General features: G+C 40.3%; 2 protein-coding genes across 2 annotated transcripts; one reads left to right on the plus strand and one right to left on the minus strand.

Annotated features, from left to right (window-relative positions):
* Nucleotides 1-17,333: 17,333 nt before the first annotated feature.
* On the minus strand, nucleotides 17,334-19,011 carry LOC104601559 (agmatine coumaroyltransferase-like). The gene has a single exon (XM_010264931.3). The coding sequence runs from the start codon at nucleotides 18,946-18,948 to the stop codon at nucleotides 17,425-17,427; it is 1,524 nt and encodes a 507-aa protein (XP_010263233.2). The 5' UTR covers nucleotides 18,949-19,011; the 3' UTR covers nucleotides 17,334-17,424.
* A 15,865-nt stretch (nucleotides 19,012-34,876) lies between these two features.
* LOC148790007 (uncharacterized) lies at nucleotides 34,877-35,398 on the plus strand. The gene has a single exon (XM_088893844.1). The coding sequence runs from the start codon at nucleotides 34,877-34,879 to the stop codon at nucleotides 35,396-35,398; it is 522 nt and encodes a 173-aa protein (XP_088749970.1).
* The last annotated feature ends 36,691 nt before the right edge of the window (nucleotides 35,399-72,089 follow it).

The raw sequence follows: 72,089 nt of genomic DNA on the forward strand, positions 1-72,089 counted from the left end.
TTCGACATCCAACAGATCCCTCGAGCCGAGAATGCCCGAGCCAATGTCCTTTCAAAGCTCGCCAGCTCGCCGCAGACTGACCTTAACTCAATTGTCCGGTTAGACACGCTGGCCTAGTCGAGCTTCGCACCATCAGCCATCCTCATCCTTCTAGTGCAACATGGATCATCTTGGATGGACCCTATAATCGAGTATCTTTGAGAGGGCACTTCCCCGGAGGATCGAGCAGAAGTGAAAAGACTCCAACATAGAGTAGCCAGGTACTACCTAATACAGGGTCAACTCTAATGTCGTTCCCACACGCTTCCATACTTGAAGTGCCTCCCCCCAGCCAAAGCAGGCTATGTCCTTAGGGAAATACATGAGGGTATTTGTGGAGATCACCCCAACGCACACAATAGCCCATAAGGCACTCCGACAGAGGTATTTCTAGCCACCGATGAAGCAGGATGACGCCCAGTTAGTTTGGAAGTGCGATAGTGGCCAACGTCACTCTAATCTCCATCACTAGCCTGCGGCCCCTTTGAAGCCGATCGCCAGCCCATGGCCGTTTGCCCAATGGGGAATGGACATCCTTAGCCCCTTCCCCACCGCGATTGCACAGAAGAAGTTCCTTCTCGTAACGGTGGAATACTTCATGAAGTGGGTAGAAGCTGAAGGTCGGGCACGCATCACCACCCACAATGCCCAAAACTTCCTTTGGCAAGGAATTGTCTGTCGCCTCGGTATCCCGTGTATAGACAATGGAACACAATTCACCGACAAGAAGTTCGAGGCCCTCTGGGCCAACCTAAGGATCGATCACTGGACTACCGCATACACCGACCTTAGAGCAATGGGCAGACCGAGGTAACCAACTGCATCCTACTACGCGGCCTGAAAACATGCCTAGATCAGGCCAAGGAAAGGTGGATTGATGAGCTACTGAGCATTCTCTGGGCCTACAAAACGACCTTGCGAACTGCCACTAGAGAGACCCCTTTTGGTCTAACCTACGGGGCCGAAGACATGATCCTCGTGGAAATAGGTTCCCCAACCCTTCGGACCGAGCTCTTCAACAAGGGCCAGAATGACGAAGATCTATGCGCGGAGTTGGACTTAGTAGAAGATGCTCAGGACCGAGCACATGTGAAGATGGTTGCACTACAGCAGAAGATGGCACAACATTATGATTCTAAGGTAAGAAGATGCGAATTCAAGACAGGCGACTTCATTCTGCGCAGAGTCATAGTCCCCACACTAGGAGAATGAAAGATTGAACCAAATTGGGAAGGGCCATACAGGGTCACCAGAGTCCTCGGACTGAGTACTTATAGACTTGAAGACCTTGAAGGCCGACCGGTACCGAGGAGTTGGAACTCGGGAAACCTCAGGATGTACTACCAATAGACCTACAAGCAATAAAAGTCTCCTTTCAAGCTACTTCTTTGACCTAGTGGCGCGCCCGTGCCCACCGCACACACCACACATGAACATGCTAAGCCGTACTACCAACTGAACTGACTCCGCCGACCCCCAAACGACTGAGCCCATCACGCCCAGCTCAGCAGCGCATTGTCGACCAAGCTACCCGACTCAGCTACCAACGGCTGAGCCTAAACGTGGATGAAGAATGCCCATGCCCGCCAAGGCCTAAGGGCGATCGAGGAACTCCGCACAACCGCCGGCTTAACGGCTGAGCTAGTTGGGAAACAACTAGACCTAGAAGGGCCCCAAAGGCTCCCGGGACCAGAAGTTGATCATCCCATGGCTGAGAGCTCGAAAATAGAAAGATCTCGGACAACGACACCTCGGTCGGCATAGGACTGGGGACGCCGAGGCATAGCCTGGTTGGATACACCTTGGCCAACTACACCCCGGTCACAATACTAGGGACGTCGAGGCATAGCCCAGTCGACTACACCTCAGCCACAAGACTGGGACGCTGAGGCAAAGCCTGGTCGGCTACACCTTGGCCAACTACACCTCAGTCACAAGACTGGGGACGCCGAGGCATAGCCCGGTCGGCTATACCTCGGCCAACTATACCTCGATTGACTATACCTCGGTTGATGGACTAAAATTGAGAAGTACAAAGAGGCTACCGAAGGCACAACCGACCCCGACCCATGCAATAGCATGGCCAGCCACACTTCGACCAACAAAATCGCACAAGCTAGAAGCATAGCCCCGCCCGACACACACAACTCGGCCAGACGGGCTTCGGATGGAAAAAGAGGCACAAGTATAGCAACATGTGATCAGATAAAGAAACATTAACATTCAACTAAAATCTTCATTACAACGTTTAAGGCTCGGCATACCGACCCCAAAAAAAACAACATAGAAAATAATCAACATAGAAGGCAACTAATCAATCCTCGACGGCAGAGTCAGCAGCACCGTCAACGGCTTCGACCTCATCTTCAACTCCCTCGGCAAACCCTTGTAGAGAATTTGGATCAAAGGCATTCTAGCCTTACGACTCAATGGCCAACTCCGGGTGGCGACGAAGGATGGAAGCCTCGGTGTACTCGTCCAGACGCAGCTGCATCTCCTTTGATGCCTTGTACTCATTAATGGCTTCCTCAGTAGCCTCTTGCCTCAACTTGTCTGACTCAGCCTTAAGCTCGACGATCGCTCGCTTCAGCTCCCGGACAAGAATAGCCTACTCGGCCAGCTACACCTTTAGCTCGGCCACCTTCCTCTCCATCGCGACCGACTACTCCCCAGTGGCTTGAAGCTCGGCCAACTGGGCCTTCTGCCGCAGGTACTCAGAGTGCTCCCACTCGTACGATGGTCGAAGGTCTTGAAGACAATCAACCAGCGCGACCGCCACACAAGCATTTTGCAGACGAACATGATAACTATACCGAAAAGGAGAGCAAAACACGAGGAATAAGAAGAAGAGGATTTACCAGGGCAGCAGACCACAACAGTGCACACTCCAAGGCTCCGCTACCGACCCTGACCGATTCCCGAGCTATTGGCATTGTCATGATTCCTCGTAGTAACTACTCGGGAACCCCAGGCATCTCCCGATTATCATCCATAAAAGCAAACCACCTCGGTATGTGTAGACTCAAGTTGCTTCCTGCCTCTGCCACCGACGCACCTGCGCGACGACGGACCCCTTCAGGGTCAACCATGACAACGTCATCCTCCTCGGACTCCTACTGCCAGACCCTTCTTCGCCGATGAGCCGCCTTGTCCGCGGATCGTGGCCGCTCTTCTGCTTCAGGACGAGCCTCCAGTTGCACACCGGCTCGTTCCTACCTTTGTTGGAGCGCCTTCATCTGGCGAACAATCTCTTCCTCGCTGGCCATACTTACACCTACAACACAGGATACCCAAGGTAAGTACAAAGCAGGCAAGGTAAATTTAACTCAGCAAACAAAAGTAAAGGAAACAGATCGGCCACCCTTTCCATCAGTCCGGCGAGCATCAACATCTCCGAACATGTGTATGTGATAACATCGATTTCATGGATCATGCTCAGGGCTGACCTCTCCTCCCAAGTAAGCCCCGACCATTGGGGCTGCGGCAGAGTCGTCCTTGGCCCCCGCAGCTCGGCAAGAAAAGGGAGACCGTCGGGAATTAACACAAAGAAGAACGACTCCTTCCAGTGCTTCACAGAAGAAGGGGCCCCGACCAACGACCGAATATTCTGCCGGGTGGAGAAGTAATAGTACCCTTGCTGGTGGTGTTTCAGTTGGAGCATAAAGCTCACCATCCCCAGAGTTAGTTCGATATCACGGACGGCACAATAGGACATAAGGCCGAGCAAAAACCTAAAGGTGTTCGGCATCAGATGCATCGGCAACACCTTGAACCAGTTTAGCACCTCGGCAAACCCCTCGCTCAACGGGAACCTCAGCCTAGCCTCCAAGCTCACCGGGCTGAACATCAGTGGCCATCTCCCCAGGCATCGAACACCTCATTTGGTATTCCATGGGAATGGCATACGTAGCTCGGATCCGAGCCATATCCCCAGGCACCAAGACGTAGGGCGTAGTACCGAACCGGCGACCTGCCCGAAGAGAAAGCTTCGCCTCCATCCCGAGGGACTCAGGCTCGTAGGCCGAGCAGCGAGAAGAGTTGGAACTGGAACTACTGGAGGACCCGGATGAGGAAGAGGACCGATGAGATGAAGAGGACATATCGGGTAATTTACGGAGCTGAAGAGCAAAAGCTACCGAGCTATCTGCCGAGCTATCTACCAAGCTATCTGCTGAACTATATGACCAATGAATCTGCCGAGCAGTGAATGCCAAACACACTCTTGCAAGCAATACTGAGGATAGGGGCCCCTCTTCCTTTTTATAACCATCAGAGGCACAAACCGAGGAGAGATCAATAGTGCAGATGAAGCACCTCTAACAATGCCTCAAAAGGCCAATCGACGCGATCAATAACGTACGACAAGAAGCCTTGGAAACCAAAGCGGCACCCTCGACAGGCAGCGGTTGTGCCCATTAATTGCATCAGTTCAACTATAGTACCGGTCCAGCCTTCGACACAGATCCTCAGCTAGGCCACTCAAATCCTTGGCTAAGCGGCTTACGGCCACAAGGCCACACAGTAGTCTGGCCGAGCACTCCCCCTCCTCGACAGTAGAACTGGGGGAGTGGTTCGGGAACTAAAATTTCGGTTCTCATTTAAGTTCAGTAGTCGACAATCGGAGGACTCCTCAGCAACAACCAACACGGCATGGACGATACGCATGCTCGGAAGTTCCTCAGCCGGGCAACGAACCTAGGGAACCTCATCCCTCGGCTTCGGAACTGGGGGAGTGATGTTGGGGACATGGCTGAGCTGGCCTAGAGGCCCATGGCCATCTGTCACAGCTCGACCACGTCGGCACAATCTAGCCGAGCTGTGGCATTACCGTGATCCCGCTGACCACGTCAGCCACGCCCCTCACGGATAAGCCCGCTTAGCGGATAGGGATGGAAAGGCAACTCCACCGAGGAGTATGACTCTACCCCCTGTAACCTTGGCGGGGAACTCTGTTCCGATTTCCCTAGAAACCTACTCCGATCAGGATACGGACCCTCTGGCTATAAAAAGGTACTCCATGCTCGAGGTAAGGGACTCTCCCAACTTCTAACACCCATACTACTAAATAGCCCGGACCAGCATTCCTATAGCTCGGCCCGGCCATCAACCACCTCCTACTGACTTGAGCATCGGAGTACTTACTCGGGGATAATTACTCGGGCCTCTGACTTCTTCCTTGATCGCAAGTCTTGAAGCGTGGCCTCATCCTTGAAGCTCGGCCCCAACTTGCCAGCAAGGATTATCTGATTGCCATCCTCGATTCGTACACTACCTCGGATTGAGCAGCATCAGTGAGCTATGTGCCTATTTAGATGGAATTGCGTAGAATTAAAAATTAAAAATTAAAAAAAATGTAAACTTAGCAAAGGGGATTTTAGAGCAAAAATTGAAGAGGAGAAAGATGCCATATGGACTGAGTTGCTTTATATATAGATAGATAATATATAGAATATATATAATATGTAATATATTATTAATAATGTATAACTAATATATGATAAAATATTTGTCTAAATTGGGCTTTGGGCTTTATATAAGGCTAGCCTCAAGCTCAAGATGTAGGCCTGATGGTTGGGTTGAGCTTAGGCTTGGGCCTAGTCATTTTCTATTTATAAATAGGCAAAGCTGGTCCAAACTTGACCTACCTCGTGAATAGGTCTATTCATGACCTACAAGCAAGGTTTAAAACTTTGATATGATACACCCGATACGGGGTGTATCGTATCATATCTTTTAAAAATAGATATGGAATATACATGGAAATTGTGCATATTGGACCCATATCGGGATGTATCGGAGGTGTATCAGGGGTGTATCGGGGTGTATTGGTAGCATATCGACGAAAAAGATACGACCAAAAACTAAAAAAAGGGAAAAGTAAACTTCTTTTCCCTAAAATAAACATTCTTTCACCTTCCAAATGACTCTAAAACTCTAAACCTCATTCCTAGAGTGCTACATTTAAAAAAAAATAGTAAGAAACAAGGGTGAATTGTTAATTTTTTTTAAAGATTACTCAAATTTTGAAAAAATATGGTAAAAATAGGTACATTTTTGTCAATTTTTTATAATATCTTATAATTTCTTTTTTTCTTGAATGTATAAATTTATGTTAATTTACATTTCTTACATTCAAAATCATTTTTTTTTTGTGTTATTGGTAGATATGGAAATTTCATGAAGATATTTGGGGAAAATATAATTTAACAAAAAATTTGAAAATGTAATTTTTTCTCTACCTATAAAGACTAAATATGTTTTAGATCTATGGATTTATCTATCATATCCATAGAGCAATTGAAATTTCTTCTTTAATATGTTTTTTTGATTTTTAATATTTTTAGAATTAAAAGTAAATAATAATTAATTATATTTTATCATTTGATCACAACAATTGAATATATTATAATTCTATGGATTATCTACCATATCCATAAAGCAATTAAAATTTCTTCTTTAATAACTATTTTTTGAATATATTATATAATGTTTATTTATTTTTTTATATTTTTTGAAAATAAATAATAAATAATTATTATTTAAATAATAAACAATTATCAATTATATTTTCACTTAGAAGTTGTGCCAATGCATATTTTATGGTTGGATAGGAGAGTTGAGTTTTTCCCATCCCATAAAACATTCAAACTTAAGAATTATAATTTATAAATTATAGTTAAGCATAAGATTTTTAATGAAATTATAATTAACTACAATCTATGTCTTCATAAAACCATTAAAATATATTAATTTAATGTATATACACCTCATTGAGGTCTTATATTTAATGTTGTTGATGTATTTTATGATTTATTAAAGTATTTATAGTATTTCCAAGTAGGGGTGTAAACGGATCGAATTCAAATCGGATTAGGCAATATCCGAATTCGAATCCGATTAAAATATTCAATATCCGAATTCGATTCGATATCCAACGGATATTGAAAATTAATATTTGAATTCAAATCCGACTTAATATTCGAATATTTGATTCAATTTGAATTTGACTAATTAATTATTTTAAATAATTAATAAATATATAAAATAAATATTATATATAAAGTATATAAATATATAAATTATATACAACATTTAAAAATTTTATATATTATATATAAAAATTAAATAATCGATCAAATTTGGATATTTATCGAATTGAATCAGGTCATATCTGAATTCGACTAATTAACTATTCGAATTATCCAAATTTGATTTGATTATGTTGAATCTCGAATTCAAAATTGGATTTCCGAATACCGTTGACACCCCTATTTCCAAGCGTATTTATGTGTATCTTAGTTTTTTTCCTATATGCATTCGTATACAAGGTATATCTCAATACGTCTATTAAAATTGCCTTTCGCATTGACGTTTCTGATACTTTGAACCTTGCCTACAAGTAACACCCTCTTCCCTGGCTCCTCTCATCTCCTTCCTTTCTCTTCTTCTTCTTCCTCTTCCTCTTCTCTACGCAAATGAGGTTGAGAAGGAAAACTAATTAGTCCATGGGATTGAGATAATTGACACCTTGGAATCAAATAATCTTGTTGAAATGGACATTAAGGACTTCGATTTTCTTCATTGACACCCTTGGAATCAAATAGTTAATCATTAGTATAAGTGTTTACTTTCTAGTTTTGATGCTTTTAGTTTCTTCTTCGTTTTTTTTTTTATTGCCATATGCTCTTCCCGGATCTGGTTATGTCAAATTCTATGCTCTCTCTATTGTGATCACTAGCTCGTGTTTCTCTTTAGGTTCGTTTATGTTTAGTAATATGTTTTAGGTCTTTAATTGGTTCAGGCCATTAGTTTTTTTTAGTTTGTGCATATTTGTTCTCAGCTCTTCATGTGGGCCTCACCTTTGGACCCGGGAGAGGGATACCTAACTCCTTTCCTCTCCCATCCGAGACTTATTCGGACTGGTTAGACCAGTTCCTTGGGTTGAGGGAATCACTATTGAGCCAAAATTATTTTGATGTTGTTTTCGGAGGTCCTAACACCTCTATTTCTTAAATTGATGGGTGGCGATTCCATTTCTAGTCAGTGAGCCGTTTTTCTTTGCCCATAAAGGTCATTGTATACTTTCATTTGGGAAAACAGGTAACAAGTAATACTGTTGCAAAGTACAAAGGATGCTTTAGTAAAAATCAGATTTGGTTTCACAAAACCATCCTTGCAGCCATGCATTGGGAATATTTCTCTGTTAAAAAAACATACAACTATGAAGGTTTCCCAATGTACAGTTTAAATCTATTCCCAACAAATTGTTCCCACATCCTTACCCACGGAACACTATCAACATGTATTGGGAACATCTGTCCATAAATAATATGAGAGATATTCCCAGTTCTCAGGTGTAAGTACTCATGGGATGTGGGAACAACTCGTGAGTAGCATATTGGAGCCCTCCAATGTATGGCTATAAAAGGCTGTAAGGACGGTTCTATAGGCCCAAATCCCAACCTGCTTTAGTCTATATTTGGCGAATAAATGGTTTGAGAAATAAGTATTTATTTCATAAGAACTTATTTGAATAAGTACTTACTTTCCCAAACCACTTACACTTATTTTAAGAACTTATTTATGACATAACTGTTTGATAAAGCATTTAACCAATAAGTAGTTATTTTTGTGGAAAATGTTATTTTATGAATATTATATTGAATTATTTCAATGAAAATGATAACTCAACCCCTTACAACACACATGAGCCCACATTCACATGGCATTACACATGAAACCACATGTCATTCACATGACGCTATTAAATAATTTATATTATATAATAAGAATAATAATAATAATAATAATGATAATAATAATAATGATAATGATAATAATAGTAATAGTAATAATAATAATAATAATGATAATAATAATAATAATAATAATAATAATAATAATAATAATAATAATAATAATAATAATAATAATAACAATAATAATAACAATAATAATAATAATTACAAGGAAGTCCTTGAAAAATATGTTTTTTCTAAAATAGGGAATTTGATTCCCTACAAAGATGGGAAATTTTTTTTTGAAATTCGCCCAGTCCATTCCGCAAGATTTGGGCGTCCATGTGATGGATATCCCATCTCTTCAGTGGTATCAGAGCCATGGTTCAAATCTTGAATCAATTTAATTCAGATCTGAACTTGCGCAAATGGGCAGAAGGTGTTCTACCCAATTTGCGCAAATAAGTGTTTTTGGGAATTTGCTCCCAAAATTATTGGCGAATAATCTGAAATTAAATTTTATATAAATCTGATTATTGTTTAGAATAGTTCTTTATGATTGTCTTGATTTATGGGTTGTTCGTACAAGAGGAGATCGAATTCTTGGTTTGCGTAGGGAACCTGCAAGATTTGTAGTTTCTTGATTTATTCTTTACATTTGGTCCATAAATATTTTTTTTTTAATTTTTAGACTCAATGTATTAGGTATTCGATCTGATGTAATTATAATAGAAATTAGGTTTTCTATTTATTTTATTTTGGATCGAAGATGGCGGCGCAAGGAAGGAGATTTCGCAGATGTGACATTCGCTACCTGCGATTTGCAATTTGTGAAACTGCATTCTGTGATCTAACATCTGTTTTGCAGGATGGATTGTACAAACAACCCTGGATTGACTGATTCTTGTTTTGTTTTATCAGTTCTTTAATTTCAGATTATTTTCTTAAATTAAAGATTTAATTAAAGATCAAACCCTAGACCCATTCGAACCAAGATTGGTTCAAATTGTTTAGACCGAATCTAGGGTTCGATCAAGGCTGAATATCAACCCTAATTTTTAATGGTTCTAAGGATTGATAATTAATTGGATATTTAATTCGGCCCAACCTGTAAGGCCCAGTTTTAAATTGTTAAAACTGCTAAAAGCCCACTTCAAAGGATAAAGCTATATGGGCTGAACTGGGTAACCCTAATTCAGCCCATATACCTAGATGATATTAATTGTTAATATTATGGATTAAAATGGGCTTCAAATGGGCTTTTACAAATAATTAATCGATTGGATCAATTCCTCCCTACATGTGATGTATGGATGTGTGATGTGCTACGTTCATGGGACATAAGTACTTGGTCCATGCAGATTCGATAGTGGCTCTTGCACACACACATCATTGCCATGGTGTCCCTCCTGGTCATTGGATGACCTCCTTCAATGGTGGGCCCCACACCTCCTAAAGAGGTTACGTGCGGAACCCTAGCCAATTTAGGCCCACTAAAATCTAGCTTTATGAAAGTCAGTGGGAGCCACTTTGGTTTGACCTAAAATAAACTAGGGCGTAATTCTTGTTCCCTCCAGTAAATATGAGTGCATGTGATAGGGAGATTCATGTGATGAACTCTCTAAAGGCCTTCCATCATTAGCATGAGGATGGGTCCTTCAGTAATGAGGAAACGCACCAAAAAATGGGCTATCCATTTGTTGTTGGGCCTGTCCAAGTGTTTCATAAGATGATAGAGGCATCATAGACCGATGTGGGAGGGGCTTCACCAGAAAATGGAATTCTCTCACGGTACCTTGGCGTTCACGAATATGATGGGCGAGCACTCACTGGACAGAAAGGTTTACCTGAAAACGGCTCTGAATCTTGTCTGACAGAGGCCAAAGGGAAAACTCAAATGATGAGTGGATATGATTCTTCACAGAAAGGTGGTGGGGTTTTGCAGCTGAAACAGTTGGCTCCATGCACCCTATGTGGTTTCCCACATTTCCAGAGACAAGTCGCTGTCTCCGTCCCTGAGAATGAGGGAAAACTCAGAGATGAACAAATGGGAATGGAACATAGATTAAAATCCATGTCTGTGAAATGAACATGAATCAAATAAGGTTGTGGACTGATATTTGCTGTTTTATCAGAAAATGGCAAACGGACAATTTGTGAAGCTTCTTGACGATAACAAGCTTAAGGGCCCAAACTATGCCGACTGGTACCGTAACCTAATGCTGGTTTTAACATCTGAAAAATTGGACAAGGTAGTCAAGTCTCCTGCCCCGGAGCGTCCGGGTGATAGGGCTTCTGAAGCCCGTAGGAGAGAATTCCAAGATTGGGAGGATAAAAACTCCCTAGCTCGCTGCTATGTCATTGCTTCTTTGGACAACTCAATACAGAGGCAGTTCGATCAGATCGAACTCGCTAAGGACATATTGGACAGTTTGAAAACAATGTACGAAGAGCTGAACCGTTCTACTCGGCAGAAGGTCTTGAAAATGTTCATGACCGCTCAGATGTCCAAGGGGCAGAAAGTTCACGACCATTGTCTTCGGATGATGGGATACATTAACGACCTGGAAGCCCTTGGATCCGGGCTAGATCTTGGCACTCAAGTGGATGCCATTCTGAACTCCTTGCCCTCTTCCTTCAATGGGTTCATATTAAATTACAATATGAACAAGCTGAATGTCAGCGTCCAAGAGCTCAGCAATATGTTGCAAAGGGCCGAGGACTTACTTAAGAAGGATGAGCCTGTGGTGATGCTTGTTGAAGCTAACAAAACGGGCAAGAAAAAGAGGAAGGCAAAGAAACCTCAGAAGAAGACTACCAAGCCCAAGAAGTAGAAGAAGGACAAGACAGCAGATGCATGTCACTTCTGCAAACAAACCGGCCACTGGAAGAGGAACTGTCCTCAGTACCTGGAATCCAAGAAAGGTAATTTCGAATCTTGTGTCATAGAAACCAACTTATTGGTGGCTTCTGCGTGTTGGTATATTGACTCCGGGGCTTCAACTCATGCGTGTAACTCACTGCAGGGGTTCAAGGTAAGCAGAAGGCTGAATGATGGAGAAGTGATGCTCTACTTGGGGACTTCTGCAAGCGTTGCAGCTACGACAATAGGCACCATAGAATTAAAATTTAGAGAAGGAAATATTGTACTTAAAGATTGTCGTTTTGTGCAAAATCTAAGAAGAAATTTGATTTCTGTCTCAAAACTGTGTGCGGATGGATATTCTGTCTTTTTCAGTAATACGATTACTATTAAAAGAAACAATAAATTCATCGCATACGGGGAACTAGAGAACGGTCTCTATGTTCTACATCCTTCTCTAGAAACTAACATAGCCGAAACTACGTCGGCTGAAATCCCCAAGAAAAGAGCACGTGATACAGTTAATCCCACGTGCCTGTGGCATTACCAACTTGGCCATATCGGTATTGACCGAATCACAAGACTGGTAAAGGATGGTCTTTTGGATTTTCTAACTGTAGAAGATCTTCCCACTTGTGAGCCTTGCCTTCAGGGTAAGATGACAAAGAGGCCATTTAACGGTAAGCCTGAAAGATGTACAGGCACGCTTGACCTTATACATACTGATGTATGTGGTCCCCTGAGTGTTAGGACCCGTAACCAACACGTGTATTTCATTACATTCACCGATGACTATTCTCGGTATATGGTTACGTGTACCTAATGAGACATAAGTTTGAATCCTTTGAAAAGTTCAAAGAGTTCAGACAAGAGGTCGAGAAACAGTTAGGGAGAGAAATTAAGTCCCTTCGATCGGATCGAGGCGACGAATATCTCTCTGACAAATTCAGGGACTACTTAAAGGTAAATGGGATAGTATCACTATTAGCTCCTCTTGCTACACCACAACTTAACGGTGTTTCAGAGAGGAGGAATAGGACCCTATTAGATATGGTCCGGTCACTTCTCATCCATTCAGAGTTACCCACATCCTTTTGGGGATACGCATTAGAGACTGCGATATACGTGCGGAACCGGGTTCCAACCAAATCGGTTCCTAAGACTCCCTATAAGCTTTGGATTGGAAAAAACCAAGTGTTTGACACTTGAAGATTTGTGGTTGTCCGGCTCACGTTAAAAGAACGAATCCGGAGAAATTGGAATCCAAGACCATCCATTGCCTATTCATAGGCTACCCAAAGGGTTCAGTGGGCTACCTATTCTATGATCCAAGTGAGCAGAAGGTGTTCTGCAGTCGGAATGCACAATTCTTGGAAAATGATTACATCCTGGACAATCTTCGTCAGGAAATTGTTCTTGATGAGGAGAGCTTAGATGCAGTGGGAGGTGTCCCACAAGTTCCAGGTAGTGACCAACCTAGAAGATCTACCCGGGTGTCCAGGCCACCGGTCCGTTTTGGTTACGATCTGGATAGTTACTTGGTTGAAACCTTGACTAGTGAGGAGGATCCCGTAACTTATGCGAAAGCTATGTTGGACATAGACTTCCTTAAGTGGGTAGATGCCATGAGAGCTGAGATGGACTCAATGGAGACCAAGGAGTCTGGACTCTAGTAGATCCGCCCTTCGGGGTAAAAGCAATTGATTACAAGTGGATTTACAAGAGGAAGAAGGGCCCCGATTGCAGGGTTGAGACCTACAAAGCTCGACTGGTGGCGAAAGGGTACACTCAGAAAAAAAGGCATCGACTATGAGGAAACTTTTTCGCCCGTGGCCATGCTTAAATCCATTAGGATCCTGCTAGCTGTAGCAACTTACTATGACTATGAGATTTGGCAGATGGATGTCAAAACTACGTTCCTGATTAGAGATCTTACTAAAGATATCTATATGCAGCAACCGCAAGGTTTTGTAGCTGCAGGTCAGGAACACATGGTATGTAAGTTAAATAGATCCATATATGGACTCAAGCAAGCTTCTAGAAGTTGGAACATCCAGTTTGACTCTATAGTCAAAAAGTTTGACTTTGAGCAGAATCCGGATGAACCCTGTGTTTATAGGAAGACCAGTGGTGACAATGTTACGTTTCTGGTTCTGTATGTTGATGACATCCTACACATTAGGAATGATGTAGGAATGTTAATTACGATAAAAGTATGGCTATCACAACAATTCTCCATGAAAGACCTTGGAGAAGCCTCCTATATATTGGGTCTTCGACTCTATAGAGATAGATCGAAGCGGATACTAGGATTATCTCAATCTGCTTATATCGAAAAAATAGTCAAAAGATACAACATGGAAACTCCAAGAAAGGAAATGTTCCTTTCAGGCATGGAGCCAATCTCTCCAAGAAGATGTCTCCAAAGACCTCTGAGGAGATCGAGAGCATGAAAGACGTTCCCTATGCCTCAGCCGTAGGGAGCATCATGTATGCCATGCTGTGCACTCGTCCTGACATCGCCCAGGCAGTGAGTGTAGTAAGTAGATTCCAGGCTAACCCAGGGCAGGAGCACTGGACTGCTGTGAAATGCATACTTAAGTACCTTCGAAGGACAAAAGAGTTTTGTTTGGTATTCGATGGTAGTTCACTACAGATCCAAATGTATACAGATGTGGATTTCCAGTCGGATCCAGATGATAGAAAGTTTACATCTAGGTATGTATTTACGATAAGATCGTGTGCTGTTTGTTGGAAAAGTAGCAAACAGGGGTCCACAACAGACTCCACAACCGAGGCCGAATACATTGCTGCAAGTGAAGCTGTGTGGATGAAGAAGTTCGTTCACGAATTGGGAGTAGTTCCGTCCAGCACATCGCCCATCCCATTGTTGTGTGACAACAGTGGAGCACTTGCTCAGGCTAAGGAGCCACGAGCCCAGTTGAAGTCGAAGCACATCAAGAGGAAGTACTACGTACTCCGGGAGATTGTTGGTAGAGGGGACATCTTGATTCAGAAGGTAGCATCAGCTAAGAATGTAGCAGACCCATTGACTAAGCCACTGACACAGAAAGTGTTTGAGAAACACGTGGAAAGTATGGGACTCCGGCTTATAACAGATTGGACCTAAGTGCAAGTGGGAACTGTTAGACAGTTGTATGCCCTTAGCTTCAATCAGAAATATGTACATTATGAATTTATTCTAAATGAATAAAGTACACATTTGATTCATGTTCCTGTGGTGTGTCTGTGTAATACCCTTAAACTGGACACTTAATGAGACTTGTGTTAGTTTAGAATGTTCACAGCCATTGGGTAAGTCTGGGGAGATTTATCCTGCCAAGGCTGACATTGGTGTGCTGCCAACTATTGGGGTGGCCTATCTCAGCTACCAGGGTGAGACCCAGAGTACATGCAATGTAGGATTAATAGAACCTTTGAACCAGACCAGATTTTCAGTATTGCCCTGGACCTTGGAGATAGATGGGCAAAACTGGAAAGTTACACCTGACCCCTAGACTCGATTATGATACTGTACTAGGTGTCGGATTGGGCTGTCTTTGATGTACCAATCAGTGAGATCCTTAGCAGGGGTCAAAACCTGGGTATGTTGGGACAGTCCGAGAATTCATCTGAGTGGGTGATCATAGTGACAAGATCAGCCCCTTTTGTCGGACAAAGGTAATGATCGGGGATGCACTCTCTCTGATGGAAACCAAGACTGCTGGCAGTCGATTTCAATTGTTGTGATTTTGTTTTGCAAAATATATTTATATAAAGATATATATCTATCTTTTGCAAAAGGTTTTAATTCCCGGGATCCATGTAAGAAGTGCAACACTGTTCCTTGCAGCTGAGGGAGAGGTCCTCCATTGTCGGGCAGTGTTTGATCATTATAGGCTGAGAGGTTAAGTGTAAGACCATTGAGAATAATACTTGATGGGCTAATCTTGCATCTGCCCACAGTCCTTGGGTGTTACAAGGTGGCTTGGCCCAGGGACCACTTAGGGTAAGTGTTGGGCCCATAACAATGTATTCGGCCAGGCCTTGTGACAAAGGCTAGGCTGAACCCATGTGACTGATGTGTAGATCAATGTTTGGGTCCCACGCCATACAAGGAAGCCCAACTGGGCAGCAGTTTGGAATGCTAAGTGAGTACATAACCTTAAATGGGCCTAAAGCCCATTTCGAACTAGGCTGATTTGATTAGTCAATTAAAGGGGCGAATTCTGAGATGGATCAGCTGATAGGATTGGGCCTAGACCCTATCCACTTAGAGAGTCCAAGATCTAATAAGATTTAGATCTGGAAGCCTCATAATTAGATTAGGAGATGGCTGATCTAATCTGCAGATAAGATAAGGGTTCTCCCTTATCACTTAAAGGGACTTCTAATCCAAATATAATTTGGATCAGCAGCTCCTAATAGGATTAGGAGCTGATCCCTTTAAATCTATAAAAGGAGGAGGGGGCGGTAGCCTTTTGATATGCATCCTAAGACTCTTGTCTTCAAAGTTGAAATCATAGAAGAGAGATTTCTGCAACCTCTACAAAATCTCTCTTGCCGCCTCCTTCCTGCCGCCGCCATTACTTTCAGTTCGATCTCCAGTTCTTGGGAGAAATCAAGATTTGATCATGATACCAATCTTTTGGGAAAAGATTGATTGGAGCTGTACTCACAAGCCATCCCGTTGATTCTTGCAAAGGGTCAAGTTCTTTTGAAGAACATTGCTGATTCTGCTCCATCCTGCACTGCACCATCTTTAGTGGGAGCAATCTTTGGATCCTTCCTTGGGCGTGAACACATCCATTGGGAGATACTAATTCTCCGTATCAGGTACATCCTCCCTCCTACTCCTTTTGGTTCAGATCTGGTTTGGTTCATGGTTCAAGATTGATCCTTGAAAAAAATGTTTTTCTAAAATATGGAATTCGATTCCCTACAAAGATGGGAAAATTTTTTTTGAAATTCGCCCAGCCCATTCCGCAAGATTTGGGCGTCCATGTGATGGATATCCCATCCCTTCAGGAGTATTGTAAACAAATACTGACGTGTTCATCACTAATAAGTTGCATATCCTAGTGTACATAATTCCATTCCATGATGATGCAGTCCGATCAAGTATAGATTGACAAAATAATGGCAATTGCTCTTTTATGAATATTTTAAACTGTTTTGCCTTGGAGTAGTTTTTTTTCTTGATTGGGTGTAATTTGGGTCTAGTGCTATTTTGGTTCTCAAACTTTAAAATTCGATAATTTAGTATCCAAATTTTTAAAATGTGCCAATTTAATATCTATTATTAATTAGTCTGTTAACCAACCGTTAATTGTCATTTGAAAATACACAAATATCCTTCAAGTATCATCTAATTCTTTTTATCAACCATCTAAATGCTGATAAAAAATGAACAATCTTAAATCCTTGCCTCTTTTATTCAAGAAAATTGAGGTTATGTCTCAATGGGCATTCTGGTGATCCTAACTTTGTTTAACAGAAAAGGTAAATATTGTCACATTTTGACCGTTTGGGATACTAAATTGTCACGTTTTAAAATTCGGGTAACGTTTGGCAATTTTTCCTTCTTAATTTTTCGTCCTAATCTCCACCCAACAAAAACCTGTTCCAACCAGCATCGTCAGTGTCGGTACACTTTTGTTTTCAGATGCAGTGTAAATGAAAGGGGAAAAGAGTGCATAAAATAACATTCTTTTCATTTATTTTCATCAACTCAGACTAAGGTTTCACCGTGTAGAAACAACGGTAAACAACACCACCCACGGCTTATCCAGTAGCCTCAAGACCACTAACAAAGAGCGAAGCGAAAACATGCATTTGTTTTCTGCCAAGGGCCAGACCAACCTCCACCCCACCATCTCCATCTCTGCTCTCTACCATGGAGAACGCTCCACTCTTCCATACCGACGCTATCTCCACCTTTCTGGGCTTTCCCCACCCAAAATCAATGTCATAAACGCTCAACTTAGGCGACCAGGAGACTGAAACTAGTCTCTCGGACCTTGCAGCAGCCGTGATTGCTGAATCAGTCTCCGCCAGATCTCTCAGGACTCCGTTATCCAGCTGCTTAACAGTCTTATCGATTGCTTCCACTGCTACAGCCATCCCATCTTCTCCCAGTAACTGACTCATGTCCATGGTTACGAGGTTTGCTCGAATGCAATTACCAAAGTAAGTCATAGGAACAGGTGGGTCTAAGCGAGTCCTGCAACCTGCAGAAAATACGAAGTGAGCCTTCCTCCTGCTCGCGCCTTCTGCTTTAACCAGGCAAATCCACACATAGGCGCAGGCCAAAGCGTACCGCGTTGTATGCTTTGCGTATTTATCCCCATCTGGTCCACTAACAACCCATTTTCTGAGCCGCTCAACATCGCTCGAGCTGAGCACGAACGTGGCTTGGACAATGTTGAACAGATCTCTGTTCTCTGATAATTTCAAGCTTCGGTTTTGAGACTTGGGCTCGGACAGGTTCGACTCCAGCAACCTTGTCAAGAGGAGTCTCTCGATTCCTTGAGAATCCTTGATAATTGTTCTGTCGTAGGACAGCCTTGGCGATGGGTGGTCACCTCCTCCTCCAAGCCTACAGGACGAAGCCCATTCCTTCATGAACAGAGTTATCGTGTTACCGTCGGCGACCGCTTGGTGGACAGTAATTCCGACGCAAACGCCGCTGTTTGGAAAGACGGTGACTTGTAGGGCCATGGCAGAGGCTAATGTGTCAGAGGTTGGCAAGTCAGGGAGGAGGGACTGGTATTCATTGACGTCCCACATGTAGTTCTTAGCAGAGAAACGATGGAAATCGCTGTAGCACTCAGCTAAGGTTAAGCAGACAGAGTCCTCGTCAATGAAACGGAGGACGGGCTTCTCAGATTCTCGTGGCCAAGTGAGGTTTCCAGCAAGAGCATAGAAGTGCTGGAGAGTGAGAGAGAGGGAGTGCTTGATGTTGTGAAGCAGCGTTTCTGTGAAGTGGGTTAGCCGGAAGAAGTAAAGGATCTGGAGGGGTGGGTGTCTTAGCCATTGTAGGTCGAAGAAGGTAAGAGGGAGTGACACTTCGGTGACTGACTGAGGTGGAGGAGCGACGGAGAACATCTCCAGAACCTTTACTTTGGGTGGAAGTGCCCCCATTAGAGCCTGATGTGACGAGAGAGAGAGACGTAGAAGTTGTCTTGAAATATTGAAACTGCACAGGAAAGAAAATGGTGTGTGGTCAGAAATGCTTTGTGATGAAAAAAGAGCAGTAGACTCCATAATATATATATAGATGAAGTGGGATATCACAACATCCCACATCACATCCCCGCCGTGTATTAAAAATATTTCGCGATAATAATTTCTGATACATATCGAGAGATGTTCCCATACAGGATGAAATGTAGTGTGAGACGTTGTGGGGCGCAAATCTAAACTCGTGTGGAATAATAATTGACACGTGGGACAATTCAATTATTCAATCACGTTCACAGTAGATGGTAGGTAGCAAAGAGGGGAAAAACTTTGACTAATTGGAAGTAGGAACAGCCTGGATCTCATACCCGGAGGACACCACAGCCACACACATGGCTTATACATAATAATTAAAGATATCTTTTAATGAATTTACATCTTCACCCTGCAACGCCTTACATTACATCTTGCCGTGTATTGGGAATATCTCACAATAATGATATCATCAATTCTGATAATAACCATCAGAATTGTGATGTGGGGTGAGAGCGGATCTAGTGTAAATTTGATGCTAAAATATTATTGGGGTGACCCTGTCCCCCTGGTGGGGTTTTTGGCGGGGCATTTCAGTTTGGGGTTGAGAACAAGGGAATACAAAACCCTGCTTTTTCTGGCCCTATTGTCATTCTTAAGCATAGATTAATATTTTAATTATCTTTTCTTTTCACAGCAAACAAACTACATATTAGGATTTAGGAATGGCAACAGGGTGGATTTGGAGCAAGCATTATATTTCCTGTCCGCGGTATTCACGGTGGAAGCAGTTGTATAAGTGCATGCCATTGTGCTTCTGTTGAACTTCTAGCTTAAGGCTTAAGGTTGTGTTTGGTTGCAGTATTTATACCAGTACAAATGTAAGAAATGCAAATTCTTGTTTAATTTTTTTGGATTTTATTTTATTTTGCTTCATATCTTAATTTACTTTATTTATACTGCAATCAAACAAAGTAAGCTAAAATTTGAAACAATAATATGTCAGAATTTACACTCAAATCATTTGTATTGTCATGGTTTTGCATCAGTACAACTTTATTTGCATTGCAACCAAACACAACCTTTTGTCCAATTGCTGCTATCACCCTGCACTCACTTGTGATTAGAATAAAAGAACTTGGCTTTAATGCTCACAAGATCGTGTTCACACCATTCCACAATCCCTTGCAACTTTGTATTGGGAATATATCTCCTAATAAAAAAAGCATACAAGTACAGAGATATTCTTAATGTATGACTATAAAAAACTGTGCCAATAGTGTGAAATCAGTCTTCCTAGCAATGAAGCTAATGTCAAAAGAAAATGGGATTATAGCATATAAGGGCAACTTTTGAGCCCTAATATCAATAAAAGTAACAAATTTAATAAAATTTCAAAAATAAGTTAAATTTTTAAAAATAATATCAAAAAGGGGGCAAAGTTACTGTTCATCTTCTTCTTGTTGTAGATTATTCTTCAGAGCCACCCGCCGTCGCCTCCGGCACACCTCCGCCCACCCCCACCTTCGCCTTTGTTCAATATCGCAACTTCCGCCCACCTCCGCCTTTGCCTCCCCTCCGCCTCTGCCTCCGTTGGCGGAGGTGATAGTGTCAGGAAGAGGTGAAGGCAGAGGTGACGATGCTGGCGAATGGTAGACCAGCGCTGCCATTACCCACTTCCAGAGGCGGAGGTAGAGGCGGAGATCGACGGAGGTGGCGGTGTTGGACAGAGGCGAAGGCGTGCCGGAGGCGGCGACGGGCGGCTCTGAAGAATAATCTACAAGAAGAAGAAGATGAACAATAACTTTGCCCATTTTTGATATTATTTCTAAAAAGTTAACTTATTTTTGAAACTTTATTAAATATATTACTTTTATTGATATTAGGACCCAAAAGTTGCCCTTATCTGATATACTCCCAAAGAAAATCAGTAATGCTACAATATGTAAGAACCATATCCACATTGTAATCCAAAGAGTTGGAGGCATTGCTATCCCTTATTCTCTCTACAGGCTTTCCTTGTAGAGTACTGACATTGTTAACTGCTAAGACTATGTTCATGGGATCAGGTATGATATTCTCCAACAACTTTTTGTTACGAATTTTCCACATAAGCCTAAAAGCGATAGCAACCTTCTCCATAAGTAAGGGTCTCAATGGACCAGTTTTCGATTGGACCCCGTCTAGTCCAAAATCAATTTGGATGGATTGGACAGATCGGCAAGACATTGGATTGGACCAATTTGGTCCAAAATATTTATTAGATTGGACTGGACCTGGTCCGTCCACAACAAATTTATATTGGATTGAGTTTGATTAAGCCAATATCTGATCCATTGATATAAGATAAGAATATATTGTCAATGGACTGGATTTGGGTTAAAACCAATCTAAATGAAAATAAATTTGAACAGATTGAATGGTCCAAACATCAAATTAGACCAATCCAATTTGGTCCAAAACATTTATTAGATTGAACTGGATTTTGTCTATTTATAATAAATTCATATTGGATTGGGTCGGATTGGACCAAATCCATTTCAATTGACATCCCTATCCATTAGTACGTTTTCTTTATTTACCTTTGATAAGGAAACAACTTACCCTATATATTGCCATACAAGGCCAGCGGTATGGATTCTGAGTTCTTGTAAGAACTGATACAAGAAAAGCAAGTGGTAGATCGAATCAATCTTTGTCAAAGAAAAAGAGGGCATATATCAAACACACAAATTTTGTCCTCATGTGTATGGACAATAAATTTTGTCCTCATGTGTGTATGGACAATCTTAAATAACAAAGAAATTGGTGGATCCCACCGTGTGTAAAAGACTAAAGATTGAGAGTTTGGACAATTTATTTGTGTACATGTTGTTCTTAGTTCTTACACTAATGGGCTCTCCAGTCTTATATTATTTAGATAATGGGCTCTCCAGTCTCCACTTGTGAAAAGGAAATTTATGTTTGATTTGGAGAAAAAGGTAGGAAAAGGAAAGGCAAGGTGCCAATTAATTGATTGGTGAGGTCATCTATTGGTCGTAATGGAGATATATGGGATTGAATCCCGCTTACACATGGGTTGGGGTGTGGGTTAGCCCCCGTTGTATAGCCCTTCAAAATAAATAAAAAAAAAGAGAAATTTATACAAATTTTGTAAAGGTTTATGTATCTTTTCCTTTCTTTCCTTGTTTTCTTCTTTCAAACCAAATACATCAGTCTACCTTATGGATTTTTATTAACTTTTTGAATTTTACTTTCCAACAATTCCACCTATCATATATAGTTTACAACCCTCTTGAATTTTAATTCATTCTACTAGCGGAGAGTCCTGCTTTGCACATTTTGGCTCGAAAATTGTGTAGGCAATTGATTTCGTTTTACCCCAATCCTAGACATTTTGGCCATTTTTTATTTTTTTAATTAGAATCATCCAGGCAATTGGTTCTGTTTTATCCCAATCCCGGTCCCTGAATAAAAATCGTTGGAATCGATCAACAACCCATTGACTTAGGCGGTCGAACCAACGACCCGTTCAATGGTTTTTGGCTATTTTTTATATGTTTTAATTTTTGTTATCAAAACGGGTTGTCTGTTCGAACCATGTGGTCGAATCGTCGACCCAAAAAACTGGTGGCTAGAACAGTTCTGTTTTTCAGATCGTATAAGTCATATGCTCGAATGACATAACACGTATGATACTGCTTAATTAATGGACATCACACACTCAATTTTTTGCTTGCAATTCTTGTTGTCAGAAACGGGCCATCTGTTCAAACCAGGTGGTCAAACCGTCGACCCAAAATCTGGGACCAAAACAATTCTGTAATTTTTTGATAAATAATCATAATTTACCTAAAAATTATATTTAAGGCTGATTTTAATAATCATACACCAAAAACACTAAAATAGTCAACTATATGTAACACGTGGCGAAAGGGGAGACCACCCCTTTCATATTAATATATACCTAAAAAATTATATTTAAGGCTGATTATAATAATCATATACTAAAAACATTAAATAATCAATTATATGTAACACGTGGCGAAAAGGAAGACCACCCCTTTCGTATATATATATATATATATTAAAAATCTCTTGTTAAAAAGAAGGGATAATAGCATATAAGGGCAACTTTTGGGCCCTAATATCAGTAAAAGTAATATTTTCAAAAAAATTTTAAAAATAGGTTAACTTTTAAAAAATAATATCAATAAAGGGCAAAATCACTGTTCATCTTCTTCCTCTTGCAATCTATTCATTAGCACCGCCGCTCGCCGCCGCCCACCGCTGCCTCCGCCTTCGGCAATGTTGCCGGAGGTGGGTGGAGACAGAGGCAATGACAATGCTGGTGGGCGAAGGTGGCGACATTGGGCTCACCAGCACGTCCGCCGCCGCCTCTGCCTCTGCCCACCTCCGACAACATTGTCGAAGGTGGAGGTGGGCAAAAATAGGTGGAGGCATTGTCGGAAGCGGCGATGGGCAACAACAGATGATGGCGGGCGATGATGCTGGTGAATAAATTGCAAGAGGAAGAAGATGAGTAATGATTTTGCCTTTTATTAATATTATTTTTCAAAAGTTAAATCTATTTTTTATATTTTTTTTAAATTATTACTTTTACTGATTACCGATATTAGGGCCCAAAGGTTGCCCTTATATACTACTATTCCTAGACAAGAATCTACACGGATAGATATGGACAGTAGACAGTTGGGCACGTATACATCATTTTAAAACCCGAAGTATGATCCCGGCCTCACGGACTTCATGTGATATGTGGGTACATGTGTTGAAAGCGTACGGAGTAGAGAGACAAAACAACCGACACGGGAGACGGGGCTGGGCAATCTAGAAGGAGTGAATTTATCCGCAGCCAATCGGGACTTATGGCATGTGAATAATTGCCGAAAAGCAATTCATCCCCACTTCCATATCTGCCATGTCAATGATTGCAATTCATTTCAGATTTCGGAGAAGTACATAAACACCCGATGCATTCCCCCTATTACTAGCCCTCTCTCCTCTATAAACCACATATTGTTCGTAAATTTGGCATCAATTTACGGTCAGATGCATTCCCTCTGTAATATGGGGTTATAAAATTCTGACATGGGCTCTTTAAATTTTAATATAATTTTTTTGGTTCAATTATGATATGAAAAAGATATTATATCTGAAAATCTTCTTGCCGGGCCACTGGAATCATAAATGAGGTATCCAGTCAAGTATTATTTATTAAAATTCATGGGTGTGTTTTGATTGGTCAAGATTCTTTTCATATTATATCTTTTTCATATGAGAGGTTTTTTCAATTTTTATTGTTGCTATCACTTTTTCGGTCTCTCTCCCGCCTATCTAATTTCTCTCTCTCTCTCTCTCTCTCTCTCTCTCTCTCTCTTATATTAGACCTATTCATGGGCTGGGTAGCCCGATGGCCCAGCCCAGCCTCCGGACGGGCTTGAACACAAAATTGCTAAAAGCTTGGCTCAAATTTATTTCAGGCCGGGCTCATAATTTGTCAAAGTAGCCTGGCCCAGCTCGACCTTTAAGTTAAACCAAAAACCCTAGCCCTAAATATCCTAACCCCTCTCTTCTCAGTCATCTCTTTCTCTTAGTATTAGCCGAACCTCAGTTCTCTCTTCTCAGTTTTCACAGTCACAACCTCACACTCTAAGGCAAACAGAACCAGCGAACACTTACAAGCGCAACCAGTGAACTCCGACGGACCGGCGATGAGTCCTCTCTCTCTCTCTCTCTCGTTCCTCTTCTCACTTCTCCTTCTCTCTCAATCTCAGATGCAAATTCAGGCACCGGCGAGGCGACAAACACAGGCACCAACGGCGGTAGTGAACAGTCATCATTTTAAACTCTCAAGACCCTACCTGAACCTGACTTTCCCCTTTCCTCTCTGTTGATTGTTTTCCAATTATCAATTATCATTCTCAACAGTCAATAGTCATCGTTTTCCAATTCTCATTCTCCCAAAACCCTAGCAACGGATTAGCAATCCAGCATGTCTTCTCAAGTGTTTTCTTCTTTGACAAACAGACCAGCAATTCTCACTTCTCATTCTCAATTCCTTGTTCCCTCTCAATTGTTTTCTTCTTCGGTAATCTCCAATGAATGTAGGCTATCAGCTACAACCCTTCTTTTTCTCGTTATCTTCTCTGGTGAACTTAGGCTAACACCTCAACGCGAACTCAGCACCGGCAACCGTCTTTTTGTTAGGTCAGGCTTCAAGCTCAGGCCTGGGCTACGGGCTTTTTATTAGGACCGGGCTCGGGCCCAAGTTGTATGCCCGTGGGTTGGGCCGGGCTTTAGCTTGGGCCTAACAAAATCCTATTTATGAAGAGTAAAAGCCAGGCCCGGCCCATGAACAGGTCTAATATCTATATCTATATATATCTATACTACTTTAAAAAGCACAAATAGTCTCACTAATATTTCTATAAATTTTTTGGGACAAAATTTGCCCTTTTATATTTAAATCTATTTATAAAAAATGAAGGCAAAAGGGTAATCAATTATTAATACTAAATGAGTTGAAAAGAGACAATTATAAGATATTCAATGCATTTAATTTCCTCTTACTAAATCCAACATTTAAAGTGTTAATTTGCATTCACCTTCATTGAAACATATATTTAAGGCATCATTATTTCTTCTCATCACTAAATTCTATTAATTAAATCCACATATAATAAATTAATAATTCCTATAACATATAAACATACTTTTAAAATCTACTTGAAAAAAATAGTATTTTCATCTAGGCAGTGATAAGAAATTAAACCATTTCGGGTCAAATGGGTTAATCCATGCTATCAAAATTAAAAAATAGATAAAATGCAAAAAATATAGAAATTAAAAAAATAGGAACATTTTTAACATCATATATTTGACATATTAAACAATAATAGTTATGATAAATAATAAATGTCTTTATTAATGATGAAAATGGAATGTAAAATTTAAAACCAATTAGAAATAAAACTATTTTCCTATTCTCTCTCATTAAATCTCATTTTAAGGTATATTCTCTTATTAAATCCATAAAATTAATTTTAATATTATAAAAATAAATATTTGAAAATAATTTGAAAACGAAACTATTTTCTTCCCTCCCAATGGTGGGTAGGTAATTGAACCATTTTGGGCACATATCTAATCTTATATATTCATAAAAATAGATAATGGGTACATCTCTAATATTATACATTCATTATCAATGATGGAAATGTAAAATAAATATAGTTTCAACCTAGAAATCATATTATTTTCCTTTTTGGGTTGTGGGTTAGTGGTTTGGGTCAAATGGATTGACTAATAATATGATAGTTAAATAATAAATCTTTAAAAAATAACAAAGTACAAGTAATCAAAAGAATATATAAAAATTATATATTAATTATGTCGTACAAAAATTAAGTATAATAAGTAAAAAATATTTATATAATGTAGATGATATATAATTTAAAAAAATCCAAAAGTAAAGCTATTTTCTTAACTAGATGGTGGGTCAATGATCCAACTTTTCAAAGAAACTCATGATGTCATAATTGAATAAATAAAAATTTTAAAAAGATAAAATACAAACAATGAAAAAGTATAAAATTCTATCGCATTTGATAACATTTATAATGTTATAGATTCATCTTAATGAATAAAAATAATTGTTAAAATAAAATTTATATTTATTTATGGTAAAAATTAATGCAATACATAATAATAATAATAATGATAATAATAATAATAATAATAATAATAATAATAATAATAATAATAATAATAATCATAGTAACAATAATAATAATAATAATAATATTAGTAGTAGTAGTAGTAGTAGTAGTAGTAGTAATTGTTATTGTAATTTAAAATTCCCACATACAATGTATGTGCACATTTATTACAAGCATTTGAATTTATTTTTAATCATATTGTTACTTTTGTTAATTTTCAATTTTTATCTTAATTACGATATATCTAAAATTCAAATAATTAATATGAAAAAAATTTCTCACGTGCAATGCACATGCTTAATTACTTATATATATATCACAAAATTATGTACTAAGAATTTAAATGATGTTTTTCTAGATCATCGATTTAAATGTTTCTCAAACATTTAATAATATGCAATAGATTTAAATAAATAAAATTCAAATAACTAAAAAGTTTAAGTATTTAATAGATTATTTAAATATTTAAATAACTAGATATTTATCGTAGCTAGATTTTAAATAGTTAAAATAACAATATTATGTAATAAATTAAAAAAAAAATCTTTAAAGCAGAAAAATAATTATAACATAATAATTTAATATATTACAAAATTAATAATGAAATTATGTAATAATAGTATAAATTGTGATTTTATGGATAATTAAATTCCATAAATAACTAATATTTTAAAATTTAAATATTTTACATATTATTTAAGTATTTAAATAATCAGGTATTTTAAAAAACAAAATATTTAACAAAACTAGATTTTAGGAAGTTAAAATAAAGAAATTATGTAATAAATTTTAAAAATTTCTGAAAAGTAGAAAAATAATTATGACATAATATTGAAATTAATAATAATTTAATATTTTTACACAATATTGTAAATAACTAATTTCACTTATATCAAGTAATAATTCGAGAAAATAACTTTCAAAAAAATTAATATTTATTAATAATAATTTTAATCTCTTAATGTGTATTTATTATATAATTATTTGTACTAAAAATAATACTGATTGTATTTCAGTAATTAGTTATTATTTCTATGATAAATGTATTTTTAATGATTATGTATAAATTTATCTTGTTTTTTTATTTAATAGAAAACTTTCAATAATTATTGTAGATTAAACTACTATTTATGAAATTTTGAAATTTAATTTATTGTACTTATTGTATTTATTGTATTTTTGTTGTAACTTATTGATTAATATTTGTTAGAGATTAAACTATTATTTGAGATTATACTATTTATTGACTAAGTTAATATATTTTTTGTACTTATTGTATTTTTGTAATTATTGTATTTCTTCATTATCAATATATTATCAACAATTATGTACTTTTGCTATAAATCTTCAATAATTATTGGAGATTAAATTATTGTTACTTATCAGAGATGAGACTATTAATTTAGCTAAAATTATGGGTGTTCATGAGTTTATTTGGTTAAGCCATAGGCTATTTGGCCAACCAAATTGACTTGGTCAGGTTGGAGAGTTGGTCAGCTGAAACCGACTAACCTTTTGTGAAAACCGACTAACTCAAGTTGGTTTGGTTTGGTCGATTTAAAAATTATAGTGAAATTATTAAAAAATAAATGTTAAAATTAGATTTATGATATAAAACATTATAGACTAAGAACTAAGGGAAATTTCCCACTTTCCATATTAAAAATTATATTTAAAATACAAAATATTAATAAATATCCATGGTTAGGTCATTCGATTTTGGTTTGTTTACAAATGGCCAAAGTGAAATTGATCCAACTTGGTCGAATTGCAAAATTTTTGAACCAAAACCGACCTAAAATACTAGAAAACTGACCAACTCGGGTCGACTTGATCGGGTTAGTCGGTTTCATCAGTTTGATGAATAAACCTAACTTAAATTAATTATTATTATTTTTGTATTATAAAAAAATTATTAAAAGTAGTATATAAAATATGAATAATTATTAATTATTTAAAAAGTTGAAAATATAAAACAATTGTATACTCTCACGTGATTCTATTAGGGTCATTTAGCAGAACACAACTTATAGTTTTACATATTTACTTAACCTACCTTATAGTTTTCATTTTATTAAAACATCCCATATATTTTACAATTTTTTTACTTAATCAACCTTTCATTAAGGAGTATTTTTTTTGTCATTAGGCCCATGATTTTTTATTCCAAAAATACACTTAACACTTTTTTTGGTACAGAAAGAAAAATTAACCAAATATAGCCAATAGAGTGCTTGCCCGTGTCTTATAAAGGGAAAAATGGTACTTTGTTTTTATTTTCTTTTGATTAAATTTATTTAATGAACATTAGGGTCAACACTGTCGTTTTCTATTATCATCTAATGGAAAATTTATTAAATCCATTGCAAATTATAAGTGGTGTTTTAGTAAAATTTTAACTATAGGGTAGATTTTAGTGAATCCATAAAACTATAAGGGTATTTTAGTAAATGACCCTTTCTATTATTTAGCTTTCTCTTAATAAATCCCATGAATCGCACGGGTTCCCGCTAGTTTATGTTAAAACAAGACAGTGAAAAAATTTCTCATTTTTTTTTTAATTTTTTAATTTTTTTATTCCATGTCATTTTTGAAACAACCAATGAGATGCACTTTCCCAATAACCTAAATAATATATTCTCTTAAAATTTATCCCGAACTACCTCCCCCACTATCCCTCACTTTCTATAAAATTATCTATAATTCCTATAGATATTTTAAATTATCTCTAATTCCTATTTATCTCCAAAATCATCTCTAATTTAGTAGAGTTTCTCTCCTAAATTATCCCGAATTCCTATTTATCCTCTCCCAAATTTTTATCTATATTTATTTAAAGAAAGTTTGGATTAAAAAAATTAAGAATTATTTAAATATTCTAAAAAAATTATATAATAACTTTACAATATTTATTAAAAACACAAAAAATAATTTTATATTTTTACAAAATATATCACGAAATTAAGTACTAACAATTTAAATTATGTTTTTCTGGATTATCAATTTAAATGATTTTGAAATATTTAATAAAATGTAATAGCTTTTGTTCGGGTCATGGTTGAGCTGGCCTTGCGAGACACGTGGCCGCCCATTTATCGCCTGACCACATCATCCTAGCTCGTCCACGTCGCCATAGCTCGGCCGAGATACGCTATTATGGTGGCCCCCCATCTCTTTTCAACCACGTCAACTACACGTCACGTGGATGATCACAACTACGGATAAAGAGGACTAAGGAAGACGACTCCGCTAGGGAATGGGACTCTACCCCGAATACCTCGGCGGCTAACCTCATCCCGACAACCCCGGAAGCCCAATCCGACCAGGACACATATCTTCAGCTATAAAAAGGTACTCCATGCTCAAGGTAAGGGATCCCAACTTCTGAGACCATCAATGCTATTTAGCTCGGACCAACATCTTTATAGCTCGGCCCAACCACCTACCACCTTCTACTGACTTGAGCATCAGAGTGCTTACCTAGGGATAACTTCTCGGGCCTCTAACTTCTGCTTCCTTGATCACAGGTCTTGAAGTGTGGCCTCGTCCTTGTAGCTCAGCCCCGCCCTGCCAGCAATAACTATCTGGTTGCTCTCCTCAATTTGTGCACTACCCCGGATTGAACAACATCAGATTGGCGTCTATGGAAACCGCACAAAAAGCCTTTCCTGGAAATCCTTCCTCACCGTGCTATCAAGAAAGCGATCAGGATGCCCAAGAACCAGCTTGAACGATCAACAAGCCGATCCCTATCTCGGGAGTCTTGCCATTACAGTCCTCCGCATCAAGAAATTCCGCAGCCTCCAGCCGTAGTTGATCCTGGGAAATTCCAAGCAATGCAAGAAAAGGTTGAAAGCATCTTCGAAATGATGCAGAACGTAGGATCCGCAGCACCGCCTAGCAAGACTATCCCCCTTTTGCACCGATGTGCACAAAGGATGATCCTCGTCTCGAGGACCCCAAAGTGCATTGAGAAGACAAGGGCATAGCACGATCCAACCAAGAAAAGCAAGATACAACAAGAAGGTCGGCCCCCTCTGCCCACTCTCATAGATGGACGCACCAAATCACGTGGATCTCTGCTAAGGAAAGGCTCGGCAGACGAACGCCACCTCATGTGCTCTCCGTCGTCGAGTCCAGCTTCGTGAAAGACTGCACCATGCATCACAAGAAGGAAAGGGCAACACACACGCGGCCCCGGACCAAAGGGATGATGAGATTCGGGAACTTTGATAGTTCTTAGAAGAGCTAGAGCATAGCCAGAGAAGCACAATGCCGGTTGTAGATCAGCCCGCACCACTGACCGTGCCCACGGCCAAGGAACCACCCTTCACCTAGGAAATTGTGGATGAGATACCTCCCACAGGATGGCGGGCACCTCAGCTTGACAAGTACGATGGAAACACTGACCCCGCCGACCATATCGAGGCACTAAAGGCTCAGTTAATGTTGCACGGATCCTCCGAGGGCTTGATGTGCAAAACCTTAGTTGCCACCCTTGTAGGTCCAGCCCTAACCTGGTATTCCTCACTGCCCCCATGCTCAATGGCGTCGTGGGAGCAGCTGGAAACCCAGTTCTGTGCTCATTTCACAACGAGTCAAAAGCATTGGAAGACCTCGGCTAGCCTCATCCAGGTCTGACAGAGGAAAAATGAGTCCCTCAAGGACTATCTGAAAAGACTCAACAAGGAAGCACTACAGGTCGGAAACCTAAACCAGTCCGAGGCTGTCACCGCTATTCAATAAGGCCTCCGCCCATCCCCATTCAACTTCTCCATCTCCAAGAACCCTCCGCAAACCCTGGTTGTGTTGATGAGCCATGTACAAAAGTATATCAATGCAGGAGAAGCACAAACACAACTACGAGACCGTAAGAGGCAAGACCGCCGACCCAACCACAGACCACGAACACCCCCGCCGACCTATCGGAACTTCCCGCCGCTCAATATGCCGTGGTCTGAAGTCCTGATGCAAATCCGCGACCACAACTACGTTCATTGGCTCGAGAAGATGAAAACCCAAAAGCAACAAAAGGAATCGCGGACAAGTATTATGAGTTCCATATAGATCATGGCCACAACACGGAGAACTTCTTCGACCTGCGCAACCACATTGAAGACCTAATCAGGTGCGAATACCTCGGTGGGTTCATCAAGAGTGAGAAGCCGGCACAGGAGGAACAACGCACGGAGGATCCTCAACCACCGCCCCGAACTCCCCCTACTGGTGTGATCCATGTCATATTAGGGGGAACCGCCGTAGGAGGGGAGTGTAGCTTGAGGCGCAAGAAGTATGCGCGACTGTGCAAAATCGACAATCGGGGGCACAAGAACAAGCGCGACCAGTCCATCACGTTCACCGACGATGACCTCCGACGGGTTCAGACTCCACATGACAACGCCTTGGTAATCACAACCGAGGTGGCCAACTTCGAGATAAGACAGGTCCTGGTTGACATAGGTAGATCCGTAGATGTACTCTTCGAGGACACATTTGAGAAGCTCAGCATCGAAAAAGAGCGCCTCACCCCCATCAACACTACCCTAATGGGCTTCTCTAGGGAGTCCCTCCTGCCCAATAGAAGAATAACCCTCCCCCTACTGATTGGAGGCGGTGACATTACTGCGATGACCATGGTAGACTTCATTATGGTTCGTTGCCCCTCTTCGTACAACGCCATCCTCGGTAAGCCGACCCTTAATGCTCTGCAGGCTACGATCTTCACATTCCATCTTGTCATGAAATTCCCCACCGAATATGGCATTGGGGTAGCACATGGAGACCAAAGAACTGCACGACAGTGCTACTTGCTCTCCTGCTGAGGACTACGCCCAGCCGTGGAAACATTGATGGCCGAAGCTTATGACCTAAGGGGCGAAGTGAGAGCATAGCGTGACCAACATGTCGAAGACCTCATCTAGGTGCCGCTCAATGAAGAAGACCCCAAAAGGATAGTACAGGTTGGTTCTCTCCTAGATGATTGCCTTCGGGAAGAGCTTATACAGCTACTGAAGGACCATGTTGACGTATTTTCCTGGTTGGCGACAGATATGCCAGGGATCGACCTCGAAGTCATTGCACACCATTTGAGCGCCGAACCCCATTACCAACCTATCAAGCAGAGGAAGAGGAGCTTCGCAACAGAATGGTGCCAAGTGATTGCAGACGAAGTACAAAAGTTACTCGACGCCGACTTCATTCGGGAGGTCAAGTATCCCGACTGGCTGGCCAATGTGGCAATGGTGAAGAAAGCCAATGGGAAGTGGAGGATATGCACCGACTTCACTGACCTAAACAAAGCCTGCCCCAATGACAATAGTTTTCCTCTACCAAGGATCGACCAACTTGTCGATGCAACGGCGGGCCATGAACTCTTGAGCTTTATGGATTCCTTCTCAAGGTACAATTAGATTTGAATGCATTCCGATGACCATGAGAAAACAACTTTTATCACTAACCGTGGCTTATATTGTTACAAGGTCATGCCCTTCGGCCTCAAGAACGCTTGTGCCACTTACCAACGGTTGGTGAATGAGGTATTCAAAGATCAGCTTGGCCGAAACGTAGAGGCATACGTCGACGACATGCTAGTGAAGAGGAAAAAGGCTGAACAACACCTTGCCGACCTAAAGGAAGTCTTCAGTACCCTCAGGAAGTGTAAGATGAAGCTGAAACCAACCAAATGTACTTTCGGAGTCGGTTCGGATAAATTCCTGGGGTTCATGGTGACACAAAGGGGGATTGAAGCAAATCTAGAGAAAATACAAGCCATCCTCGACATGCAATTGCCTCGAACCCACAAAGATGTGCAATGACTCACCAATAGAATAGCTGCCCTTAGCAGGTTCATGTCCAAATCTGCGGACCGGTGCCTGCCCTTCTTCAATGCCCTCAAACGACCGAAGGACTTACAATGGACCGAGGAATGTGAACGATCCTTTCAAGAACTGAAGCGGTACCTATGCTCGCCGCCTCTCCCCACCAAGCCAAGCCCAGGGGATGAGCTATTGCTCTACCTTTCAGTCGGGGATGAGGTCGTTAGCTCGGTACTGGTCAAGGAGGAAGACCAGGTACAAAGGCCAATCTACTACACTTGCAAAGTCCTTAGTGGCGTAAAAACCTGGTACTCCAACTTGGTGAAAATGGCTCTGGCTCTAGTCACATCGGTCGGAAAGCTCAGGCCATACTTTCAATCCCACAGTATTCGAGTGCTCACTGACCAGCCGCTTAAGAAAGTCCTCCAAAGGCCGAAAGCATCTGGCCGCTTGATCAAATGGAGCATAGAGATAAGTGAGTTAGACATCGAATACGCACCCCGGCCCGTGATCAAAGCTCAGTCCCTAGCCGACATCATTGCCGAATGCACATTAACCACCGAGGATCTTGCCTCGCTGCCGCAAGTGTGGACCCTACACGTGGATGGCTCATCCAATTAGCATGGCAGTGGAGCCGGCCTTATTCTCCTCGGCCTAAATGACACGGTGTTAGAGCATGCCCTCAGGTTTGAGTTTAAAGCATCCAACAACGAAGCTGAGTATGAGGCCTTGATCGCCGGGCTACGCCTTGCCCAAGACATGGGAGCTTGGAGAGTAGAAGCCTTCAGTGATTCTCAGCTAGTAGTCAACCAGATTCATAGACAATTTGAGACGAGAACGCCCACGATGACAAGTTACCTACAAAAGGTGCAGGAGCTCATCCACCAACTTTAGCACTTCAACATCCAACAGATTCCTCGAGTCGAGAACATACGAGCCAACGCGCTATCCAAGTTAGACAGCTCCCCGAGAACCGACCTCGGCAAGACAGCACGGTTAGACACTCTGGCCTAACCGAGCATTGCACAGACAACTCTCCTCATCCTCCCGGTACAGCATGACCCATCCTGGATGGACCCCACAACACAGTACCTCCGAGAGGGCACACATCCAAAAGATCGGACAGAAGCGAAGAAACTCCAGCACAGACCAACCTGGTATAGCCTTATCCAGGGTCAGCTCTATCGCCGCTCACACACTCTCCCCTATCTGAAATGCCTCTCCCCATCCGAGGCGGACTACGTCCTCAGGGAGATCCATGAAGGTATCTATGGAGACCACTCCGACGCACGAACACTAGCACATAAGGCACACCGACAAGGTTATTTCTGGCCGACAATGAAGCAAGATGCAACCCAGTTAGTTTGAAGATGCTACAGTTGTCAGCGACACTCCAATCTCCATCACTAGCCTGCATTCCCCCTGAAGCCAATCATTAGCCCATGACCATTTGCACAATTGGGGATGGACATCTTTGGCCCCTTCCCCACTGCGGTTGCTCAGAAAAAATTCCTCTTGGTGGAAGTAGACTACTTCACCAAATGGGTGGAAGCCGAAACTCTAGCATGCATTACAACGCATAATGCCCAAAACTTCTTCTGGCAAAGTATTGTTTGCCAATTCATTATTCCACACATCCTCATCAGCCGAAACTCTAGCATGCATTACTATGCATTACTACGCATAATGACCAACCGAACTTTGCTGTACAGCCTGAAGACTCGGCTAGACCAGGCCAAGGGGAGGTGGACCGAGGAACTTTCGAGCATACTCTGGGCATACAAGACTACTCTGCGGACAACCACCGGTGAGACACCATTCAGCCTGACTTACGGAGCTGAAGCTATGGTATCTGTAGAGATTGGCTCTCCAACCCTCTGGACCGAGCTCTTTGATGAAGACCCGAACGACGAGGACCTCCGCGCAGAGTTAGACCTAATCGAGGAAGCCCGGGACCGAGCACATGTCAGGATGGTAGCACAGTAGCAGAGGATGGTGAAGTATTACGACACTAAAGTCAGAAGACACGAGCTCAAGACAGGTGACCTCGTTCTCCACAAAGTCATAGTGCCTGCACCCAGTGAAGGAAAGCTCGGACCAAATTGGGATGGGACGCATAGAGTCACCAGGGTTCTTGGTCTAGGCACCTACAAGCTCGAAGACCTGGATGGCCAACCAATATTGAGGAGTTGGAACATAGGAAACCTTCGGATGTACTATCAATGACTCAATATTAATAAAGAGCACCTTGTTCAAGCAAAATGTTGAGCGCCCGACACACCACATGCACGCACACCACACAGAACACACACACCACTACACGACTGAGCTACACGGTTGCGCTACATGACCGAGCTACACGACCGTGCTACCTGAGCGAGCAACACGATCACGCTACACGACAACACATGTGCAGCTCAGTATAACCCATTGACTCGGCTGACCTCCGAACAGCCTGAGCCCAGAACGCATAGCTCGGCTGCGTATTGTCGACCTACCTGACTCATCTGACCTCTGAACGGCCTGAGTACACGTCGCATAGTTCGGCAGTGCATCACCGACCTACCTAACTCAATTGACCTTCAAATAGCCTGAGACAAAAGTGGAGAAGAACGCCCCCGTCCCTCAGGGCCTGAGGACGGTCAACCAAACTCCGCTCGCCTACCGACTAAGTCGGCCAAAGCTAGCCGAGCAACGGCTAGACCTCGAAGGGCCCCAAAGGCTCCCGAGACCGGAAACTGAGCATCCCAAAGGCGAGAGCTTGGAATGCACTCCCGCTTCACCAATCGGAGTCTAAAGATCTCAGCTAAACCAAACCTCGACCAAGGCAAGGCCGAGGAAACAAAAATAAAATATTTAAGTTGCACAAAAGTTTGGAACAAGAAAATTTCATTAAGTTAAATCAAGCAATACACTAGGCGAAAGCTCGGCATACCAAGCCATTACGAGAGCAACAAAAAGAAAAAGATGGGACCCATGATAGTTCAATCTGTGGAAGGGAAGTTGGTGGCCTCGTCATCCCCATCTTCATCAGCATCACCGCCTCCACCTTCCTCACCTACAAGCTCGTCCGAGGCTGGGGGCGTTTCATCGTCATAGGCTTCCCAAGTCTACGCAACATTGGCTAGCTTGAGACAGTGGCACAACGCTCTCCGCCGGAAGATGTTAAAACCAGCTTTGTAGGAAGTCGAAGCATATTGATCCATGTCCTGCCAAAGTTCCACTGAGTTCTTGTGCCGCGCCACTGCCTCCTCGGCGGCCTCTTGCTTCAGTTCTTCCCTCTCTGCCTTGAGTTCGATGATCTCGTGCTTCAATCCATAGACCAACTCTACTTGCTCGGCCACCTCCTTCTCCAGTGCAGTAGATCGCTCCCCAGCCGCCTGAAGTTTGGCCAATTGCGCTTTCAGCTGTAGGTACTCCGAATGCTCCTTCTTGTACCACCGCCACAACTCACGAAGGCGATAAACCACAACAATGGCTAAGCATGTGTTTTGCGGACACCAGAAGCAATGTTCGCATGAGGAAACACACTTAAAGCAATGAAGGCACTTAAGTATGAACTTACCTGAGCCGCAGCCCGAATGAACGAGCAGTCTAATGTGCTGCTCCTAGTACTCCCAGCCTCTTCAGTGATGTAGGCCATCATCATTCCGCAGTGCAGCTACTCGAGAACTCCAGGAACCTCTAGCCCGTCCCGACTATGAACTATCCAGTGTGACACATGGATGTCCGAGTTATTGCTCCCCACCATGACCTGCGTAGGGAAAGCCGTCTGGCAAGCTTCCCCGGGTTCCACGACCACCACGTCCTCGTCGTCATTCCCTCACCGCTGAGCTCTCTTTTGCTGGCGAGGTGCCCTCTCGGAAGACCTCGGGGGAGGAACTACCTCAGCATGGACCTACGGTACCATGCCAGCCCGGTTCTGCCTCTGGTGATTCTCCTTCATCCGGCGTACGATCTTCTCTTCACTCGCCATTCCTACACCTGCATCACGGAATCACGACAGTAAGTACAAGAACAAAGAAGCAAAGAAAGTACAGGAGGATAAAGCAACAAAAAGGACAGACCAGCCACCCTATGCATCAGCCCGCCGAGCATTAGCATCTCCGAGCATGTATACACAGTTACGTCTATCTCGTGGATCATGCTCAGAGCCGACCTTTCCTCCAAAGTAAGCACTGACCATTGAGGTTGGGGCACTCTCGTTCTTGGCTCTGGTAGCACGGCCGGGAAGGGGAGGCCCCCAAGGCAGTGGACAAAGAAGAAAGTTTCCTTCCAGTGCTTCATAGAGGAAGGAACCCCGACCAGTACTTTGACGTTCTTCCTAGTCGAGAAATAGTAGTAGCCCTACCGGTGAGGTTTGAGCTGAAGAAGGAAGCTCACCATACCCAGGGTCAACTCGATATCACGGACGACGCAGTAGGACAAAAGGCCGACCAAAAACGTAAAGGAGTTCGGCATCAACTGCTCTGACAGTACTTGGAACCATGCATGTACCTCGGCAACCCCTTCGTTCAAAGGGAACCTTAGACTTGCTTCTAGACGGTTCTCATACACACAAAGTTCGTCGGGCCGAGCACCGGTTGCCATCCCACCGTGCTACGGGCACCTCATTCGGAAGTCCTCAAGGATGTCATACATAGCTCAGATCTGAGCCATATCCTCGAAGTCCAACGCACAAGGTGTAGTCCTACACTGGCAACCAGCCTGTAGCGGAAGCTCGGCTTCTACACTAGAGGGACCAACCTCGGCCTCCTTAACCTCGAACCTCTTAACCTCGGCATCCTCGAAAACCCCAACCTCAGACTCGTAATCGGATCCACTAGAACTAGAAGATCTAGAAGCGGAAGAGGAATGGGAAGATGAGGAAGACATCTTACTGAGCTTATAGCCGAGGAATAAAAATAAAGCGCCGAGCAATGTTGACAACACCCTACCGAGCTATCCCAACAACTCCTCTCGCAAATGACAAAGGAGAAATGCCCCTCCACCCCTTCTTATAGCCCATAGGAACGCGAACTGGTGCCAAATCTATGGTAGAGATCAACCGCCGCCCTGACAAAGCTCGGGAAGACCAATCGACGCGACTGTTTCCACATGCGCAAAGCCTCAAAAATTGAAGCGATGACCTTGACAAGAAATGTCCAGGGCATTTATTGCTCCAGTCCACCCTGCAACAGTTGTTCCACCACCGCGCAGGTTCTAGAGGTTCGCCCAGGCCCACTAGGTCAACCAGTTCCCTTGATTTCCTCAGGACGCCCAACAACAAAGGAGACCTTGCTCTGTCCTAGCCAAGCATCCCACTCTTCAACTTCAGAACTGGGGGAGTGATGCTCGGATCCCGAAATTTTAAGTACAAGTTCCTCAGCCTAAGAGCATACCCCCAACTTCGAAGCTCGGTACACCACAATCGAGCATCACAATAGCTTGGCACCTACGAAGCCCCCAATTTCGAAGCTCGACAGACCACAACCAAGCATGACAATTCCTCGGCACCGGCAAGGCCCTCAGCTTCGAAAATCGGCAAGCCACAGTCGAGCACCGCAACAGCCTCAGTTCCACAGCTCGGCACCCCCAAGGGACCCCCGTCTCTGTCGCTCGGCGCCCCATGGCCAAACATCACAAAATGGAATTTATCATGGTGACACAAAGGGGGATTGAGGCAAATCCAGAGAAAATACAGGCCATCCTCGACATGCAATTACCCCGAACCCATAAAGATGTGCAATGACTCACCGGTAGAATAGCTGCCCTTAGCAGGTTCATGTCCAAATCCGCAGACCCGTGCCTACCCTTCTTCAATGCCCTCAAACGACTGAAGGACTTACAATGGACCGAAGAATGTGAATGGTCCTTTCAAGAACTGAAGCGGTACCTATGCTCGCCGCCTATCCTCACCAAGCCATGCCCAGGGGATGAGCTATTGCTCTACCTTTCAGCCGGGGATGAGGTCGTTAGCTCGGTACTGGTCAAGGAGGAAGACCGGGTACAGAGGCCAATCTACTACCCTTGCAAAGTCCTTAGTGGCACAGAAACCTAGTACTCCAACTTGGTGAAAATGGCTTTGGCTCTGGTCACCTCAGGCCATACTTTCAATCCCACAGTATTCGAGTGCTCACCAACCAACCACTTAAGCAAGTACTCCAAAGGCCGAAAGCATCTGGCCGCTTGATCAAATGGAGCATGGAGCTAAGTGAGTTAGGCATCGAATACACACCCCGACCCACGATCAAAGCTCATTCCGTAGCCGACTTCATTGCCGAATGCACATTAACCACTGAGGATCTTGCCTCGCCGCCACAAGTGTGGACCCTGCACATGGATGGCTCATCCAATCAGCAAGGCAGTGGAGCCGGCCTTATTCTCCTCGGCCCAAATGACAAGGTGTTAGAGCATGCTCTTAGGTTCGAGTTTAAAGCATCCAACAACGAAGCTGAGTATGAGGCCTTGATCGCTGGGCTACGTCTCACCCTAGACCTGGGAGCTCAGAGAGTAGAAGCCTTCAGTGATTCTCAGCTAGTAGTCAACTAGATTCACAGACAATTTGAGACAAGAACGCCCACGATGACAAGTTTCCTACAGAAGGTGTAGGAGCTCATCCACCGACTTGAGCACTTCAACATCCAACAGATTCGTCGAGCCAAGAACATACGAGCCAATGCGCTATCCAAGTTAGCCAGCTCCTCGAGAACCAACCTCGGCAAGACATCACGGTTGGACACTCTGGCCTAACCGAGGATTGCGCAGACAACTCTCCTCATCCTCCCGGTACAACACGACCCATCCTCGATGGACCCCACAACACAATACCTCCGAGAAGGCACACTTCTAGAAGATCGGACAGAAGCGAAGAAACTCCAGCACAGATCAACCTGGTATTGCCTTATCCAGGGTTAGCTCTATCGCCGCTCACACACTCTCCCCTACCTGAAATGCCTCTTCCCATCCGAGGCAGACTACGTCCTCAGGGAGATCCACGAATGTATCTATGGAGACCACCCCGGCGCACGCACACAAACACACAAGGCACTTCGGCAAGGTTATTTATGGCCAACGATGAAGCAAGGTGCAACCTAGTTAGCGGAGATGCGACAGTTGTCAGCGACACTCCAATCTCCATCACTAGCCTGCAGTCCCCCTGAAGCCAATCCTTAGCCCATGGCCATTTGCACAATGGGGGATGGACATGTTCGGCCCCTTCCCCCTGCGGTTGCTCAGAAAAAGTTCCTCTTGGTGGTGGTAGACAATTTCACCAAATGGGTGGAGGCCGAAGCTCTGGCATGCATTACTACGCATAATGCCCGAAACTTCTTCTAGCAAAGTATTGTTTGCCAATTTGGTATTCCACGCATCCTCATCAGAAACAACGGGACACAGTCACCCACCAAAAGTTCGAGGCCCTCTGCTCTGACCTGAAGAACGACTGTCGGACCACGGCTATACACCGACCCCAGAGCAATGGGCAGACCGAGGTGACCAACCGAACCTTGCTGTACAACCTGAAGACTCGGCTAGACCAGGCCAAGGGGAGGTGGACCAGGCCCTCTCCTCTGAGTTCTTGTGCGGTGCCCCTGCCTCCTCGGCAACCTCTTACTTCAGTTGTTACCTTTCTGCCTTGAGTTTGATGATCTCGTGCTTCAAGCCATGGACCAACTCTACTTGCTCAGCCACCTCCTTCTCCAGTGCAGCAGATCGCTCCCTAGCCGCCTGAAGCTTGGCCAATTGTGCCTTCAGCTGCAGGTACTCAGAATGCTCCTTCTCATACCACTGCCACAACTCACGAAGGCGATAAACCACACCAATGGCTCAGCATGTGTTCTGCGGACACTAGAAGCTATGTTCGCATGAGGAAACACATTTAAAACAACGAAGGCACTTAAGTATGAACTTACTTGAGTCGCAGCCCGAATGAACGAGCACTCTAATGTGCTGCTCCCAGTACTCCCAGCCTCTTCAGTGATGTAGGCCATCATCATTCCGTGGAGCAGCTGCTCGAGAACTCCGGGAACCTCTAGTCCATCCCGACTACGAACTGTACAGTGTGACACATGGATGTCCGAGTTACTGCTCCCCACCTTGACCTTCGTAGAGAAAGCCGTCTGGCGAGCTTCCCTGGGTTCCACGACCACCATGTCCTCGTCATCGTTCCCCCACTGCCGACCTCTCTTTTGCCTGCGAGGTGCCCTCTCGGAAGACCTCGGGGGAGGAACTACCTCAGCACGGACCTACGGTACCACGCCAGCCCGGTTCTGCCTTTGGCGATTCTCCTTCATCCGGCGTACGATCTTCTCTTCACTCGCCATTCCTACACCTGCATCACAGAAGCACGATAGTAAGTACAAGAACAAAGAAGCAAAGAAAGTACAGAAGGATAAAGCAACAAAAAGGATAGACCAGCCACCCTACGCATCAGCCCGCTGAGCATTAGCATCTCCGAGCATGTATACACAGTTACGTCTATCTCGTGGATCTTGCTCAGAGCCGACCTTTCCTCCAAAGTAAGTGTTGACCATTGAGGTTGGGGCACTCTCGTTCTTGGCTCTGGTAGCACGGTTGGGAAGGGGAGGCCCCCAAGACAGTGGACAAAGAAGAAAGTTTCCTTCCAGTGCTTCATAGAGGAATGAGCCCCGACCAACACTTTGACATTCTTCTAGTGCTTCATAGAAGAAGGAAGCTCACCATACCCAGGGTCAACTCGATATTACGGACGACGCAGTAGGACAGAAGGCTGACCAAAAACGTAAAGGAGTTCGGCATCAACTGCATTGATAGTACTCGGAACCATGCATGTACCTCGGCAACCCCTTCGTTCAATGGGAACCTTAGACTAGCTTCTAGACGGTTCTCGTACACACAAAGTTCGTCGAGCCGAGCATCGGTTTGCATCTCTCCATGCTACGGGCACCTCATTCGGAAGTCCTCGGTGATGTCATAAAAAGCTCAGATCCGAGCCATATCCTCGAAGTCCAACGCACACGGTGTGGTCCTAAACTGGTGACCAACCTCCAGCGGAAGCTCGACTTCTGCACTAGAGGGACCAACCTCAGCCTCCTCAACCTCAAACCTCTTAACCTCGGCATCCTCGAAAACCCCAACCTCAGACTCGTAATCGGATCCACTAGAACCAGAAGATTTAGAAGCGGAAGAAGAGGAAACATCTTACTGAGCTTAAAGCCGAGGAATAAAAATAAAGCTCCGAGCAATGTTGACAACACCCTGTCGAGCTATCCCAACAACTCCTCTCGCAAATTACAAAGGAGAAATGCCCCTCCACCCCTTCTTATAGCCCATAGGAACGCGAACCGGTGCCAAGTCTACAGTAGAGATCAAGCACTACCCTGACAAAGCTCGGGAAGACCAATCGACGTGACTGTTACCACATGCACAAAGCCTCGGAAATCGAAGCGACGACTTTGACCAGCAATGGCCAGGGCATTAATTGCTCCAGTCCACCCCACAACAACGGTCCAACCACCGACGTAGGTTCTAGAGGTTCACCCAGGCTCACTAGGTCAACCAGTTCACCCAACAATGGGAAGATTCCTCGGCCACTTTTCATATTGCCCTGTTCTCAAGATTGCGATTGGCGCCGAGGAACACCAAAGGGGCCAGACGCCCATCCAGACATCAACTTGAAGTTCTTCAGCCGAAGAACGAATTGGACTACTTCATTCCTCGACTTCAAAACTGGGGGAATGGTGTTCGAGTCATGGCTGAGATGGCCTTGCGAGACATGTGGTCGCCCAGTTATCGCCCGACCACATCATCCTAGCTCGGCCACGTCGGCATATCTCGTACGAGATACGCTATTATGGTGGCCCGCCATCTCCTTTCAACCACATCAACTACATGTCACGTGGATGAGCACAACTACGGATAAAGAGGAGTAAGGAAGATGACTCTTCTAGGGAACGGGACTCTACCCCGAATACCTCGTCGGCTAACCTCATCCCGACAACCCCGGAAGCCCAATCCAACCAGGACACAGATCTTCGGCTATAAAAAGGTACTCCATGCTCGAGGTAAGGGATCTCAACTTCTGAGACCTAGATTGCTATTTAGTTCGGACCAGCATCTTTATAGCTCGGCCCAACCACCTACCACCTCCTACTGACTTGAGCGTCGGAGTGCTTACCCAGGGATAACCCCTTGGGCCTCTGACTTTTGCTTCCTTGATCACAGGTCTTGAAGCGCGGCCTCGTCCTTGTAGCTCGGCCCTGCCCTGCCAGCAAGGACTATCTAGTTGCTCTCCTCAGTTCGTGCACCACCTCGGATTGAGCAGCATTAACTTTAAATAAAGAAAATTCAAATAACAAAAAAAATTAAATATATAAAGGATTATTTAAATATTTAAATAACTAAATATTTATCATAACTAGATTTTAAATAGTTAAAATAATGAAATTATGTAATAAATTAAAAAAAAATTCTTCAAAGTAGAAAAATAATTATAACATAATATTGAAATTAATAATAATTTAATATATTATAAAACTAAAAATGAAATTATGTAATAATAATATAAATTATGATTTTATGAATAATTAAATTCAATAAATAATTAATATTTTAGAATTTAAATATTTTACATATTATTTAAATATTTAGATAAAAAAATATTTAACATAACTATATTTTAAATAGTTAAAAATTATGTAATAAATAAAAAAAATTGTGATAAAGTAGAAAAATAAATATAACATAAAATTGAAAATAATAATAATTTAATATTTTTACATAATATTTTAAATAACTAATTTCACTTATATCAAGTAATAATTCAAGAAAATAACTTTCAGAAAAAAATATTTATTAATAATAATTTTGAAATCTTAGTCTGTATTCATTATATATACTAAAATTAATATTTATTGTATTTCAGTAATTATTTATTGTTTTTTGTGAAAAATGTACTTTCAATGGTTATTTATAAATTTATTTTATTTTTTCTATTTAATAGAAAACTTTCAATAATTATTGGAGATTAAACTACTATTATTGAACATTTTAAATTAATTTATTGTATTTTTGTTATAACTTATTGATTAAAATTTATTAGAGATTAACCTATTATTTGAAATTATACTATTTATTGATTAAGGCATTATATTTTTAGTACTTGTTGTATTTTTTAATTATTGTGATTATTGTATTTTTTATTACCAATATATTTTCAATAATAGTGTATTTTTTCTATAATTTTTCAATAATTATCAGAGATCAAACTATTTTTATTTATTTGAGATGAGACTATTAATTTAGATGAAATTATGAGTGTTCATGAGTTGGTTCGGTTCGGTTGTATGCTAATTGTACCACCATATTGACCTGGTCAGGTGAAATTGATTGACATTTTGTGAAAACCAACACACTCAAATTGTATCAATTTGGGTCAATTTTTTGGTTTGGTCAATTGGTTAAGTAGATTTAAATTTAAAAGTTAAATTTGATTTTAAAATAACAGTACAATTATTAAAAAATAGATTTAAAAATTAGATTTATGATATAAAACATTTTAGACTAAGGAATATGGGAAATTTCACATTTTTCCATTTTAAAAATTATATTTAATATATATATATATATATATATATATATATATATATCCATGGTTAGGTCGTTCGATTTTGGTTGGTTTACAAATGACCAAAGTGAAATTGATCCAACTTGGTCGAATTGGAAAAATTTTGAACCAAAGCCGACCTAAAATACTAGAAAACTGACCAAATCGGGTTGAGTTGATCGGGTTGGTCAGTTTCATCAGTTTGATGAAAATATAAAACAATTGTGTGCTCTTATGTGTTTCTATTAGGGTCATTTTACTAAAATTGACCAACTCGGATCAATTTTGTTGCCATTAAGGAGTGTTTGTTTTGTACAAAAAACAAAATTGACTAAATATAGCCAATAATGTGGTTGTCTATGTCTTATTAAGGGCAAAAATGATATTTTTATTTTCTTTTCATTAAATTTATTTAAATGTACATTAGGGTCAACACTATCATTTTCCACTATCTTCTAATGGAAGATTGATTAAATCCATTGCAAATCATAAGCGGTGTTTTAGTAGAATGCTAACTATAGGGTATATTTTAGTAAATCCACAAAACAATAAGGGGTATTTTAGTAAATGACTCTTTCTATTATTTAGCTTTTGCTTAATAAATCCCGTGCACTACACGGGTCCCCGCTAGTTGATTAAATTAATTGCTCTCTCTCATTCTCTCTATTCCTCTCGTCTCAATCTTATTATTTATCTAAATCATTTGGGTCTAGGCCATCAACTACTTTATTTTTTATAATATATATATCAATTTTGGTCAATTTACAAATGGCAAACCAAAACTGACCTAACATGGTCAAGTTGGAAAATTGCTGAACCAATGCCAATCAGAAACTTGTGTCAACTTCGATCGGATTGATTATTAAAATGTTAAAATATAAAACAACTATATACTCTTACGCATTTCTATTGTTTAGCTTTCACTTAACAAAGCTCGTGCATAACACGAGTCCTGCTAGTATATAAAATAGACAATCAAATTCGTTCAGTCCACCTTTTTGCTTATTTCTCTTATGACTCTATCAATCGTCATGTAAGTATTATATATTAATGAAGTGCTGAGATTACATCTTTTGGGGAAAAAATCATTTGGGTCAAGTGGATTAACCTATCATGTTAATATAGAAAAACTGTGCATGTGTTTAAGAGGGAAAAAAGTTTTTGTAGGTCAATGATTAAATGACTAGTAATATCTTTGAAGAAAAAAAGGAAATTAATAGAACAATTAGGGCAGGCTCAGGAAGAAATAGTTTTAAAAATCCAATGACTTGGAGAAAAAGAAGAGACCTTAAAAAAGGGATTGAGCAAAATCATGGAATGGGAGGAGATATGTTGGGCCCAAAGATTGAGAATATGATGGTTGTAAAACGAGGATAAAAATTCAAAATTCTTTTATTTAACTGCAACCATGAGAAAATATAGAAATAGAATAATGAAAGTTTGAAATACTGATGTGAACCAAATAAAAACAAAGTTGTTAAGAGCTTTCCAAGAGAGATTAAAAAATGGCATAACAGATAACACCAATGAGTTCTTAAATGAAATCAATCCTATAATTTCATAAGAAGAAAATGAAACTATTGGGAAAAGAAGTCCAGTTGGAGGAAATAAAAGATGCACTAAAAAAATAATAAGGGGTAGTGTCCAAAGAGTTGTTGATTATCTTTTTCGTTCTGCAAAAATGACAAAGCAATTAAACGACTCCTTCATTTGTTTGATCCCAAAGATAAAAATTCTAGAGAATCCATAACATTTTAAATCAAAAAGTTTGTGCAATGTAATTTATAAAATAATAGCCAAATTCTTGTCAATAGAGTCAAACCATTTTTAAACAAGGTCGTGTCTCTATACCAATCAACTTTTGTACCAGGAAGGAAAATCATAGATAATGTATTAATTGCTTAAGAAGTTATCCATACAATGAAGCATAAAAAGGAAAGACATGGGTAATGGCCTATAATAGATATGGGAAAAGCCTATGATGGGCTAGAATGGCCATTTATAGAAAAAAAAAACATAGAAAAAATGGGTATAAATAGGAAATGGATCAGCCTAGTAATGGAATGTATCACACTAGTTAGCTAACAGGTCTTGGTCAATAGATCCCCAAGAGAAAGGTTCCAGCCTACTAGGGGATCCTCTATGTAACATATCTTTGTATTGTGCGGTGGGGCCCTAACAAAAAATATATTAAAACAAATGGAGTTGATCCTACTACTACCAAGTTAACAAGAACAATGGGTGCCAGGCTTTGTGTCAAAGTTGATCTTTTGAAAAATCATCTTAATCAAGTTTGGATTGGTATGGGAAAGGAAGGATATTGGTAGAAGACCATATATGAAAATCTCCCTAGTTATTGCACTCATTGTAACAAAATTAGACATAAGAACATCGAATTTAGGTGGAAGAAAAAACAGGTAGAATGGGACAGAAATAAAGATGTTCATGGTGTTTGGAAGTGTAGGCGCTTTTTGGGACCGATTTTCAAGAAAAAATGTTCATGCTTCTAAGACCCGTTTTTCACAAAAAAAAAAAAAAAAAACACTTCTGCCACGTAGGCTGTGAGCAACAGTATGTTCTTTGGTAAGGTGATTTTTATCACTGTTTTTCATGTATGTGCTGAAAGGTAAGCACCACATAGGATACACATCAATCAACCATTGGCGTTTCATGCATTGGTGGGGTCCCGATTTTCGAAGCATGCCCGATTTTTAATAATCGACTGAACCAAACAATGAGATACATAGGTGTTTGTTGAAATAAATATGTGGATCCGACGTGTCACCGTTTTTTTGAAAAACGGCCATGGTTCCAAACATCCCCATTGTTTCATCTAAAATTGGTAAGCAATCTAAATCTGACAAAAGGAAAGAACGAGTGGTTTTCATGCCTACAGGGGGTGTCTTTGAGATTGGTCTTGATCAGGGCTCTACTGAACAACAAATTAATCGTCCAGTCTAAAACAATTCTTTCATAGAGAAGGGTGATGATATTTTGCAAGTTAGAAGGTGTTTTATTAGAGAAGATTGACATTCAAACACTTGAAAAAAAACACACCAGGTTCAAAATTTAGTTGCTGTTAGTGAGCCTACACAAAATGTTGTTGTTCCTCTCACAATGGATAGTAAGGAAGATCTAAAGGATCCCCAAGAGAATTTACATGTCATCAATATATATAGAGATGAGGGATAATAGTAGTTTTCTTCTAATCAAACAAGGGTGTTGGAAGTCAAGAGGATCATCATCAGGAGTTGTCGCAAGTCTCCAAACAACCTACAACAGGCCACAAGAAGGGTGTGTGTCTTTGGTTCTCGACAAAATGTCAATATGGATCCCTAGAAGGAGAAAGAAGTCTAAGACATTGAAAGTCTTCAAGAATAAAATTATGTACTTGAGAACACTCTAATAAAAAATCAAGAAACAGGATTCCCAAAAGTATCAACTAAGTGTGCTGATGAAAAGATGAAATATGTTTTTGCCCATTATGAACCAAAGAGGTTAGGATGACATTGGAGCTAGTACGACCTTCAAAAGTACCTAGAGTAATCTTGTTATTTTGGAATTCAAAATTATCTAATGGTGAAACAAACCTTATATTCTAATTGTGTAGCCACTCCTGTGAGTGAAATTAGTCACAATGGTGAGAAACCTATCGAGGAAGGTACGTTCAAGTAAAAGAATGATCCAAATCAAGAATGTGTGACAATAGAGAAGAAAAAACAATCATAAGTCTATGGAGGATCGGGAAACGATATCCAACAAACAACCGAAAGTAGTTTGATGATCAATAAGACCAAACAAAGGTTATCTCCCCCATTTTACTTCTTGATGATTTTCTTTTTTTTTTTTTTATTATAGTTTAGCATTTAGAATTTTCCTCCTTGTATAGCTTTGAGGGTTAGGTCCCCCTTCCTTTTTTATTAATAAAGCTTTCTTTTCCTTAAAAAAAAATCCCAATTACCAAAAATCAGCTATAACGTTCTCCAAAAATACTCCTTTAAGTTTTCAGAAAATATTGAGAAAAATAATAAAAATACCAAAAATAAGATGGAGGGGAAAAATAGTTGATAGACATTTCTTCCAAGAAAATGTAGAGAAAGTAAAATAAAATAAAATGGAAGGGTGGAAAAATAAGATGTTATCCATTGCTGGGAGAATTACACTACTAAACACACAGCTAGAGAAATTGATAAACTCCAAAAAAAAATATCCTATAGGGAAACCAAAAAGGCAAAGGGCCATTCTGTTTGGAGAAATGGAGCTAAGTTTGCATGCTTAAAGAAAATGGAGGACTAGGGATTCACAAAATGGAATTTATCAATGCGGTTAACCTAATAAAATTGGGATGGAGATTATTGGAAAATAAGGAGAACATGTGGATTAAGGTTTCAACAAGAAGAGTTCTTCCAAGCAATGGATTCAAAAAATTCTAGTTGGATAGGTAACTAGGCAATGAGAGAATTTAACGGAAGAATTTTTTTGAACCCCTAAATTTACTACAGGTGGAGGGGCGGCCACCTTAAATTTTATTAATTAGTCATTATCGAAAGTTAGAAAGATAGAAATAGGGGAGGACATAGCCCACCTTGCCCCAAAACCGAAATACAAAGCACACACTCTCACCATCTCAACCTGCCCAAAGAGCCATAAAAAGAAAAACAATACATCATAAACAAACTAAAGCAAAAAGACCATTGCATTATATGAAGAACAAGAAGTCTTTGGTAGTCTTCTTTAAGTAGCTTCACAAGATCACGTGGAATGTTTTGCATTGAACTGTATTCAAGTAAGCGTTTTTGATCAATTCCTCTATTGGCCAAAAAGTCTGCACATCAATTTCCCTCTCTAAGAAGATGAAAGAATTTTATTTGCATAGTAGAGCTCACTCTCTTAATTTCACGCCAGATATAAGTAATTTTACAAGAAACTTTGAACTTACCAAGGCAGATATCAACTAAGCACTTGTTATCATTTTCAATTTCAACCTCCAATATTCCATGATTGAGGCATAGTGTAATGCCGTCCTTAAGAGCTAGAAATTCAGCAAGGATAGAAGAGTTGTTACCATAATAGTTATGAAATCCAAAACAGAAAGCACCAAAACTGTTTATCAAGATACCACCTCCTCCGCTCTCACCTGGGTTTCCCCGGCTTGCCCCATCTACATTCAATTTGAAAGGAAGCTCTATAGGGAGCTGCCAGTAAACCTAACAAATAGTTGTTCTCTTGATTTGCTTGATGGGAATATTTAAAACATCAAGGATGAAAGAATTCTCATATGAAGATGGTGTAGCTTAACTTAGACTTGATTCCATCAACCACCTATTAATTTTTCTTATGAGAATTGAAGATGACACACCATTTCCCTCAAATTGACGCTTGCATCTCTCTTTCCATATCATCCAAAGAAAGATAGAAGGGAGGATTTTGTAGATATGATGAACTTGAGAATCTCTAACAGTCAAGTTCCACCACATATAGATTCTATCATTCACATGTTGAGTTTAGAAAACAGGAACATTGAAAAGGTTGCTATAATAGTTCCATAGATTATTTGCCATAACTCCATATGATTCATATTTTCAATACTATGGATACCACAACAATTACATTTGGAAGCAAGTTGGCTACCTCTTTAATTTTTTGATGGCATCATTAAGAGGTGTTGTAGCATGAAGAAACTCCCAAATAAAAAATAGATATTTTGGTAGGGAGATTTGAATTCCAAACATAATGAAACCAACTCAAATTAGTATCATTAGTTCTAATGAGATTCCAAGCTGAAGAAAGAGGAAACTCACCATTAGAATCAGATTCCACATAAGCTTATCGTCTTCATTGTTGATAGTGATTGCAATTTCTTTAGCTAAATCCCTAATAAACCGTGGAAGGGTAGGTGCCAAATCAAAACACCAATTTCCATGAGCCTCCACAACTTGATTCAAAAAGAAGTCTTGAACATTGCCATCATTCAAGTATTGAAAAAGATGAGCTGAACCTGTCCAATTATCATACCAAAAGGAGACCTCCCCTTTTCCTATTAACCATTGACAATGAAATAAGGCTATATCTCTGAGCTCAATCATGCATTTCCAAAATTTTGAGCTACATCTTGGAATAGAGAGAAGAACAAAGGGAGTGGTTCTTACATGGAGCATGTGAATTCAGCCCAAATATTGTTTCTTTGAATGAGTCTAAACCAAGCTTTAAGGATAAAAGCCTTAGGGGGTGTTCTTTTTTTTTGGATTTTGAGAGGGGGAAAAGTTGGTCAATGGGATTTTGGTTCCCATTGACCAAGAATCCCATGCTCATTTTTCAGATTTATGTGGGGACCAGGGAAAGTATGTTTACCTGGGTATCACTTACCCGGGTAAGTGATACCCATTTTCTAGGTGGGTAAATAACTTTCCCACCTAGGGGGAAAGTTGCTAACACTTGAATGGGACAAAAATGCCCCCTTTAATAATGGATTTTTATGGCTAAAATGGTCATTACCTTATTTACCTAGGAAATAAAAGGACATGGGTAAATGCACTTACCCAGGTAAGTGTTTCCCAGGAGAAACTTACCCAAGTAATTGCATTTACCCAGGTAAGTAACTTACCGAAAAGCGAATGGGGCCTAGGATATCAAATAGAGAATGAATGCCAAGGCCTCCCTCTTTAATAGGGTTGCATATTTTAGGCCATCCAATCCAATGCAAACTGTTGCCATGACGAGAAGCTCCCCACAAAAAAAAAATGGCAAAAAGAGTGAATTCTGTGAATGACAACTTTAGGAGGAGAAGCAACATTAAGAGTATGAATTGACATAGATTGAAGAACATGTCTAATGAGAATCAATCAGCCACTCAAAGATAGAAGTTTTGCTTTCCACCCTTCAATTTTATTTTGAATCCTCATCACAATTGGTTCAAAGTCAACAATTTTTAGCTTTCTAAAACCAATTGGCACTCCAAGATAAGTAAAAGGAAGTTGTTTATGTTTAAAGCTAGTGACATGTTTAATCATATTAACTTTAGCAAAATTCATACTTGGATGAACTATAAAGCAATTTCTCTTTACTTATCCTTTGGCTAGAATGTTTCTCATAAATTGAGAGAAAAGACATCAAATTCATTAGACTATATTTCTCACCTCTAGCAAAATTTATAGTGTCATCTGTGAAGAGGTTATATAAGATGGGCATGCACCCTCTTGGAAGAGAAAAATAAGGCACAAAGCCATTTCTGTAAATTGCAGCAAGGCCTCTACTTAGAACCTCCTCCGCAAGAATAAAATGACTAGGAGATAAAGATCATCTTGCCTCAAACCCCTAGTAGATTGGAAGTACCTTGTAGGAGACCCATTGATCATGACTGAGAACCAAAAATTGCACATACAAAGATGAATTAAATCAATCCATATTTTGTTGAATCCAAATTTGTAAAGAGTAGTAAATATAAAATTCTAGTCGATCCTGTCATAAGCCTTTTCCATATCAAGCATAGTCATAACATTACCACCTCTTGATTAATTTTCCATATCAAGCTTTCCTATTAATTTCCGCTACCATTTCTTGAACCACACCAATGTCGCCACTAATGCTTCTTCCTTTAACAAAAGACCCTTGTTCCATAGAAATTAGTTTTGGAAGAATAGTGGAGAGCCTATTTGTCAAAATTTTTGCTAAAATCTTATAGAAAAAGTTACAAGTACTAGTAGGCCAAAGATCAAAGAAGTTTCTAGGGGCTTCCTTCTTGGGTATAAGCACAATAAAAGTGGAAGTATAATATTCAGGTAGAGATTTTGTAAAGAAAATTTCTCTTATGGCATTGCAAGCATCTCCACCCATGATATCCCAACATTGGGAAAAGAAACTTCCATCAAAGTTATCTGGTTCAAGTGTACTCTCATGATTCATTGAAAGTATCATAGACTTAATTTCATCAAAGCTAGGAACTCATGTAAGAAATAAATTATCATCATTAGATACCAACGAGGGAATGGTTTCTATCAGATAACGTAACATCCAGGTTACGTATCTATCCAATGTATGATAACCCAACTCTTGCTTATCCTCATCTACTCAACATTGAAGTGCCTTGATAGGACTCAACCACTTGTACCTATATATGTAACTCAATCAATTTAATAAAATCATCCATCATCTTTTCTCTTGCATTATCTTTTATGGTATCAGAGCTTTAGGTCACCATGGTCAGTAACACCAGCTCTACTTCGACCTCCCCTGCTTCAATTCTTCAAACCCAAACCAGACAACTCCAGATCAGAAGCATGTTCACCACAAACCTTGGTCAGCTCGTCATTGTGAAGCTAGATCGATATAACTACATGCTTTGGAGATCACAAGTTCTTCTAGCATTAGATGGTTTAGATTTGATCAGATTTGTTGATGGATCCTTACCATGTCCACCTCAAATCATTGAAGCGGATGGGCAAAGGATCTCCAATCTAGAATACACCCAGTGGCAGGAACAAGACCAACTCTTACTCAGTTGGGTGCTATCCACACTCACTGAGAGTGTCCTTGGCCAAGTCATCGGCTGCACCACAACCAGAGCCATTTGGAGCACTCTAGAAAGATTGTTTGCCCCCCGGTCTAGGTCAAAGTCCTGCAACTTCATGCAAAACTGATGAAGCTAAGAAAAGGCGCCATGCCAATGAATGAATATCTACAAAAGGCCAAGAATATTTCGAATAGCCTTTCCATGGCTGGACAACTCATCACTGATCAAGACTTGGTTATTAAAACCTTAACTGGTCTCAGATTAGATCATGAAGCCTTCGTGACATTTATGAGTACTCTAACTGCTTCACTTAATTCTGATGATATTCAATGCATGCTTTACAATCATGAACTCATAATGGAAGCTTTGAGGGCTAGCACAAATCATACTATCCCAAGTGTCCATGTTGCTCAACATGGACATTAGCAAGGAGGGTCTAGATTCAATAATAACAAGAACAAAGGTCAAGATAATCGACCCAGACAAAACTAGCAGACCACTGGTGAAAATAAAAAGATGAATACTAATCTTGGACCTTGTTGGATTTGTAAAAAGAAAAATCATATTGCGAAGAATTGTTATTTCAGGTATCACAGAGATGGTGATTGAGATCGAGTAGCAAACTCAATCAATTTTGCTTCCACAAATAATGATGGGAGTTGGTATCCAGATTCCAGAGCCACAAACCATTTAACTTCAGAGCTTGGTAACTTGAAACTTCACTCTTCTTACAGTGGGACAAATCAGATTCGAACTACAAATGGAGCAGGTTTGAAAATTAAGAATATTGGTTCTTCTTGTATACAGTCTTGTTCTTAGAAACATGTTTCATGTTCCAAAAATTATCAAAAATCTATTATCAGTTGCTCAGTTTTCTACAGACAATGATGTGTTTTTTGAGTTTCATCATCGTTTCTTTGTTGTGAAGGATCGACAAACGAAGAAGATCCTATTGGAAGGGCCGATTAGTAATGGTCTCTATAAACTGCTGAATGATCAAAAATCCCAAAGTGCAGAAAAACTTGCTCTCATAGGAGAAAGAACCTCAATGGATCTTTGGCATTGGCGTTTTGGACATCCAGCACCCAACATTGTTAGACAAGTAGTTTTCAAGAATAAATTGCCTGTTAGCTCCAGTAAATCATTAAGTTTCTATTCTTCCTGTCCCATGGGTAAGAGTCACAAGTTACCCTTTTCATCTAGTTCATCTACTGTTACTGCACCATTACAATTGATATATGCAGACATTTGGGGACCTGCCTCTATTGCTTCTCATGGTGGTTTTAAATACTATATAAGTTTTGTTGATGTTTTTAGTAAGTACTTGTGGATTTTTCCTCTCAAACTAAAGTCTGAAGCCTTAAATGCTTTCATCAAGTTCAAGACCAATGTTGAAAATATACTTGGCTATTCTATTAAGGCCCTACAAACTGATGGTGGGAAGGAATTCTCTTCTTTCCGTCTTGTTCTTGAGCAGTGTGGTATATCACATCAGCTAAGGTGCCTTCACACCTCTGAATAAAATGGTTGTGTTGAAAGAAGACACAGACATATAACTAAGATTGGTTTAACTCTGCTAGCATAGGCATCCGTACCCATGTGTTTTTTGGTGGGAATCATTTTATACTACTGCTTATTTATATAATAGAATGCCTAGTAAAGTCATTGGATATGTCTTACCATGGGAGAAACTTTTTCACACAAAACCAAATTATTCCTTTCTTAAGGTGTTTGGCTGTGAATGTTTTCCCTACCTGAGACCTTATAATCATCTTAAGATGGATTTCAGATCCACCCCTTGTTAGAAAATAAAACCTATTCAAGAACTTCACTTAACGGCTTAAGCTTTTAGGTTGAATGGTTCTCTAAGATGGTATCAGAGCCACTTTGACCAAGCGGTCTAGTGTTCGATTCTTGTCACCCCCATTATAATTATTTTTTAGCACAAGGTATATATGGGTGGGCCTCTTGCAAGAGAAAAGATGACGGACGATTTTATTGAATTGATTGAGTTACATATATAGGTACAAGTGGTTGATTCCTATCAGAACACTTCAATGTTGAGTAGTTGAGGATAAGCAAGAGCTAGGTTATCATGCATTGGATAGATACGTAAGTTGGATGTTACTTTATCTAATATCCCCCCTCAAGTAATACGGGGATTGACCACGTTTAACTTGGAACGTAGTAATGCAAAACAAGGATGACTCAATGCCTTAGTAAGGCCATCTGCTAGTTGATCAACAGAGTTAACAAACGGAACTCTAAGATGTCATTTGTTGACATGGTCCCACACAAAATGAATGTCAATTTCTATGTGCTTCAAGCGAGAATGGAGCATTGGATTGGTCGTAAGGAAGGTGGCACTAAGATTGTCACAGAACAAGGTAGGGGGAGAGTGCAATTGAAGGCCTAGTTTGAGCATGAGAGAGTGAATCCACAAGGTTTCAGAGGCAATAACTACAAGAAACATGTATTCAGATTCTGTGCTTGAGCGGGCAACTGTTTGTTGCTTCTTTGAGCACCAAGACACTAGATTGTTCCCAAGAAAAACACAAAAAACACTTTGGGATTTTCGATCATCGGGATTTCCTACCCAGTCAGCACTAGAAAAAGTGGAGAGTAGATCAGTAGAAGGAGTGAGACATAGGCCATAATGCATAGTACCCTTAAGATAGTGCAATATACGCTTGATAGCAGCCCAATGGAGAGTGGTGGGGGCCTACATATATTGTCAAACCTTGCTGACTGCGAATGCCACATCAGGACGAGTGAAAGATAGATATTGTAAGCCCCAACTATTTGTATGTATAATTGGGCATCGGCAAAGGGATCACCAGTAGTACAAAGAGTAGAGCCAGAAGGGAGAGGTGTCTTGGCTGGTTTAGCATCGAGCATACCCACTTTAATAAGCAACTCATAAACATATTTATGTTGAGACAGAAACATGCCACTGTGTAGTCGAGTGACTTCAATTCCCAAAATATAATGGAGTGGACCAAGGTCTTTTAAAGCAAACTTAGAGCTCAGAAGAGCTATAGTGGAAGAAATCAATTGAGGGCATGACCCGGTGATGACAATGTCATCAACATACACCAAGATAAATAAAGAGCCAGCAGTGCAATGCTTATTAAAGAGTGAGTGATCAGCTTGTGAAAGTTTGATGTCAAGACCAATTAAGAAATTAGCAAGCTTGTTGTACCATGCACGAGGCGCTTGGCGTAGGCCGTATAAGGAGCATTTCAAGGAGAATACATGGTTTGGAAATTGGTGATCCTTGAAGCCTGGTGGTTGATACATATATATAGTTTCTGTGAGATCTCCGTGCATATATAAATGCATTTTGCATGTCAGCTTGATGACCATGCCAACCCTTAGAAACAATAAGAGAGAGTAGAAGTTGAAGAGTTGTTGGCTTAATCACTGGACTGAATGTATCATGAAAGTTCACCCCTGGCTGTTGAGAGAAACCATGTACAATGAGACAAGCCTTGTAACGAGACACACACCCATCAGGACCCCGTTTAATACAAAACACCCATTTGTAGGTGATAATGTTTTGGCACTTGCTTCTAGGTACAAGCTCCCAAGTTCGATTGCGTTGGAGGGCGTTGAATTCATCTTGCATAGCGGAGCACCAATGAGGAGTAGAGAGGGCTTGGGTTATAAAGGAAGGTTCAGATTCAGGTGAAAGAGGAGGGTACTTTGTTGCAATAAAGGTCTTGGGTTTGAAAGCACCACTCTTAGCTCTAGTGGTCATGGGGTGTGTGTTGGAGGGTGGTGGAGGTTGATAAACGATAGAGGTGTTAGGTGGTGCTGATATAGGTAATGAAGGTAAGTGAGGTGGAGAAGATGTTGGGGCATGGTAACATTAGGAGATGAAGGAAGGAAAGGGGGAGGGGAGGTTTCGTTATTGGTCAAAAGGGGAGAGCTATCGGAGATAGCTGATGGTATATTTGTGGTGAGACTGGGTTTAGGTAAAATAATTGAGGTGATGGGTAGCGTGGCAGGTTGAGATGGTTGCTGTACTGGTGTGGGGGAAGAGGGAAAATCCTTGAAAGGAAAATGTGTCTCATTAAATAATACATGGCGAGATATGTACCATCATCCAGTTGCAAGATGAAGACATCCATAACCATGATGTTCCGGGTTGTAACCCATAAAAATGCAAGGGTGGCTCTGAAATCCATCTTACGCTGGAAGATATTTTGAAAGAATTCTACGACTTTCTCTTTGATAGTAGTAGGACATATAATCTCTGTATCATCAACCCAAATATGATTAATCATGGAAAAGTTATTTTGAACTTTAATACCTTGTATTTTGGTCTCCCCTATAAAGCCATTTTACTTGAGATTTTTGACGAAGGAAAACCTCTTCTTGCACCAACATTTGATGGAGGTGTTCACTAGCAGCACGAACGACTTTGATTGATCTCGGAGTTATTATTTTGAACAGCCAATTTAGCATCTATGACTTGTTGCTCCGCTAGCAAAACATTCTCAAAAACATCACCAAATGTTGATTCATTCCATTGCTTCAATTAGTTCTTCAAAATTTTAACTTTTCAGCTAGAATAAACAAATGGTTTCCTATGACAGAATAGTTCCAACTTTCTTTAACCACATCCAGAAAACTGGGATGAAGAAGCCACATTTTTTGAAATTTAAATGGTCTGGGCCCATTGGCTGAAGTATTTTTTAAGGTTACTAGCAATGGTGCATGGTCAAAACAAGCCCTATTCAGATGAAGTACTTCAGTGAAACTTGTTTGTCATCTAATATTCACTAGACAAAGATCCAAACGGGCTGCAGATAGGGGTGGCCAAGAGTCGAGCTATTTACAAATTGCTCTCGAGCTCGATTCGTGAGAAGTTTGGTTCGGCTCGGTTTCAATCGAGCTTCGAGTCAAGCTCAAACCCAATCGATTAATAAACGAGCCGAGCTCGTATATATATATATAATAAAAATACTATAATTTTTATTTTTTAGAATATTAAATAAAAAATATTTTTTTATATATAATTTTCTTATTTTTGTAAAACATTTTTTCTCGAGCTTGAGCTTATGAGTTTTGACTCAAGCCGAGTTCGAACTTGAACTCAAACCTTGTACAATGGTGGCGAGCCAAACTTGAACCTCGTACTATTTAGCTCAGTTTGGCTCGAATCCACCCATAGCTGCAGATGAAACATTAGTCTAAACTGTTAGATATTAAAGAATTAAATTTTGCAATTGCCCCCCCCCCCCCCACCCCGGTTTTGATAAATAGAAGATAAGTAGCAAGAAGAGAAGAGGAGGTCCCCAAATCTCTCATTAAAACGGTTAAAAATTGGCTTGAAAAGTCAGCCAATTCAATATGGATATTGGGTTGCCAAAGAATCCAAATCTTACAGCCATAAATATCATTGTAGTTATTCATTCCAATCCTTCTAGCCACTTCAGCAGCCCTAGTACCCTCAAGAAAAGATTTTATAATAGTTACAATGGAGAGATATGTTTGCCATCCATGCTGCAAAAAATGGTACTGCTGATGTATGGGTTGGAAGCATCCTCGTGTCTTTTTTATTTTTTGTTTAGAATCGTTGCTGCCAGGTAAGACATTTCTTGGAACAACAACAACGTTTTTTGTTTGGTACCAATGCTCTAGGAAATGTTTTCAGCACTGATACCCATTATCCAGTGTCACATCACTGCCACCTCACATCCCTATTGGCAGCAATGAGCTGCAGCTTCAGGAAATACCAAATAAAGCATTGCTCCAAGCCATGCTTTCCTGATTTCTAAGGTGTGGCTTGAAACACCATTTTTATGGAAAAATGGTTCCAAACAAATGCCCGTTATCTAGAACACAGTTTTTTTCCGATGTGTTGTCGTTTTCTAAAGCAATGGCAACGCTGCCAAACAGACACTTCATCGACAAACGGATTTTTGGTTACGCACTCCCCTAATATTCGAAAAAAGAGTAGCAATTGTGATTAGGAAATTGGAGAATTTTGAGGGATATCATCCATACCCGTTGTAGGTTTCCTATTCCGTTTTGGACGAACCACAATCTCCGGGTCAGGTCCGGTTTGACCATGTGGCATATTCGGTGGAGTCTCCTCTACCACTGACGGTAGGAACTCAAGGTTTTCTGGTGACACCTCCCTCTCGAGCAGATCTTGATTCTAGGACCATTTACTTGAACGATGGGATCTGTTACTTCAAAAGTATTGTCTTCTTGACATCTATAATCAGATGGACATTTCATGGCCTCATTCACACGATTGTCAAGGTTCTCATGGAATTTTTTAAGAGCACCTAGATCCTTGTCATTCACCATAGAGTTGTGATTGGTTCTCCCTTCCACCAATTTGGACCTAACAGGAGTTTTACTATTTTAAACACTTCAAGAAAATGATTTAGTCCTATACACCGATGAACAAGGAGTACCAAAAGCTTGTTGAATTGCTGTGAGCATCGAAAAATGGCTCACTTGGGGTTGAGTTGGAGTCGCCACCCATCAGCAGGAAGTGGAGGTGATGGGACCTCCTGGAAGTACATCAAAACCATTTTATCTAATAGTGATTCCAATGGCCCAAGGCAATGGTCTGACTCAAGGTTGTTAAAATCGACCCGGAGAACGAACCAGTCAGGGGTCCGGTTCCCGGAATGAATGGTCCAACCATTTGAACGAATAGTCAGCCTTTTCTGACAAAAAATTTAAAAAAAATAAAAAAATAAAAAATGGTTCGGCCGTCCGGTCCGGTGTAATTCGGTTTTGAAAACCATGGTCTAACTAGTCCGAATAAATCTCGGATGAGAGAGGGAAGGGATTAGGCACCTCTCTTTCGGATCCAATAGGTGGAGCTTACACGGAGTTCCAAAGTGAATAAGGACGAATATCCAATGCAAATAAGGAAATACTCAATAAAATGGGGTTCCAAAGTGAATAAGGACGAATACCCAAATGCAAATAAGGAAATACTCAATAAAACGAAATGAATAAAGGAAGGACAAGCATCACAAGAGAAACAACCCTAATTATATTTTTTGTTATTTCTTTTCAGTATTGTATTTTTTTGAATTTATTAATTTAACCAATTATTTGTGTTAGAACTCCATTTGGTTTTATATAATCATTTTTATTATATATATATATATATATATATATATATATATATATTTTTTCTTTATCATTGTTGTTGTTTTTGAGTATCTTAAATTTTTTCTTTTTTGTTCTTTATTGAACTTCCCTTTTACAATCCCGTTCTTCCTTCTATCTCCTATTCTGCGTCGTAGGGTCAGAAGCCTTATTTATCTCTTCTTCGGTGAAGAACGCCACAGGCTCATCAAGTTGAGTGATAGAAGGGGGTTTTACCCCAATACAAACCTGTTCAATCGCACAGGATTCAGCAACTACAAAGGCAAAAGATCTTCGAGGATTTGAGATATTCGCCATTGAGAATACAATCACGCCCCCATTGAAAATCAGGGTATTAGATGGTGCATGTGATAGAGAAATGCATGGTTGAATACTAGGCAAACAAAGGCCCATGGCAAAACCACGGACATAGTGATAATACTGAGGTATTTTGGGAAAATAGTAAAGTAGAAATGTTAATAAGCAATGGGAATTTGGATATGACAAAAGGAAGAAACATCCTCCCAAAAGATATAGCAAAACAGATCTGAGTGATAATAATATCATCATAGGAGAAGGGGGATGAAAGCATGAATCGATCCTTTTCTATTAAATCTGCCTACATAATGTTGAATAGGGAGGAAGAATTGGATGAGCAAATAAAAAAGTTAGAAAATTATTAAATAAAATAGTTTTTCATCCAAACATAAAAGTTTTCCTGTGGATACTTGTTAGGGAAAACTCCCATCCAAATGGAGGCTATATAACAAAGGAATTCATGGTGATCTAGAGTGCTCCCTTTTTGGATAACCAAAGAATGAGGACCAATACCAAATAACATGAATGCTGGGAATTAAAAAAATTGTCTATATTCTTTGACATATTTGGAAAAGTAGAAATGAAAAAAATAATAATAAAAATATGAACCCCCTTTAGTTGATGATGAAAGCCCTACAAAGCTTGAAGGAATTTATAGAAGCCTAGGAAAGGCTGGAAAAGGATCGAGTCAAATTTTATAGGAAAATTTGGATTCATTGGCTTTCGGACCCACTAAAGGGTAATTTAGTCAAAATAAACTTTGATGCATCAAAAGATGAAGGGGACAATTGTGCTTTTGGATGCATTGCAAGGAATTCTAATGGTAAAGTCATTAAGCTATGTTGGTCCCATTGGAATCGTCTCATCAATAATAGTGGTTAACAAGAGAGCGTGCCTCGAAGCCCATAAACCAGGAGTAGTTATAGGAGCTACGAAAGTGATAACAGAAGAAGACTCGAAGACAACAATATATGCCCTTAAATGGAATTGCTACAACATCTTGGAGATGTCAACAGATTGTGGATGAATTCAAGAGGATTGCAAGTATTATTGGAAGTTGGACATCATGTCATAAGAACAAAGAGGAAAACCATCTTCCCTTAATGTGGTGTCAAGTATTTTTAGTAGAGAGGTTAATTACAAGTGATTAATTGATTTGCATTGACTTAATTACCACATAATAGACTGAAACAATGGACTTGGGGGCTTTAGGATGGTAAGGTCCCAAGTAACACTTTATGGGTTTGATTACTTAAGTCCATATTAGTATGGGTTGAGTTAGCTTATGAGACTAATGAAAATTTAAGTAGTTGGCCCCACTAATTTGCATAAAGCATGTGCCATATTGGCTCTCCCATTGAGTTGTGGACCCACAACATACAATCTGTAATTTTTCAATTAGATAAGAATTTTTCTAAAATTATTAGTGTTAGTGGATAATTAGAAGTCTCGCATTAGAGTCCTAGTCAAACTATGTGCTAGATATGGTTTAAAACCCATTCGATCCAAGAAGAGAATACCTAGAATTTTCTCCTATGCAATTTCAGCATTAGGGTTTCAACAAAAAAATTGATTTTTCACTACTCTAATGATTGGAATTTTTGTTTAACATGATCATTGGATGATCATCTTCAGGGTATAAGTGACTCTCCTTGTATCAAATGAGATCAAATGGGTTAAACTATGACATCATAAATAAAATAAAAAATTATATTCACTACAAGAAAACCTAAGTCATTATCGACCTAGATCAAAACCGTTAGCTTACATAACAAAGGCCGCCACCCTTGATGACCATTTTGAGGCAGTTTAATCATCTCTTAAGTGGTGGTATATCAGAACTTCCTTCTTAGCGTTAATAAAGGTGGCAGTTTCGACCATCTTAGGTTTATCAAAATGTTGCTTCCATTTTTAGGTGACAGTCTAAACCACCGGTTTAGATCTTATACGACCGTCACCTTAGATTTGTCAAAATGTTATTTGCATTTTAGGTGACGGTTTGAACTGTTGGCTTTGATCTTATTTGACCACCGGCTTAGGTTTATCAAAATGTTGTTTCGTTTTCAAGCGGTAGTCTGAACCACCAGTTTAGATCCTATAAGACCACCACCTTAGGTCTGTCTAAATGTTACTTGTGTTTTTAGGTGGCGGTTTGAACCAGTGGCTTTGATCTTATTTGATTGCCACATTAGGTCTATCAAAACGTTGCTTCTATTTTTAAGTGGTGGTTTGAACCTCCGACTTAGATCTTATATGATCGCCGCCTTAGGTCTTGTTTATGGCTAAGCCGGCAGTTGCATGACTATCGGATTTGATATTTCCTTTTTATTTTTATACAAAGTTAATTCCAACATTCTTTTTTGCACCTACACTTTAATTCTAGCATTCATCATTTTAATACTTGTTTAATACAAATCTCACGATAATTAATACATAAAAAATAATTATGTAAAAAATGTAATAAAAAACAAAATCTATTAATTCAATTATTAGTTATTATAATATCCAAAATGTTGAAATACAATATCCAATTGACATATAAAAAGTATAAGGACTTTAAAAAATTCAATTTCTAGAATAATGTAACACATCTTCCAATGCAAATCCAGTTGAACCTTCAAATCATAACATATAAATTGTTAGAGAACGTAAAACAAATAAGATATCATAATGGAAAATTCATTTATAGAGGCCGCCAAGAACCTCTGAAATAGAACAAAAATTTATCCAATTACATTGACATTTGACAAAACAACTGCACAATGATAAAAAAGAACAATTTCATATTTTTTTACCCCAAAGTTTACTATAGGTGGAGGGGAGGCCACCTAAAATTTTATTGAAGTATCGTCAATGGAGAGATAAACAGGGGCAGACTTAGCCCGCCTTGCCCTGAAACCCCATAACATAGCACACACCTTTCCTCTCGGCCCTAAAACAAAATAAGAAACACTAGTTCAGTCTAATATGAGGAATGCACAAAAATCATTGAAATAAAGTTGAAACAATTGTGTGGAAGATTGAACAAATGATCAAAAGATGTAGATGATCCTCTTTTGATGGCATGTTTTGACAAAGCATCAACAACATGGTTCCCTTCCTGTATTGTATGAATGAACTCAAAAAGTAACATCTTCTATCAGCTCTTGAAGATGATCAAGCCAATTGAGGATCGTCTAAGGAGGGTTAGCCCTTATATCAATCATCAAGAGCGAATGACTTTCAATAGTGACTCAACAAAACCTCAAGAGTCAAGGCTTTGCAGAAACTTGCTGCATGCAAAATGGCTCTGCATTCAGCAGAAAATGTTGGTCCCCTGATCATAGCAATGGGAGAAAGGGGTTCCTTTATGTGCCATTTGGAATGTTCAAAAAAATGGAAGATGTCTGAAATTATACTTCCATGTTGACGGTCCATGGAAAGGGGTTCCTTTACGCAAGGCGACTTGCATTTTTTCTTTGAAATAGATAGACCAGCAGTTGTTACCAGATAAAGCCCTCCACAAGGACTTAAATCTAAAGATCTGATTAGGGTCCTCAATGTTTTTTTCAAGACGGAGGCCTCCTTCAGTAAAGGCACGACAGACCTTGTTCCAAGAAACCCAGGCATGCTTCTCTTTGCCTGCATTTGACCATACAAAAGGGAAAATTCTAGATTAGTATCTTGTACTTTAGGTCTAGTGCCACTTTGGTCTCTAAACTTTAAAATGTGACAATTTAACCCGGACTTTCAAAATGTGTCAATCTAGTACTTGTTATTAAACAATCCGTTAACCTGTCGTTATGTGCCATTTGAAAAGACACAAATTCCCTTTGAGTGTTATCTAATTTTCTTTATCAACCATCCAAACATCGACAAAAAATGAACAGTCCCAAATCCTTGTTTCTTCTGTTCAAGAAGGTTGGAGTCAGCAGAATGCCCATTTAGACGTAACCCCAACTTTCTTGAATAGAATAAGCAAGGATTTGAGATTGTTCATTTTTATCAATATGTGGATGGTTGATAAAGAAGATTAGATGACACTCAAAGGGCATTAGTGTCTTTTCAAATGTCACTTAATGGCTATTTAACGACAATAACAAGTATTGGATAAACACATTTTGAAAGTTTGGGTACTGAATTATCGCGTTTTAAAATTCGGAGACCAAAATGACACTAGGCCCAAAGTACAGGGTACTAATCAGGAATTTTCACCACAAAAAAATGTTTTAAGATTTTCTCTAGTTGGGCTCAAATGCTCTTACGATGGTCAAAATCCATCAAAAGATATATAGGCATTGAAGCAATGATTTAACAAAATCAGCCTAGCTACCACTTGCTGAGAGAAGATTACATTTCCATGATTCTAGTCTGGTAGAGATTTTGCCGAGAAGTTCGCATCAAACATATAACTGCGGGCCTTTCCTTTGTGAAAAGGGACACCCAAATATTTACATGGATGAGCTTGTTTATCAAATTCGAGTAGCATACAGTTTATTAGAACAATAGAAAGAGTTTTTCTGTGTATTAATTTTTTGCCCAAAAGATTGTTCATAAATAGCTACAAAATCCATAACTTTCTTTAGACAATCCCGATGGGTTTTATAGAAAATGTTTGTGGATTTTCCCAGAAGAGACCATCTAAATCTCTAGTAAGCACTTCTTCAACAATGATGAAAAGGCATAGAGAGAAGGGATCACCTTGTCGTAACCCTGTAGTGGATTTAAAGTAGCCATATGAACAACCCTCGATTTTCAGAGAAAACCAACAATTACAAATAATCTTTTCCATGAGAGCAAGTCATTATGCAGAGAAACCAAGCTTGGATAGCACTACAAATAGAAATCTCCAATCCAAGCGATCATAGGCCTTCAGCATATCTTGTTTCAGGACCACATTACCACCCCGAATAGGCCTATCAATCTCCTGAAAGAGTTCTTGAACAAGATTAACATTGTCCATAATATTTCTCTCTTTAACAAAGGCAACCTTAGCTGGATATCAATCTTGGAAGGATAAAATTCAATCTATCTACCAGAATTTTTGCAAGCATTTCATAAGAAAGATTACAGATACTAATAGGTCTAAAATCACCAAAGGATACTGTGTTCTTACAATTCGGAATTAAGGATATATATGTAGAAGTAAAACTCTTAGGGAGCCTACCTCCTCGAAATATGTACTGAACCGCTGCAGTAACATACTCCTGAATAAGGTCCCAACATGCAGTATAGAAATGTTCTGTAAAACCATCAGGACCTGGAAAGCTATTTTTGGAAAGAGAGAAAACCACTTTCCGTAGGTAATGCAATTAGGAATTGAATCCAGTAGCTGGTCAGAAATATTGCAATGTTCTGCTGATACAATCTTGCTGAAATAATTAATAACCTTCTTAGTAATCTCATGTGGAATCATGGATAATTGTGCTCTCAATAAGGGGTGTCAATTGGACTAGATTTGGTCCAATTCGATCCAATCTAATATGAGTCCATTATAAATTGTCTAGGTCCAATCCAATCCAATAAATGTTTTGGACTAATTTGGATGGTTCAATTCGATGTCTGGACTATCTAGTTTGTTTAAATTCAGTTTGATTTAGATTGGTTTTAACCCAAACCTGATCCATTGATACATATATTCTTATCTTATATCAATGGACCAGATATTGGTTTAATCCAAACCAATCCAATATAAATTTGTTACGGACGAATCAGGTCCAATCCAATCCAATAAATATTTTGGACCAGATTGATCGAATCTAATGTCTTATTGGTCCGTCCAATCCACCCAAATTAATTTTGGACTAGATAAGGTCCAGTCCAAAACCGGTCCATTGACACTTAGCTGCCATTAAGAGCAATAGTATGAATTTGGGCCTTTAATCTGTTAGCCTTGACTGAAGCATGAAAGAACTTAGTATTGCAGTCCCCTTAATGCAAAAAGTTAGCTCTTATTTCAAAAAAAAAAAATATGGCAGCTCTTTTGAAGCTTCAAAAATTCAAAAGGAGATAGACTTCAGTACAAAAATGTATAACTTGATGAAAGACCACCACAACAATTGCACATTGGTGTTCAACTCAACAATTACAGGTTCTAACTTGCATTAACATTGTAAACGGAATTATAATGCCTGGTAATTAAAAGAAATGAAAGACACAAATCAATATTGCTTCAAATGACCTATCCATCTCAATCACCCAAATCAATAGGTGGCCCACCTAAGATATATGAAATGGTACAAATACTTGCATTATGCATATGTCATGAAAAAGTTATAAAGGCAAACATTTGATCCTCTGATTTAAAGACTAACATTAGAAAGAATAAATTATATACCAGGATATGTTTATTTCATATACAACTAGGGGTGCAACTTTTGCGGGTTAGAGTTGGGATTTTGTCAAACTTTCAATGGACCTAACCCAAAAGCCGAACCTAGAACAATGTAAACCCTTAGCTTGGCCCAACCTAACTTGCACCTAATATACAACCAAGTTATCTAGCAGGAACTATCCACATGACTAATTGATCTTTGTCTATTCAATTCCTTTGATATCATGGTTTCAAGGAGAAAAAGCAACAAATAATTTATTTTTATAATTGAGTTTGCTTTGATTTTATACAATATTACCACTCACTACATTAAATTAGAAAAGATTTGGTATATTTAAATCATTTTAGTTGAATTGCTAAGCAAAGGATAGTGAGAGCTGAAAATTAGGAGCAAGGTAGAACAAACATACTTGATGTGACGGTTTCTGGTCACGTATCATTTTTTTGGTTAAGTATTTCGTCACCTCGTTTGCTCCCAAGTGCCCGATGACTCAGAGGCTGAAGTGGAGTTCCCTAGCGTAGTGCAACCCAGATGCTCCCTACAGGAACTGATCTGGCTACCAGCAACGACGGGAACTGAACCGGCTACTCCCAAGCTGAAGATGATCTGCTCATCTTTGTAGGCGGTGGGAGCTGAGGAACTTGCAAGAACTGAATCAGAGAGCCCGGGGGTGTTTACCCGGCGAGGTCACTCCGATGGCTAAGTCAGCACTTAGTAGTGAGTTGATAATGATATTAGAGAATGAGAGAGCTAGAGAGTAGGGTTACCACTGTTAGACAGTTTTGCAAATGATCCGTTTGCCATTTTCTGATAAAAGAGCATACATCAGTCCACAACCTAATTTGATTCATGTTCATTTCATAGATATGGATTTTAATCTACATTCCATTTCCATTTATTCGTCTCTGAGATTTCCCTCCTTCCTCAGTGACGGAGACTACGGGTTGTCTCTGGAAATGTGGGAAATCACATAGGGTGCATGAAGCCAACTGTTTCAGCTGCATAACCCCACCACCTTTCTGTGAAGGATCATATCCACTCATCACATGAGCTTTCCCTTTGGCCTCTGTCAAACAAGGTTCAGAGCCGTTTTCAGGTAAACCTTTCTGTCCAGTGAGTGCTTACCCATCATGTTCGTGAACGCCAAGGTACCATGAGAGAGTTCCCATTTTCTGGTGAAGCCCCTCCCACATCGGTCTATGACGCCCCTATCATCTTATGAAACACTCAGACAAGCCTAACAGCAAATGGATAGCCCATTTTCTGGTGTGTTTCCTCATTACTAAAGGACCCATCCTCATGCTAATGATGGAAGGCCTTTAGAGAGTTCATCATATGAATCTCTCTATCACATGCACTCATATTAGCCGGAGGGAACAGTTAATTACGCCCTAGTTCTTATTTTAGGTCAAACCAAAGTGGCTCCCACTGACTTTTATAAAGTCAGATTTCGGTGGGCCTAAAACGGCTAGGGTTCCGCACGTAACCTCTCGATGAGGTGTGGGGCCCACCACTGAGGGAGGTCATCCAATGACCAAAAGGGACACCATGGCAATGATGTGCATTCAGCCATGATGTGCGCAAGAGCCACTGTCGATGGAGCATGGGCCAAGTACTTATGGCCCATGTACGTAGCACATCACACATCCATACATCACATGTAGGTATAAATTGATCCAATCAATTAATCATCTGTAAGGCCCATTTGAAGCCCATTTTAAATCCATAATATTAACCATTAATATTATCTAGGTACATGGGCCGAATGGTTCAGCCCATATAGCTTTAAATGTTAAGTGGGCTTTCAGCAGTTTTAACCTTTTAAAATTGGGCCTTTACAGGTTGGGCCGAATTAACCATTTAATTAAACATCAATCCTTAGGCCCATTAGTGGGTAAATTAGGGCTGACTTTCAGCTTTGATTAAACCCTAGATTCGGTCCAAACAATTTGAACCAATCTTGGTTCAAATGGGTTTAGGGTTTGATTTTTAATTAAATCTTTAATTCAAGAAAATAATTTGAAATTAAATACTGATAAAATAAAACCAGGAATCAGTCAAACAAGGCTGTTCGCACAATCCACCCTGCAAAACAGAGGTTAGATCACAGTTTGTAGTTTCACAAACTACAAATCGCAGATTGCAGTTCTCCCATCTACGAAATCTTCTTCTCTACGAAATCTCCTTTTCTGCGCCGCTGTCTTCGATCCAAAATGAAATAAATAGAAATCCTATTTCTATTAATAATTACATCAAATCGAATACCTAATACATTGTGTCTAAAAATAAAAATAAAAAATTATTTACAGACCAAATGTAATGAATTAATCAAGAAACTGCAAATCTTGCAGGTTTCCTGCGCAAATCAAGAATTCGATCTCCTCTTGTACGAACAGCCCATAAATCAAGAAAAACATAAAGAACAGTTCTAAATAATAATCAGATTTATGTAAAATTAATTTCAGATTATTTGCCCATTAATTTTGGGAATAGATTTCCCAAAATCCATATCTGCGCAAATCGAGTATAACACCTTCTGCACATTTGCGCGGGTTCAAATCTGAAACAAGATGGTTCAAGATTTGAACATGGCTCTAATACCACTGAAGGGGATAAGAGATCCATTGTATGGACGCTCAAAGATTGCGGAATAAGGGGGTGAATTTCAAAAATTTTTCTCTCCCTTCAACTGGGAATCGCATTCCCTATTTTATAAAATCATATTTTCAAGGATCATTCTTGAATCATAAACTGAACCAGATCTGAACCAAAAGGAGTAGGAGATGATTATACCTGATCCGGAGAAATAGTATCTCCCAACGAAGGTATTCATGCCCAAGGAAGGATCCAAAGACTGCTCCCACTGAAGATGGCGCAGTGCAAGATGGAGCAGAATCAACAGTGTTCTTCTCCAAGAACTCTGTCCTTCGCAAGAATCAGTAGGATGGTACGTGAGCACAACTTCCTTTCAATCCTTTCTCAAAGAACTGATGTCAAGATCCAATCTTGACTTCTCCCACAACTGGAGATTGAACTGGCAAATAGGGCGGCAAGAACAGGGAGGCGGCAAGAGAGTATTCGCAGGGTGCAGAATTCTCTTTTCTTATTTTCAGCACTGAAGGAAATCTGATGTGTTTTTTTTTCTAAAGGCTGCCGCCCCCTTCTTCTTTTGTTAACCTAAAAATTAGGAGCTGCTTATCCAAATCATATTTGGATCAGCCTTCTCTTCAGGTGATAAGGATAAACCCTTATCTTATCTGCAGATTAGATTAGCTTTCTCCTAATCTCATTAGGAGGTTTCTAGATCTGAATCACATTCAGATCTGGACTCTCTGAGTGGATAGGGTCAAGACCCTATCCTATCTACTAATCCATCTCAGAATTCGCCCCATTATTAACTAAATAAATAGCCTAGTTCGAAATGGGCTTTAGGCCCATTAAGCTTATGTGCTCACTTAACCTTCCTAACTGCTGCCCAGTTGGGCTTCCTTTTATGGCGTGGGACCCAAGCATTGATCTACACATCAGCCATATGGGTTCGGCCCAGCCTTTGTTACAAGGCCTGGCCGAATACACTATTAAAGACAGTGCACCCCTTGAAACCCATCGAATGGGCTCCATGGGCCCAACACTTACCCTAAGTGGTCCCTGGGCCAAGCCACTTTGTAACACCCAGGGACTGTAGGCAGATGCAAGATTAGCCCATCAGGTATTATCCTCAATGGTCTTACACTTAACCTCGCAGCCCATAATGATCATACACTGCCCAACAAGAGAGGACCTCTCCCTCGGCTGCAAGGAACAATGTTGCACTCTCTACTTATATGGATCTCGGGAATTAAAACCTTCTTGCAAACATTTTAGAAACCATAGTATATATACTTTTATATCTCATATAAAATATATTTTGCAAAACAAATCTCAACGATTGAAATCGGCTGCCGGCAGTCTTGGTTTTCATCAGTGAGAGTGCATCCCCGATCATTACCTTTGTCCGACAAAGGGGCTGATCCTGTCACTATGATCACCCACTCAGATGAATTCTCAGATAGTCTCAACATACCTAGGTTTTGACCCCCGCTAAGGATCTCACTGATTGGTATATCAAAGACAGCCCAATCCGACACCTAGTGCAGTATCATAATCGAGTCTAGGGGTCGGGTGTAACTTTCCAGTTTTGCCCATCAATCTCCAAGGTCCAGGGCAATACTGAAAATCTGGTCCAGTTCAAAGATTCAATTAATCCTACACTGTATGTGCCTAGGGTCTCACCCTGGTAGCTGAGACAAGCCACCCCAACCGACTTGGTGGCACCACAGTGTCAGCCTTGTAAGGATAGATCTCCCCAGACCGACCCACTGGCTGTGAACATTCTAAATTAACATGAGTCTCATTAAGTGTCCAATTTAAAGGTATTACACAGAAAACATACCAAGGGAACATGAATCAAATATGCACTTTTATTCATTTACAATAAACTCAAAAAGTACATCATTCTGATTGAAGCTAAGGGCATACAAAACTGTCTAACAACCACCTCATTCCTTCGCCTCCTCTTGCCCCTACGGGGTGAGGTCTTTATATACTGGAGTCCTCGTGGGTTTGGTGGAGTAGTTCCTGGATTCCCACTGTGATGGGACTTGCTTTCGTGTTAGGTGGACATAAAACCACCAACCGGTAAGGTTTCCCATTTCCACCTAAATCGGGGAATGGGTGAGCTAATATAGCCGTTACAAGGTACGATCCCGTAAAATGCGGGGTACGGTGGTGAGCTCCTCGGGGTTGTCATGCGGTGGTTGGTCTGACTAGGAGGCGAGCTACCCGTAAATGGCAAGCTGCCTGGTGGCG

This window comes from Nelumbo nucifera, chromosome 8, assembly GCF_055504915.1.
Source record: "Nelumbo nucifera cultivar China Antique chromosome 8, China Antique-T2T, whole genome shotgun sequence".
In the NCBI taxonomy this organism is placed as follows: Eukaryota; Viridiplantae; Streptophyta; class Magnoliopsida; order Proteales; family Nelumbonaceae; genus Nelumbo; species Nelumbo nucifera.

Bases quoted from the DNA above. Each gene is read 5' to 3' on its own strand.
- LOC104601559 (XM_010264931.3), bottom strand. From the start codon at position 18,948: ATGTGGGATGTTGTGATATCCCACTTCATCTATATATATATTATGGAG.
- LOC148790007 (XM_088893844.1), top strand. From the start codon at position 34,877: ATGGACATCTTTGGCCCCTTCCCCACTGCGGTTGCTCAGAAAAAATTC.